Genomic DNA, 71728 nt, shown 5'->3' on the forward strand with positions numbered 1-71728 from the left:
TCAGCTTTCCTTCTGGGTTAGCCACAACCCCAGTTAAAACCTAATACTAGGCAGTTTGAGCATCACCCTGGATCCACATATGCAAAGGAAAAAAGAGGAACAGGGAGGGGAAAGAGAGCAAGGCTGCCTTCACAGTCCGTGCTCGGAGCTTTTTCTCCCCTAACTTCTGTAGTTTCAGTTCTTTGGTCCCTTCTCAGTCTCATCGAACTCCGCTGCAACCCACATTTATGGTCTTCTTTATATGCTCTTCATCTGGTTCATTTTTATAGCTAATTTATTTCCTCCAGATTACTTAAATAGACTTTTATTATGTGCTTTTGCAATACCACTTTCTAAAACAACACCATTTTCTATATGTATTACGAACTATGATACGCACCATAAAACCAGAGGACTGCGCTGTGGCAAGGCGCCATGACCCCACTTTGGGGATGTTCCAGGAGCTTTGAGAGTGTCAGTTTGTGAGGCATATATAAGGCCTGTCAGTCAAAAGAAATGCGTAGTGACTGTGGTCTTTCTGTGTCACTTGAGTTGGAGGAGTAATCTGCTTTCTCCTTTGTCTAGCCAGCTGATGTTCCCATTTAAGATTCGTATACAACATACACTGTCTTCAGCCAACTCCTGTGTTGAGTGAATCCCGGTGTGAAATCATACATGTGAGTAGCTGGATATTACCAGTTTGCTGTTTCGTTATATCAATATTTTTGGCCCAAATGTTTTCCCAGCTATGTATAGTCACTTCTTGGGATGTCACTACAATTAGGCACATGTATTTAAAGGTTTAGTGTGGCCAGCTATCAGATCTAGTAAAATACAAAGTCTCCATGACAAATGGAGTGCAGGGCATCCAACAGCACAAACTGTGGCCAACTTGACTTCTAACAGTATAAAGCAGCCCAAAATGAGTCTGGGTCCCAGCGTGGGATGTTTCACTTGAGTGGAAACAGAGAATATAGGCCGACCTACTGCATTTAATAATAGATGCTATGGGAACCCAACTTTCAGAAGCTGTGAACATTTCAAGTGAATAGGAATTTCAGAAAATCTGTGTCTACATGTGTGCATATTATGCCATAAACCATACAAGTAATAAAAGCTCACCAGAATAGTTTACATTCCTCCTGCCACTCCCCTATAAAATATTCTCTTCTCCAAATTTCCCTCTGAAGCAAAAATCTCTTATTTTACAAAACTTTATCCAACGTGCTAATTATTGGAAGGCAAAAAAGATCTTATTTCTTATCAACAAATCATGTCTTAAAACCACAAAAATGGAAAGGATTAGCCAACAAAGAAACATCACGGAAAGAGATATTCAAAATAAAACAGTTATGTCTGCACTTTAATCCTTCAGTGATAATTTTGCATAAGATATATTGGCTTTTTTGCATATTTGTCTTTTGACCTTTGCATAAAAGAGTCTACAGTTTACAATGTCAACTATCTGGTAATATTTCAGAGATGCATTCTGGAAGCAGTGAATAGTAAATGTCCCTGCAGTAGAGATGGGAGAGGATACCTCTCCTCACTGTCTGCGAGTCTCCTTTTGTATGGGAATAAATGGGCATTATAAAACAAACATGACTCAGCCACTTAAGTTTGCTTCCTACAAGCATACAGCAAAAGGAGATTCACTTGCATGTCTGTTAAAAGTTAATTGAAAGTTTGGGCTCAGTGCTCATGTTGAGGATTAGCTGTCTTGTTTCTGCTTCGATAAACTCTATGGCTCACGTGTTTCGTGCTTCTGGTGCACTCAGCTTTCAGCTGATCCGTTCTCTGCAGGACATTGCTCAACATAGCAGCAGCACCAGAAACCCTCACCAGAGACCTGGCACAGGAGGGCAAAGTGAGTCGAAGCATCCTTCATGATTAGAATGCTGATCTTGTTGACAGTACCTCTCTTAGGTGTTAGGATATTTAATCATGACTTCATTTCTACAGAGGCAGCTACTGCAGTTCTTGTTCATACAGTCTGTTTTGCTCTATGAGCAGCCTGCTGATTTTTGTGAAGCTACTCAAAGGAAAATGTACCAGATGGCATAAGTCAGGGTGGTAGAAGTCATCCAGTTATTACATGTACAGGTACTCCCTGCAGTATACAAGAGCATTATTTATATGTGTCACAGATTTTGTCATCCATGTGACAAAAAGGATTAAAATATAAAATCTGGAATTAAATATTTTGAGTTTCATAAAATATTTCTTCAGTATCTACTACAGCAATTTTTTTGGAACTCTGTTTCCTGGAGCTTCAGTGTTTGTGGGTTTGTGAGATCTCAGGGTTTAAAAAGTCACATGAAATGGAATTACGTCTGCTGCATAACTTTCTACATACATTTTCTTGAAAATGCAGCTTATTTGCTGTTACATTTTCTAATCAGTAATCCATAAGACTGAAATTTTTCGATTCTAGGTATCAGAAAATATTTCAGACATTTCCAAATGAGAATAGAAGGAAATATTGTTGTATTTTTCCCCCACAATAAACTACGTGAGACAACAGTGTCTCAAAAAGCTCTGACTTCTTGAGGCTTTGAAGCAAGACATTGGGATTTCTTGGGGAGGGGTAAGGATGCTGGTATCACACACAAATATGTGCTTCTTGGGCCAGTTCTCCAGGACAGCCTTTTTACTCTCTTGGCAGTGACATTATTTTTTCTCTTTATGTATTGCTTTATGTTATTTATCACAATGTCTTTTACCTTTCAAACCAAAGCTGTGACCAGAAACAGACACATAGCACCGGAAAAGAGACGTGGGAGGGTTTCAGTGCCCTGGCCCTTCCTACCCCACTGTCACAAACAACTTTGATCCATTTCCCCAGCACTATCCATCTGCTACAATGAACAAGACAAAATCCAATCACAAAACATCACAGGATTATTATATCATTAGTAGTATTAATATTATTAGCACTGGTTATTAGTAGTATTAGTTATTAGTAGTATTAGTTATTAGTAGTATTATTTGTATAAAATAGTGTAGTATTAGCATTATTTTACCTAAGTTATGTAAAAGTATTCTTCTGGAGTCCTTCCACCATTTTACTTATTTTCCAGGTGAGACCAAGAGTGAGCAGGAGAAATCTCAGGGCAACTAGATATATATATTTTTTTTTAATTGCCACTTGAAAACATTGATCTGGCTGCACTTTTATTCCTCATTGTTCTAAAACCTGCCTGAACAATATTCATGATCAGCTTGCTGCCTGTGTGTGACTTACTTGGTTATCTTCCAAATATAGGAAAATACCTGTATTGTACTTGAGTGAGGAATTTTAAAAACAGCTACTGATTCCATTTGCCTCAGCTGTGGGTGATGTGAGGTTTTTCTTGGGTGACTGTTCAATACACAGTGAAAATATGGTGCCCTGGTAAATGACACAAAACATAAAAAAAAAAAAAAAGCCACGCTACATAGAACCATGACACACTAGCAGAAATCTTGGCCTTGAGTTCCAAAGCTTTTCTCAAATTACTGTGTTATTCCAGCCCAGGGGAGGGAAGGTTGGAGGCATAAAATGTGGAGCATTTTTTCCAGGGTGAAATGTGTAACTTGCCGTAGACCAGCATAAGCCTATGTGTGATAAGCCTTCCATCAGACACCCTTCAGACCAGGCAACCCGAATCTCTGCTCCCAACACCCCTGCCAAGTCCAAAATGACTTCTGCCTTAGTGGGTCTCAATTAGATGTAAAAGAGATGTGCACTTTCCTGTGTAGCCAGAGAAATGCAGAGGAGAAAGTCATTCGCTGATTTGTACTGATGTTCCCTGTGCCAGTATTTCAATTTCCATTTTGAAACATGAATACACTCCAAAGGCCAAAAGGACTTTAGCTCCATCTGTCTTTCCCAGCCAGTTATTAACCTGGTGGCTGCTCCGTGGTCCCAGCCATTTAACTGGAAAAGTAAGTGGCCACACCATCGCTGTGGTGGCTGCAACCATCCCAGCTTTACCCTTCCCACAGAACTGGGTTGGTCTCCATCCACCCAGTTGGTCTCCACCCCAAAGCAGGGTTGCAATTCAGAATGAGAGACAGGAGTACTGGGCAAGGCAACTCAGGTGACGGGAGAGGAAGGAGGCAGATAAGGTGTACAAGCCCTGGACTTGCCAGGAGGGACATAAGGAGCAGGAAGGTTGGAAGAGGAGAGGTCCAACTCATGTAATAAACAAATAAGGAACTGGGAGCTACCTGGAGACGAGAGGATACAGTTTTTTAGGTCTGCCCATGCTGGACATGCTTTGGAGAGGGGAAAAGGGACAATTATGTTGTTAAAATATGTGTAACAGCCTGTAGGTATAAACGACTCAAGGTACATATTGCTATATGTGTGTGAGTATATGTTACACAAACACAAAAATCTCCAGAAAATGAATACAAAAATGTGTCCTGTGTCTCCACAAAAGTGTGTAGTCCATATTAAATCAATTTTACTGGCTCTGAGGACTCAAAAATGTATGTAAGTCAGTAAAAGCTAAAAATGTGTGGCAGTTCTAAAGACTCATAACACACATTTAAGCATACCTTGGTTTTCAGAACACACGTTTGTTTTTAAGCCGTTTTTAAGAAGTCAAATCATTCCTTCTGCTTTTTACAAAAATTGTTTAGAAATTATTGAAGTAAAGTTAAAAAAAACATGATAGAAAGGATGTGAGTATATTTTTGTTGTTGTTGTATTGTTATTCTAGGAGCTTCTGATGCTGAAATTTTGATGGGATTTTGTGTTCTCTGGTCATTCATGCTTAGAGACACGAGCAACTTCAACTTGGTTTTCTGTCATCCTTGCACCAGTAAGTGTCTTGTAGCTCATTTCTAACATCAGTCACTTGGACTATAAATCTCTGCAATGGATATGGCCATTTAAATCTCCACCTGCACAAACAATAATTAGGCCTAAAAAATAAGCAGGCTCATAAATCTCCATGCTGGTGATTAGTAATATTTTGGATCTGCAACATGAATGTTAGAAAGGAAAAAAAAAAAGCAAAGCTAATGCATTAATTAGGAGTGATATGCTGACAATCTGTTTAGTTTATACACAGAGAAAACACAAACAGGGCACAGTTAACATAACATGACATTCAAAGTTAGTGAATTCCCAAGAGCCTAGGGCTTGGAGATATGCTATGTTAATGTACTTATCCTATTGTGAGTGGGAAGGTGTTATCTTCCAGCCAAACAGTAAAAAGCTGGTTTAATGCTGAGATCTGCCCTTTTTCTTCCAGCTTACATGAGCCAAGGAACCAAGATGGATCAAGAGTCAGGAAAGATTTCTTTGCTATTTATCAAAAATAACACTCTGCCTCTTGCTGAAACTTTGATCTGCAGATAGTACATAGCGCTTGCCAGACATATTAGTTTGGCCCTCCACAATTTCTGCTTGTTTGTTTGTGTTGCTTTTGTTTAGTGTATGTAGAAAACCCAATGTGATGCTCACTTATATCAGTAAGAGACTTTCCTTTGGCTCCGGTGACCTTAGATTAACCCCAAAGCCACTGCATGCCATGGTGACATCTCAGGCTGTATATTTTTGTCCAGACCTATGTGAATACTCAGGTAAGCAGCTGCATAAATGGAGTTGCTCCTGCAATCAGATCAGACACTGTGTCCAGACAAGTCCAATGTGCAGATTGTGCCCAGTTCTTTAGCCCCCTGTGTTCAAAACCAGCGCTGCTGGGGCACCTGTGAGGTTTTGGGAAGTATGTGAGAAGGAAAAGAGGTAGGGGAACAAGCTAATGCTTTACTGGCTTCTTTGGGCTCTACATGTGGGTTTAGGAGAAGATTTTGCACAGAGAGGAAGAAGAGCTAGGCCAAAGTTTATTGCTTTTAAAAGCCTGCTCGGCAGAGACTGAATACACATGTGCAAAAAGATCATAACCGCAGCGTACATCTGCTCATCCAAACTACACAGCAACCTGTTCATTCACACTAGTGCTAAAACAATTGGGGAGGTTTGGTTGCAGAGGTTGCAGAGTACAGCCCAATGCCCTCACTTCCACTGCTCCCACAGAAGGGGCCTTATCTCTCCTTTTTATTCAGGCAAAATTCCTTGACTTTCAAGTGAGCATGAATCAGCAGACAAAGCACTCCATGGCTACAACAAAACGAAACGCTGACATCTGCTCTGCAAAAGCACGCTGAGAAAAGGGAGTTTTTCTCTGCGATCTCTACCATCCAATAACCACCCCCATTTCCTTCGTCTCAGCCCACATCCTTGCCACCCCATTCACAGCCACACTGAACCACCCCAGTGGCGTGGGGCTCGCCCTTGGCTTGGCAGAGCTCCATGGACCACCAGGGTCTCATCCACCTGGCACACCTGCGGACGGGGCAGGCTGTGGGACGCTCACAGCTGGGGGGACTCAAAGAGTGAGAGGAGACTGAGACTTGTTGGAGGTCACCCAGGAAGGCTGGAAGAAGTCAGATCATCCTGCCTCCAGCCCCTGGGCTGTGATGGCGATGTCCACTCTGCCGGCCGGGCGGTGGAGCACTCTCTTCCTGGAATACACCAGTAGCTGGACAGGATGCGTTCTCAAATATCATCATTCACAAATCTCCCCCAGATTAGGTTTCAGGACAGCATTTTGACGGGACACATTACAAAGCTCCCTGGAAGGCTTGGCCGGTGGATCTACTGCTCACTCTCCTCATGACCCATTTTGGCTTTCTTCAGGAATCATGACACCAGCTGCCTGGGTCATCTAGAAGGCAAGGAGGGGGAGAGCAACTCTGGGCTTGAAAGGGAAGTGGGGAAGGAGAAGAGGAGGAGTAGAAGGAAGGGGGAGGATAGAAAGACAGAGCAGGGGGAGAGAGAGAGTGAGTCGCTTTGCTCCAGTGGTGAAGATCTGAATCCCAGTTCGGAGCTCTCGGCAAAGGCTTGCCGGGATACCTCATTCCCTGTCCTGTGCAAAGGTCTGTGATTGGGGATGTGGTGTGCTCAGCGGGCAGGGCCCCTCCCCTGGGCTGGATCCGCCTCTCTTATCCCCCAGATAAATTACTAGTGTCCTCACTAAATTCCTCGGCTTTCTTTCTCTCTCTCCCTCTCTCACACACTCTCACTCCCTCCCTCAAACACAGGCAAAGCAGGGTAGTGAGGCGGGAGGGCGGGGATCTTCTCTGGACTGGTATCGCCTTAGTGCTGGGGGGGAGGGAAGGGGAAGAAAATACTGGCGCCCCTTCTCTCCTCCACTGCCTTGAAGTAGATTTGAGGAACTGCCCTTCTTCCTCCCCCCTCCCCCCTTCCCACTGGTCCTTTGGCATCTTCCAGACCATGTCCACTGGGTCCCTCAGTGATGTGGAAGATCTGCAGGAGGTGGAGATGCTGGAGTGCGATGGCCTGAAAATGGATACTAACAAAGAGTTTGGGGCGTCCAACGAGAGCAACGAGGAGGGATCCAATGGCGAGAATGGCTCCCCTCAGAAGGGGAGAGGGGCCTCGGGAAAGAGGAAAAAAGCTCCCCCCAAGAAGAGCCCTTTAAATGGAGTGAGCCAGGAGGGAAAGCAGGTCCAGAGAAACGCTGCCAACGCCAGGGAGAGGGCAAGGATGAGGGTCCTTAGCAAAGCCTTCTCAAGGCTTAAGACCACACTGCCCTGGGTGCCCCCAGACACCAAGCTTTCCAAACTGGACACCTTGAGGTTGGCCTCCAGCTACATCGCTCACCTGAGGCAGATCCTGGCCAATGACAAGTATGAAAACGGCTACATCCACCCAGTCAACCTGGTAAGTCGCAGCCTGCCAGGGCCAGGCAATTCATGTGCGTGTGCATGGGGAAAGGCGGGTGAGCAGCTGGGATGGGGTATGTGTGGGGAGAAACTTGTGCTGTGCTTCTCACAGAGAGTCTGATGCCAGTGGGGTGGCAAGCGGTACTGTGCGAGGGGACATGCTCCCAGCTGCCCTCCTGCCCTGTGCCCCATCCGCTGCTCCTGGCAATCCCCTCCAGGGGACAGGCAGGATCCACGCTGGCCACAGATAGGCAGGGATGGGCTTTAATGCCACACGAATGCCTGAGAAACCTCAGCAGGTTGATGGCAGCTTTCTACTTGCAAGCGGGTAGTTATAGGAATTTGAGGAGAGACAGGCATGTTTTAGGAAGAACCCAACACAAGGACCCCAGGATTTATCCTTATTCCTCCTCTCTACTAATATTTCCTGCCATCCTCAAGTCCTAGCTTTTAAAAGACACAACTCATGGGGCTCTGCGTGCAGCCTCTTGGATTTGCTGGGTCCAAGATATTTCTCCTATCCATGTAAACCAGTAAAGGAAAAATAAATATCACTGTCACTGCTCAGGGGGATTCTGCCCCAGGTACACTCCGCAAAGCCTCTCTGGGCTGCACGGCATCCCTCCTTCTGCTCCCACTACCCACAGAAAGCTTTCCCCAGCAGCCCAGGGTCTCCCCAATAATCCCAGCTGCCAGAAACATTCAGTTGCCAGCTCTAAAAATATGTGCAACTGATGCAAACCAGCGATGGGCATGATCTGCCTGGGCTTTTTAGACATACAGCCTTTATGTTGCCCACACGTGCAGACCCTGCCAGATAAAGGGATGGCAGAGGGGATGTGGGGAAGTTTCACTGGGATCCAGCTGTCTTTTGAGCTCCAGACTCGCCAGGCAAGGACATTACATGCTGTGTCAGCTGATAAGGGCCTGGGAGATTTCTTTTTGGTTTTTGTTTTTGGTTGTTTTTTTTTTTTTGTGTGTGTACAAACAAAATACTCAGCCCAACAACATGGGGGAAAACGATAAAGTAAAACAAATTCAACACTCCATCCAAATATAGCCCCCCCTCCCCTCTCACAGAGAAACACCCAAACCTGCCCTCTGAGCCGAAGGAGGCGAGGGACGGCGGCCGGGTGCTGCAGGGGCCTCCGGGAGGCTCCTGCGCCAGGACAGCGCGGCTGCGGTGGGCCCGCGGAAGGACGTGGGGCTGCTCCCGTGAGGAAGAGCCCCCAGGGTGGTCACAACCAAAGGCAGGGGGTGGCGCGGCGGCGGCGGGGTGCCCGCGCTGTTAGTGCCGGGGGAACGCGGATGCGCCGGAGATAGCGCAGATCCCTCCTCCCTCCCTGCCTCCCTCCCGGGGCGGATCAGCCGGGCTCCGGCGCCCCGGGGACGCCCGCGGGGAGCCCGCCGCGGCTGGGAGGAGAAGCGGGATCAGCCGATGGCAAAAGGCAGAAGGGTCCTCGTCGCAGCCAGCGGCGACTGCCCCGGCCCGAGCCTCGCTGAGCGCTGCCAGAAGCGGCCTCAGGCGGTAGATAGCGGGCTCGATCCCCCGGGGCGCTCCCGAACTGAACCCTGGCGGAATAAGCGTTGCAATGTGCATTTTTCCATATGTAACCCCCTTCCCACCCGTGTCTTTTCCTGGCTACAGACTTGGCCTTTTATGGTAGCCGGCAAACCCGAGAGTGACCTGAAAGAAGTGGTGAACACAAACCGTTTGTGCGGCCCGACGGCATCCTGAGCCCCGGCGGCCGGGCCAGCAGCGTCCCGGCGCGGCCGGGGAGCGGGCGGCGAAGCGGGCAGGGACACGCCGCAGCCCCGCCGCTGCCCCAGGCCCCGGGCAGAGCGACGGGCAGAGCCGCTCTCCGGGAGCAGAGGAGACCAAATGAGCCCTAGCAAAGACTCCACCCCGAGAGATTCCGACTCTATTTAACTTTATTAAATGCGTGTACAGTCGAGTGTCCTGCAACAAGAGCCTTGCTGGTTCAAGAGCTACTAGAGGAAAGACAGAGATCAAACAAAACCTACCACGTGTGTATCTTTTGTCTGAGGCCTGTGAAATATGTAGATGCCTAGAAAAACTGACTTTGACAGTCATCTCTATGAAGTAATTCACCCTAAAGATATATAGATATATTTTCTTCAAGCAGGTTTTGCTCTATTTCTGTGAATAAACCTTCCTTTCCACTGATCACAGAGCGGTGTAATGTTCGTTTCCGACTCCCGGGCTTGGCGCGGGGAAGGACCGCGCCTCCGCCCGCCTCCAGCGCTCCGCGAAGCGGCCGCGCTCGCCCAGCGCTGTGCAGGGAGCCCGCCTCTCAGCCCCGGGCCGTAGGAGAGCTGCTTCCCCGGACCTAACCATGTGGAGCAAATCCCCGGGGAAGAGAGTGGCAGGGCCCGCAACTCGTCCTCGCCGCGGGAGCTCAGCCCGGGCGCGCTGCCCGGCGCCCGGGCGCTGCGGGAGCCACCCCGGCCGCTCCGCGCCCCTCGGGGCGGACGAGAGCGGTTATCTATGGATGAAGTACAGTCGGACGGAGGATCCCCCTCTGGCCCCGGTCCTCGGTGCTGGGAATTTTTAAGTTAAACATCTCCCCTCTATCGATCAGCGAGCCGTTGGGAGATGAGGCTGAGATAAACAGGAGTGCGGGACGCTCCCCCGGCAGCGGCCGTCGGCAGCTGATGCACCAGATCCCACCGCGCTGTTTAATGTTTCAGGGTTATGACCGCACTGTTTACAAGACGTCTTCTGTTATTTATACTGTTATTATTAGCAGAGGGGCTTTAAATTTCCGCTTCACTTGCTCTTTCAATAGCGTCCCTTGGTTCCGTTTGATACCTGAATATTTTCTGGGGGAAAGCAGGAGTGGGGCAGCGCCCTGTCCGGGGGCAGCAGGGCCACTCAGGAGTCGGAGATGCATCGCGGTCACCTCTCCAGCCAAGCCCTCCGTCCCGTCCGGACGGCGGGGGGCGGCGGCGGCGACCGGGGAGCGGTGGCAGCGCAGGGGCCACAGACCCTCCCAGGAGCTGCCTCCCCGCGGCAACCCCCCGCAAGCTGGATTATGTCTCTTCTCATGCCCCTTTTTCCCCCCGAAATAACTGGGTGAGGTGGCGCGTCCTCCAGGCGACCCAAATTCACCAGGCGGGTTCATGCGTGGGCTAGGTTTAATTACAGCAGCTTGCTGTGAGGCGAGGGCTGTGCAAACATCTCAGCGCTCGTCATGGAAAGGGCCAGGGCCTGCTGTATCGTCCTAATGGTTTAAAAGGGGAGAGCTGTTTAATTTCACTTTTTCACAGCTTTATCTCCATCCTGCACAATTAAAAGCAGACCTCCTCGCCTGCCCTAGCCATACACAACTTCACTGTCATGAGCAGGACTGCGCCACTCCAGACACATAGTTGCACACCCAGGCTTGACTGATTTTACTACCAAACATATCACCTTGAACAGCCAGAGCTCTCGCTAAAGAGATGAGCTACCCTGGTAAATACAGTTGAAAGGGCTGATCTCTTCACCCCAGACACTAGGAAATTCAGGGGGAATTGTTGTTCTCTTAAACGGAGACAGAAAAAAGCCTTCCAATCTTGAACTAAGTGCAAATGACCGATACAGCAAATGTACAAATATCACTTTAACCACCCAAGTTACCCTCTGAATTCAAATGAACCATTTAATTTAACCACTCAAAGTCTCGACTTAAATACATACTAGTTAATGCCTGCTCAAGATTCATAGCAAGGTGCTGTTTTTCTTCTAGAAAGCAGAAACCGATAGGCATCTGAGATGTGCATAAAATTAAGAGTTAAATTCTGAATATATTCACACACGCTTTTTTTGCCACCTTGCTTTGCAATGCTTACTAACTGCAATCAGCATCCTTTGAACCCTTTTGAGCTAGCTATGTTCACTCTTCATTTGCCACCTGAAATGCAGCATGGAAAAAAGACAAGTGAGAAATGCGATAGTCCCCTGCAAAATGTGAGGAACACAGCCATAACCATGTGCCAAAAGCTGCGATGTAAACCGAACGGTAAGAGGAGGCTGTAGGCACTGTTAATTCTTGTGCTGCTATTCACTTTACCTATCAGTCTAGATTGCAAGCCACTTGGGGACTGAAATATTCCTCATGCATCCTCCACCTTCCTCAGTCCTTGCCTCTAAGCAACAGTTCAGCAACAAACAAAAAGGCAAAAAGCAGCAAACAATAAACAAATGCAACCGGCAATATACAGAAAGGTAAACAACTGCTTTACTCTGACTGTAAAATAATTCGTGGCTTTATCTCCATTTTAAAGATAACAAGCATATTTTCCAGAGGTATTTATGTGGCTGGGAACCCTTGGTCCACTGTCTTCTTGTATAAGGGCACAGCCCTGATAGCATTGGCAGTTGGCTTCAACAGCCCAAATTTCTTAGATGAATTAAGAGTCCTACCATGTATGTCAGGAGAACAATGAGTGAAAACATTCTTCCCTGCTGCTGCATACAATTTTACATAAAAATATTTGCAAACAGAAAATGTATGTTTAGTCTGACTGAAGCAATTGACGATTTTGAAAGGAACTTGCTAATGTGTTAAGGGAAAACAAAGAACCAGCTTAAATATTGATGTCAATGATTTTAAAGAAAATATTTTTGCTTTCTTGCTTTTCTGTACAAAATGATGCATTTTAAGATTTACCAAAATATACTTAGATCCCTTCTTCCTGTGGAAACAAAGCTGACTTGATTTATCTTTCTGTATCTACATGGATGTAGATGCAGCTGCATGAGTGTCTGTATACGTTCCCTCCTAATAATGTTTTAACTCATTGCCTGATTTCAACTGAATTTGACAGAGGTCTCGAAGATAACTGAATTGATATATTTTTTTTCTTTTGTGAAAACAGGCAGCTGACTAGAGAAAATAAAAAATCTTTAAGTCTGCAGCTAAAGGAAAAGTTTCGACATTAACTCAGTCCTTATCAGATACTAGAGCATACAGAGTAGACTGCCAGCTGTAGATGAAGGTTCAAATGCTGCTTCAATCACAGGATACAAGTTCACAGAAAACCTGCTTATGGACCTATGTGTTTTAAGATAAGAAGTCTCTAAAAATAGTTTAGTCCCATCTGATTTTAATACTATTATGCTTTTTTTTTTTTTTTTAAGGAAACACAGTTTCGCCCAACTACTTCACAACCATTTTTCAGTTCAGCTGGAGACTAGAAAAATCCTTTATTTTCAGAGTTGCACTCAGTGTTCTGGCTCCTGGACTTGGTGCTCATGTTATACTGCTTAGCAGCAGCTTTTACAGTCCATAAGGCCTTTAGGAGCAAGCATTTTTTTTCCGTACCTTACAGAAAAAACATTTTAGGCTTATCTTATCCTCTTGCTGTGATGGAAATCTGCCAACCCAAAACATCAACATAGCAAGAAATCCACTTTACAAACACCTCCACAAAGTCTTGCTGTCCTGGACACTGACTGGGGCAGCAGCCCCCAGGCTGCAAGGTGCACAAGGAGAATACATGCTGGATAGCTTGTTCTTTGAAGTGTCTGCAAGGTAGAAGGTTGAAATTCCCAGCTCACCTCAGCAACTAAAAGACACAGAAAATTCATGTGGTTTCTTCTGTAAGGAAGCTGGTTTGAATCCTGGATATAATGACAGGATTACAAGCACGGGTTTGTTCGAAGCATTTATGTCGGTAACCGCACAGCTGTGTCTGCCTAGAAACACATGCTTCCTTATAAATGAATCACATATACTATTCAAAAGGTAATCTTTCCTGAAACCCCATTGTCATTGTCATTCATTGTTTTTTGTAGTAAATATATACATATATATATATATATATATATATACACACACCAAAGACGTTAGCTAATTTGCAGGTAGTAAGCCATCTAAAAGAGAACAAAACTCACATATATCTGGTGTACAAGTGGAGAGTATAATGTGATAAAAGTGCAGGGTATTTTTAGTTTCTGTCTAGATATCTGAATCTAGATTATCACTCAGAGTCTGCCAAAAGGGACAGGTTTTCAGAAGACATTTAGATGACATTGAAATGAAATTCAGTCTCCATGAAATTGAAATTTGTGGCAGCAAACAAGCATTCTGTAATTTCCATGTATATATACACCCAGAAATACCTCCGTACAGAATTTCCCCCAAGAGCAAATAATTCAAATTGTCCCTTTTCATTGCTGGCCCATGTAGCACTGACCATTCTTGTACTAAGCCTGTGCTATCAAACACAGACCCACAGGATAAACACAACTTTGTGCTTGCTGTTCAGCCGTGGCTTGCTTCATTCTCTTCAGCCCAGAGTACTTTATGGATGGGAATCGGCACAACCACTAATAATGGCTTTTTTGTCCTTAGTGCTGCCAAGCTACTTGTGTATTAGGGCTTGGTGAATTTCTGCAACCCTGAGAAAATGTCATAGGTCTGACCTAAAACTTATGCTCTGCAAGGGATGGAAAAAAAACCCAAAACATGAGTTACCTTTGCAAGGACTGCTGCTGGCAGATGCCAAACCCAGCAAAGTTCCGCAAGTAACTGATTTTTCTTCAGCTCACTTCAGACACTGGTGTATCTGAGCTAGCTGACTAAAAACAGCTTTGAGTAGGCCTAGGCATGCAGTCATCGCATTTCCCAACTGCTGCGTGGACATACCCTAGGGTCACAACAGCCCTGAGATGACGCATTTTCTTGCCTTAGGGTTTTGCCCTTAAACTGAAACTTGTAAACAGACCAACTGTGTCTTCAAGCTGATGCGCATGCGTGCACAGAGTTACACGGTCCTTGCATGGGGAGTGGAGAGATTCAAACCTCCTTGCAAGGAAAATACAAGATCATAACAAAAGCAGAAGAATAAAAACCAATGCAAACTCCTACTTCACTTTAAATTCTACGAGGCCATTTTCCTTAAGCAAGGACGGAAAAAACAACCCTTATTTACATCCCAGTCTGCTATGTAAACTGTAAGGCCATATCCAACTGTAAATACGGATTATCTACACACTCAAGTTTTCTCTCAGTTGTTTGCACGCTGTTTAAGAACGGGGATCAGAAATGCTAGGGAAAAAAAGCTACACAGCCAGATGAGTGGAAGTGGGGAAAAAGCATAGAATAATCCCTTTTCCTCTGATTACTACTGCTCAGTCCTTGTGAAAGGATGGATGGGCTTGGGAAGGGAGGAACTATCAGCAGCTCCATCACAGCCGGGTGGAGCCGGACCACCAGGGAGATGGAAAGCGGGAGGCTGGGAGCTGCAGCTGCCTTCTCTGGGAGGAACATCTGTGAAACCCTGGGCGGCAGCAGCAGTGGAGGAGGAGCGGGCACAGGCAGCAAGGGTTCCCAGGGATGTGCTCACAGAGATAACTGTCCTGCTGGACGGCTTCCCAGGCTGCTGCAGCGGCACTTCCCTCCCCCAGCAGGGATGAGGCAAAGACCATCGTGTGCGACACGCAATCCGAGTGTCAGCGCGGCCTCTTGCTTCAGCATCCTGCTGCTTGTGGTGATTTCCGACGGCCAAGCTGACCAGAATGAGAACAGTATTTCCTCATTGATAACATACATTGTTTTGTTCTTATGTAGGGACTTCCATATGGCTAGCACCTCAGACTTAATGCAGAAATTAAACAGAAGACAGCAGATACCTTTGAGCATTTGCTGTCGCCTCATAAACAAATGTTTTTCTATAGGAGGTCACTACAGTTTACGGATAGGAAGACAAAGAGGAGCAGAGCTGACAACTGACTGGCTGAAGGTTTACACGTTGGCTTGGTACAGGCTCAAGGCACCAGCTCTTCTGGGGCACAAACTGAGCAGATGTTCTCCCAGGGATGCTGAAATCTCCAGGGATCTTTGCTCTTTGAATTCAGCATAAAAATAGGCACAGGGAAGGATCCTTTCGGGCTATATATCTATCTAAAACAGGCTATGGACCACTCTGTGGCTCTGAGAGCCAGTGCTGTAGCTGGGATCACATCCACACACATCTGTGTTTTATTCCGCTCTCACCAAAGGGTGAGAACTGTCCCTGGCACACGTTATTCCCAAACTGTGCTTGGGCACTTTGTCGGATAAAGTTAGTCAAACAAACTAAAGGATTGACAAGGACCTTGCTAACAACTCAGCACTCCAAAAAATAAGCCTTGGCCTTGTGTTATTTATCAGTTTTGCTGCAGCCTGAAAAGCTAGAGTGATAAAGGTACTTGATGCCTTTGTCTTATCCCAGCCCCATGCTTTTCTCACTTGTTTTCTAGATCAACCTGCTATCTTCTTCTATGGGCCAAAAATCCTTCATGAGGGCCCTCTTTGCTATTTGTATCTCATAACTAATACATTAAGACTAGACGTCACTAGAAGCAAGGGGCCAAGTTGAAAAACAAACTTAAGATGAGATTTAAACATTATATCCTAAATTGTAACACTGAAAACCCTTGTTCCTTTGTTGCCCAACTCTACTAAGCTCTGCATACATTTTCTACCTGAGTTGTGAGTTCTCTGATGACAAAATTTTATATATGTCCTCTGAGTAACTCTTTTTCGCCATTGCCAAGCAGCTCCATGTTAATAGTTGGGCGGGCTTTTTTTGGTTTGTTTGGTTTGATTTGGTTGGTTTTTTTTATTAATACAAATATAAAAATTAATATATATTATAAAATCAGGCAGAATAGTTTAATATTATGGAGGTGACTGAAGTACCACTGACAGCAGGGAGGCAACAGTTTAATAGTGCTGGCATGAGTTGTCATACTGTACATCATCAGAGAAGTGTGAGAAAGAACATTGGAGTTTCATCTGACAAACTTAAGCCCTGGAGCAAAGCATTCCCTCCCTGGTTGATCTCCTGCCACAGGGTTAAATTTGTTCCCTGCTGGCTGCAAGCCTGGGAGATGTCTCATACTTAACCTGCAGTACCACATGCATGAAGCTGATGAGCGCTCCACAAAATGTCATTTCTATGGAACATGGGCGATACAGGTTGCTCCTAGGTACTTCCTCTTCAAACAAAAATACTTCACTACAGTCTTCTCCACAGAGCCCAAAGTACTTAAGAGGCAGCTGCATAAAACTCTTTATCTAGCCTTCACTGTGGGCTGCCTCAAGGGGCCGTCCATCTTTCTTCTCTCCTCTCTACACTTCTCCACAGTCTAACTTCCACTGGATTTTTATCTGACTGAAAACTGATCCTGCAAAAATCCAGATAACCAAGCATTTGCTTCAGTTTGACAAGTTTGGTTTTTTTACATAAACCTGCAGTTAGATCTGTGTAACAATATCATGAAATTGCACCTTTGTTCACTCTCACTGCTGTAGTTTATGGAACCAAAATATGTGCAGTGTCCTAAAGTTTGGTTACCCTCATTTTTACTGCACTGGTACTGGTGGTCCCAAGCAGCCCATGGTTCTACTCTGCAGAATGTCCAACCACAGAAAACAGCCTCCCCGCAACTCCATCTCCTCTTTACTTCCCAAACAAGGAATTGAGAAAAAAAGGCACAGGAAAACGAAATCACGTAGTAAGAGACAGTGTCTATGCCTTCCCTGTTTGAGTCAGCACAGTGTCTGTGAAGTGAGAACACACAATGGGCTGATGAGGACACAGTTCCCACAGGGAAATCCTTCACATCTCAGACACCTCAGTGGGGGAAGCCATGGAGCCAAGTTAGAGTTGCACAGAGGGACAGAAATCAGGACGGGGAGAACATACGGACAGAATAAGCAGTTTTGTAACTATGTAGGTGTGGAATAAAATTGCAGGCACAACTAATAAACTTACATGTCAAATTAGGTAGATGCCAAATCACCTTATTTGAATTCCATGTCCACATTTTGCAAGTATATGTTTAAAGAGGCAATCTTCAGGACATGTCCCAGTCTAAATGGGAAAAGCTCAGGCTGACAGAGCAGCCAAAACTTTGACATGGTAAGAGTTCATCTCTTCATCAGTAAAAAAATATTTCTTGATGTCCAGGGATGAGTGCACATTTCTGTGGAACATCTGCTAGAAAAAGTTGTATCCTGAAAAGAAGCAGCATGTGGAGATAAACAATGAATAAATATTTGCTAGAAGATACTTTGTGTTGAATTTGTGTAGACCTTTATGAGTATGCTAAAAACAAACAAACAAACAAACCAAAACACACACAAAACAACAACAAAACAAACACGGAAGCTTGGTCAGAATTCAAGCAAAATCATGGTTTATAAAGCTTTCCTTCATAACTTGTCTATATAATCTGCTGTTCAGAAAAAAAAAAAAAGAAAAAAAAAAATCAGCATCTGTTGTGATACAGCCATATAGAACTCAAAAGAATTGTCAGGGAGAAGCCATTAGAACAAATTACCCCACATTATCCGTGTTAATTGTAATGACTCAGAGCCTTTAAGCTGAAGTCTGTGAAGAATTATAACAGTCTTAAGACTCTCCATAAAAATTCTGGAGATCCCACGCAGAGTTACTGAACTGTGTTAACAGTTGCTCTAAACTCCGACTTCTCGTTTCCAAAAGCTTTTTTCTGGCTTGAGCATCCTCACCTGGCTGCGGTGGATCCGTTTCAGTGAGAAGCCGCAGGGCGGCAGCGCTGCCGCACATGCTGTGCAGCCAGCCGCCTAATGGGGAGGGAAAACTAGGGTTAATAGCAATCCTGTCACTGATGTACCCGCAGCTGGTTTGAAGAGAAACAATTGCTCTTGACAAGTGAAATTAGCATATTCATTTCAAGAGTTAAACTAAATCTAGCAAAAGAAAACCTCCCAGCTCTGAAGAACTCAAATTCCATATTGTGCTTTCTATCCTAGTTAAAGCTATTTTGCTATCACTTCGGATGCAGGAAGTACATAATTAAAGAGCCTCAGCTTCAGGAAATTGTCCATACAGTGAATACTCTGCACTACACACATATAAATACACATACATATACTTTTAATACAAAGACTGATGTGTCTTTATAAACCTCAAGTCAATCTTAAAACTTGATTTCGTTCTTCAGTCTGGGTGCTGGGTCCTTAACTGGCTGCTCTGCCACACTCATTTGTTCCTGTGTCTCCAAGTGAAGCACAACAAACAGCTCTTCCAAGAGAAAACTTAAGTACAGCTGAAAGGCAGTAGGTGGAACAGTGCAGAATTTGGTGGACCGCCCTGGACAGAGAGAACCACTGCCATGCCAGATACCCCTGCTATGTCCTCACGTCCCCTTCCATCTCTCCTCAAAGTACGTGCCACATGCCCACTTTGCAAAGATGAAACAAGCTGCATGTTGGAAGAGCGCAAAGCTGCAGTCTTACTTTAGTCCTTTTAACATTAAAAACACACAAAAAAATGCTGAGGGCCATACAGTCTTCGGGGGATTTTGGAATATTAGAGGCTTCTCAGTCACCTGCTTGGATCTTTGTTTCACTTGGGGTCAGCAGTTTGTTCCCACACCAAGGGTTAGGACCAGAGCGTACCGCCGTGGACTATCCCTCAGTACCAAACAATGTGGATTTCAGGAAAAAATCTTTATAAAGCATTTGCGAGACAGTGGTCAGAATCCTGCTGCAGCACAACATGCATGCAAGGAATAGCAATAGTGGCAGCATTTGTTGCTGCCAGACATGATTGCTGGGTAGTGCCAAGAGCACTGCTGACAGCTTCGTTTTGGCCTGTGTTGAGTAGCCAGGCCAGCGACCCAAGTGTGTGTATCAAGTCTGAGGGCAAGTAGCCTGGCAGAAACCCCAGGTAGGTGCTGTGAGCATTCACACCATCAGACTTGCGAACTGGAGCAGGGCTCCTGCTGGTTTGCTGGCAAAGGTGCCACCCCGCACCATGTGGTCGAGCTCCAGACCCCTCCAGTCACCCAGAAGCCCGCTACCGCTGGCCTACTGCCCACAGGCGCTCGGGCTGGGACTTCCAGGGCGGCCCCCACCCGGGCCTCCTGCTGCACACACAGGAAAAATTCACCAGAAACCCCTCCGCCCGCTGCGAGGCCGCGGCCGCTCCCGGGGAGCTCGGAATGAACACGGCCGCTCGGAGCCTTTCACGACGGGCCGCCTGGGCGGGGCTGAGGTGAAGCCGCTAGCGGGCCACAGCGCCAGGAAGCCAGACCCGCCGCGGTCACTGCCCGCTGAAGCCGCTGCGGGGCAGCCCGGAGCCACCCGCCTTTCCTTCTCCGCCCCGGGCGGTGCCGCCACCTCCGGCCGCCGCGCCTCGGGGGGGCGGCAGACGAAAGCGGAAGTGCGCTGCTAGCGCGGCCCCCCTTCCTCCCCTCCCGCCGCCGTGACTTCCGTCGGCCGCTCTAGCCAGCGCCGCGTCTATGCCCGCGGCGCTGGGGGATGTTTATTGTCGCGGGGAGTGGGCCCAGGAGCCGGAACGCCGCCGGGCGCCAGCGGCGGGGCGCCTAGCAACGGCACCGCGCTCCCCCTGGCCACACCGCCGCCCGACCGATCCTCCGCCCGCACGGTAACGTCTGCCGCCCGCCGACGGGCCACGCTCCGCCTCCTCCTCCCCGCCGCTGCCTCGGGGAGCCGCGGCCCGGCGGGACCTGCAGCCCCTGCCCGCGGGGCCGCGGCCCTGCTGCCCGCTGGGCACCCCCGCCTGGCACTCCCGCGCGCTGCTTTTCCCCTGCCGCTGAGGTGGGAGAGGCGGCGCGGGGCCTCCCCTGCTCCTCGCCGCGGCCCTGCCGGCTTCCCCCCCGCCGCGGTGCCGTTCCCCCTTGGGCCGGGTGGGCTGGGGAGGGCGGCTGGTGCGTGGCTGGGGCCGCCGTTTCGGGGACGGGCGTGGGGCAGAGCAGCCTCCGGGAGAAACGGTCTGTTCCCTGGCAACCGGCGAGGCTTCCCCGGGAGACACCGGCTGCCCCCGCGTCCCCAAAACAACGTGCCCGGTGCCGGGGGCTTTGTAACCGCGGCGGCCCCGGGCTCGGTACCGAGGCGCAGGCACATCCCCGCGCTGCCGGGCGGCGGAGACCGGCGTGGCCGGGCCGCCTCCTGCCCGCGCTTTGTTTGCGCTGTGCTGGCTCGAGAAGTTTTCGGCTGGGGCTGAAACGGGGCGGGGGGAAGAAAAGAATAAAAATATGGTTTGATAACCTGAGTGTTGTAACGCGGGTACATGTAGGGCTTTAAGTGAGGTTCCCGGCGGTGTGGGTGGGAGGAGTGCAGCTGTTTCCTCAAGCGAGACACACAAACGGTAAACGTTTGACTGGGAAGAGGATGAGAGGAACACCCGTGTTAAAATATTTGGTAACAGCAAAACATTTTATTTTCCTTACGATGTTTTATCAAGTTGGAATGGCCACCTAACCCTGTTGGTTCAGATTTTTACCATACTTATGACAATTTTCCATATACCATGAAGACCTAAAGGATTGTTCTTAGTGCCTGGCGTTCAACTATTGCTGGATCTTATAACAGAAAGGTGGCACAAAATTGGATGCAAGTGATTCTCACCTTGAATGTGAATGGATCTTTTTGATGAGAAAGATTTGAGGAAAATGGGCTGTTGTTATGTATGTAAGGATATATCTCTTGGTCTTATTCTGTAAGCTGTCTAGCTTTGTTTCTCCATCTGGAATTGTGTTGAAAGACCCCAGTTCCATGGAGATGCAGTAGGCTTATCCAAGAGATTTCACAGCAGGATTGGGCATTTGTATCCTACTTGCTTATGATATAGCTGATACTAAATTCTGTTCATTGACCTAATTGGAGAAATCCCTGCTTTGACACTGTCTTTATGCATATTTGGAAATTTTCTCCTTCTCCAAAATATATTTGTTTCAGTTCTGTAGGAAATAGTCATGACTGTGCAAAGCTTGAAAGGTGAAATAATAGCTTCAGCATGGCCTTTTGCTTTAGGGACAATTCAGCTTGCCCCTGAAGACAACAGAAAATAAAAGCACACCTCTATATCTGTGACTATAACTATGAAAGTTGTTTGGGTCAGAGGGCTTTTTTATACAGACAGTAGTAGCTATGTTGCTCTCAGTTCTGGGGAGTCATCCACCTACCACTGGAACTGTGTTGTATCTAAGAATTCAAGCAGACTTCAGATGTCTGTCACCTCCAGCATTTCATATGGCGCTGTTTCCTGAGGGGCTGAACACAAATGTTAAAAAATGCATCTTCAGCGGAAGCATGCAACTGTCTCTCTATTCTCGTATGGAAACCTCATATGGATATTCCTGTTAACTTCTTCAGAAATGGTTTTCAAACAATGGTCTGATGAATGCCTACTGGTGCAGTGATGGCTGCCTATCCCTTTAGCTGGGCTGTTGTAACTCTTTGGAGTCAGTTGGTGAATTGCTTTGGAGCAAGGTTAAAAATAACCAGTAGAAGTTGCTTATACTTGCACTGCTGGTGAAAAAGGTGTTTATTAAACTGTTCTGACATTAACGTAACCATTGTTAGATATCCCCCATCTACCTTTATAGCTATGAGTTTCTCAGATCAAAGGTATCCAAAAGCTTAAAATAATACTTTGTTTATACACCCCATCCCAAGTGCTTTTCCTCTCTTTGATGATGATGGTGTGGTTGGTTTGGAACTTTTTGAAGACAAAGAGCACTGGCTTTTTTTGGATTGTAAGATTTCAGTGCAGTGTGTGTGTGTCTTCATGTATGTTTATATAGTATCTAAAATAGTATGGCTGTGGTCCTAACTGGGGATGTATGGATAATGCTTTGTTTAAGAACTTGAGTCTCATTCCTTCCTCTGAAGTATTTCTTATTCTGGGAAGTTTCTCTAGTTTCAGTGTAGAATACATTACTTTACAGTGTCAAATATCCTTGAGTTAACCTTTGGTTTTGTTCTTATTTTTACATTCATTATCATGTTTTACCTATCTTTACCTTTTTAAATCTTTTTTCTTTTTTTGTCCCTTCTTAGGTTAATATTCCAGAGGTATCCCTGAAATCTTCGTTAAAAAAAAAATAAAGAACTAGCTCTTATTAAGGAAATTTTGATACAGAAATGTATTTAAGCTTCTCTTCTTCTATCAGGATAGATTGTGTCATGCTGGTAGAAGATAACTTGAAATCAAAGTTGGCTAGTTTCTTGTGCCAGAGAAAGCTGAATGAAGTATACAATTTGAAAGAAGTTTTGCACATATAGAAAATAAATGATTTTATTCTCAATTTTACCCTACTGTTAAATTAACTAGCAAAATGTAATTTTACAACTGAGATTTGAACTGCCAAAATTCTAAGGTTCAGGTGAGAGAAACTTTGGGCAAAATTTGTCAGTAAAACCTAAGCTGACTCGATAAAATTGACTTAGGTATTTGGAAATCCAAAACTATAAAGAACCAGATGTTTGGTTTCTACTAAGTCCCTCTGTTCTGCGAGTGTAACTGGCAGAACAGAATAGTAACAGGCGTATACACAAGGTTGTTGCTTGATCTAAAATGTCTTTTGTAAAAGCATGGGAGTATTATTTTCCCCATTTTGCAGATAGGAGACAAAAATGCAGAAATTCAGGTTTTGGGAAACAACATAAGGGGTCAGGGCTATACAGCAGGGATACAGCAGGGTGTATCAGTAGGACAGAAGACAAGAGAAAGCTGGGAAAGAGGAGTATCAGGATGTTGTTTAGGACTCCTGTGTTCTAGCTAGTCCTGCTACTGGAGATATGTATAAATAACAACCTTCCCTCCCCACCTTCTTTATAAACATGTTCTTCAGATTTTTTTTTTTTAATATATACTGCAAGTATTTATTTTTTTTTTTATTAATAAAACATTTAGCTTTCTTCTGTTCTCATGGTTCCTATGAATTCTGATTTGAGACTTCCCAAAGAAAGGTAGCAGGACTTCCTTTCTCTACATTTTCTTCTTTGTTGTCAGTATAGTGTAAGACATTAAAATGAATACTTACTTAAGGGAGAGGTCATAATAGTTATGCTCACTCACTGCTTGGACTGAGGTGTCCAAGCCTAGTATTTCTAAGCCATGCCTTGGAAGGGGTTAACATTGTATTTGTAAACTAAATGGTAGTGGGTGTATTCAAAATTGTTGACATGTAGATTCGGGTTCTCAAAGAACACAGGTAGTATTTAGCAGCCAATAAAGAGTTTTATCAGTACAAATGAGAGAAACTTAGTAATTAATATTTGAAATGTTCAATATTTGAGTGAAAAGTTTAACAATGAAGTAGTGCTTCTGTTAGATCAAGTAACGTTAAAGTAGAACAAAGGCAGTTTTCAGTATTTTTACGCTGTATTCAGACCCTGCTTCTATAACAAATTGTTTCTTTTTAACTCAGTGTCCCAAAACATAGTCTAGAATGTTATAGAATGTTAGCTGCAGCCGAAATGAAAAAGCTTGTCCCTAAATATCTGTTGTCTTGAACTTGCAGAACATGGCTAAGGAAAATGGGGGCACATTACTGTAATGTTGTGTAATTTTTCTGCCATTAAAATCTATGCAAGTAGATTGTACTCCTAACCACGGTACATCACAATTGCTCAAAATATCCTTACTGACAGCTCCACAGCATATTAATGTTATTTTTTTCCTGTAGATCCTCTTTTAATAATAGAGCTTTTCCTTTAAAATTGTAATTTTCCTCTCTTTCAAACACTTTCTCCTTTGTCCTGAATAAGCACGTGTCTTTTCTCCCTGGATCTGTTTAAGACAAGCCATCAGAGTTTTATGGAGACATTATTGTTCAGTGTTGTGGTCTATTTGGAGGTTAGCAACCTTTCAAGGGTGTTATGCATGGTGGTGTTATTCTTTCAGAATGTAGGGATTGAGGATGCCAGTAGAAACTTGCTGATAATTGGGAGACGCTGCTGATTGGGCATATCTTGTTTTCTTATATGTCGGGCATTATTGGGTTCCAGCAAGTGAACTTGGAGAGAGCCAGGAGTTGGAGCCAGGGTGGAAAACAGATACCTCTCTGAAGATGCCACGGGTTCCAGCTCCTTGCTCTGCTGGCCCTGCCTGTGTGCTATTCAAAATTTGCACATGTGCTATCTTTGGGTCTGGTGCCATAAATTGCTAACCCAATCTGTAGTAGCCCATCAAAACCAGATGGGATAAGTCATTTCTGACTTTGAGATTTCATATAATTTTTAGTTCAGGGGAAAAAGAAATAGAAAAAGGATCTGGGAATACTATTTAGTTAGTTTGTTCTGTTCTTTGCTTACTTCCCCCTCCTGCCCCCATACATAGCCTTTGTTTTTTCTGGTTTTCTCTTGCTGTTTCTCCCATCTCTCTTTCTGTGTTATCGCCCATCTTGCATTTCCCTATATTGGAAAAGCCAACAATTGCAGAATAATTATTTGAACTGGGAACAAGCTCCACAGTAAAAGCAGCAACTATCACAGCATTTGAGTACATTATGCACATTTACCTTGTAGTTTATTACTTCTGTATTGTCAGTGAGTTTTAGGCAAAGATACACCTTGAGTAAGTTCCCAGTTAGAGACTATGACATGATGTTTAGGAAGGTGTAATCAGATGAAAATACTGATAATAACATTAATTTTGTATCTTGAAGATTTCTGATATGGAACATAACACCAAAACATATAAAGTTATATAAATGCATTACAGTGTGTTACGTATGTTGTTGTTCTTGATGCATAGTCTCCTGCTTCTTCCATGGCACTGACGATGTACAGCATTTAATATATCTGACTATTTTTCTTCAGTTTTGCAATTTGCCTTCTGTTTTGTTCATTTTGGATGAAATACTACTAAAATTTTAGATTAATGTATCAAGACAATATTGTCTCTATGTCTTAGGTTATACTCTACTTAAGCTACTTCTCTTGGAGTAAAACTAAGGTTTTTATGTTGTTCTACAAAGAAAAGTGCCTTACTGAACTAGTGTTTTGATATAAGTCCTTTTCACTGTATACCGATGTTCTTGCTCTTTTCTCCTCTCTGTTCCCCAAATACTTCATCTGAGATTTATCAGAGATGTCTGCTGTCTTGGCTTTGGTGTGCTTAGAGATGTCGGGCAGTCTGTGGCTGGGCACCCAACTCCCTGTCTGGCGATCCTCCTCCCCGGTTGAGGAGTGTGTTGGGAGCGTCACCTTCAGCGAGCATGGGCCGCCTGAGCGATTCCTGGCTGTGCTAGGTTTGCTGTGCCTGCACTGGGCGGGTGTCCTGTGCCTTCACAGTTACTCATGTGTTTCCTCAGAAACACTCGATTTTGGTCTGCATGTACAATATGTTCATTCTGTGCAGTTCCTGTGGGGTGAGAGGCCACTGTGGCTCAGCCCAGGCTGTTGGTGCCACCAGGACGTTTTGTGTAGTTCACATTATGCTATTATATTGGGAGGGATAGGCCAAGAGTGCTGGATGAAGACAGGAGAGCTGTGGTAGGAGGCTGTCTACAAGCTGCAGTTTGTGTAACCCTTGTTAGTTCGGAGTTATTCAGCAGGCTCATTATTCCAACACAGACATCAAGCTGTTCAGAATTACACATTTCAGCAGTCAGAGAAGTGCATTTTCCTGAGGTGTCTAATGACATCCTCAAATGAACTGAGGCAAGATTATCCACTGGAGCTATGGAAAAAGTTTTAGTAATCTATACTGTGTCTGAATATAGTTGGTAAGAGTTGTAACATATTTAACTGGCAAGTTTAAATGTTATATATGTATATACATGTTATTTCTGTTAAGTCTGGCAACATGGCTTCAAACAAGTAACCTGTTTTTCTAGCATACTGGATGCAGACACCCCCCTCTCCACACAGATTTAACTGAGTCAGAGTGTAGTCACTTCTTGTCTCATTTAAAGGACGGATGTATGCAATGGCATTAATAGGTAATTTTCAACTGGTGTGTTTAATTTTATCATTTTCCTTTCTCAGGATGTGATCTTCATGGTGAGCTGGTGGGAGAACTGAGTTGTAAATCACCCCAATGGATGCGGACAGTGATGTTGCATTGGACATTTTAATCACAAATGTAGTGTGTGTTTTTAGAACAAGATGTCATTTAAACTTGAGGAAGATTGCATTAGAGGGAGCAAACGTGATATACAAGCGTGATGTTGGGGTAAGAGATTCAACATACCTCAGTTATCTGTTTTAACTAGTATTCCTTAAGCTAAACATTCTTCTGTCTGATATCTGTGTGTGGTGGATAGAGGGAAAAAAAAAGTTGTATTTCTGTCTTGATAGGCATTTAGTCTGTCATACACTAAATGTACAGTAAGGGGTGGGGGTAAATATTGGCTTAGAAGACTGCAGCTAGAGGGGTGAATGTTGAGTACAAGGTATGTGATGAGGCCTCTTACACCTCATGGTAATAACAGTGATGGTTTGATCAAGAAAGTATCTACTGATAGTCAGCAATGTGGAAGTCACTGTAATAAGAAAAAAATATCACAGTTCTCACAGCTTTCAGCTTTTTATTCAGAGGAAAATACCTGCATTTAATTTGTTTTGTGAGCACTACATCACTGGCTAAGATATTCCACATTTATTTTACTCTTCTCAGGAGCTGAATTTTCTTAACTACTTAAAGAAATGAAGGAACAGTTCAAGGCTATCAAAACTAAAGGAATTGTTAGCGTAACAGTTGATTTGTCTAACAATTTTTTTTTTTTCAGTATGAAATTAAGCTACAACTAATTTCCAGTTCTTGCACTTTTATTTTTCTTTTTAGAAAGTATTAATGAAGCTTAGGAAACCTAGGATTACGGCCACAATTTGGTCCTCAGGAAAAGTTATTTGCACGGGAGCCACAAGGTGAGTTCATGAAGATTCCTTCTCTAGCTGTGAACACTTGTATATTTTAAAATATAAATGAAGAAGATGGGAAGAGGCAATACTTGCCACTGTTAAGGTTCACCCACACTGGATCACACGCAGATCCTTGCCAAGCTGTGTATTTGGGAGGAAGTTTTCTATGTGAAGAGTCTGCGTCAGACTGAGCTGAAATCTCAAGCAACATCAGTTCAGCCTTCTGGGAGAACAGCAGGGAAAACTACTCTATGAAGAAAATCCTAGATATTTCATTTGAGAACTCTTTAAGAATTCTCGTTTTAGCCAGAACTTGAAGCTTGGATAGGGATGACCTTTTTTGAGGGATATCTCTTACTGTTTCCCCCACCTGAATGTAATCAAGCTATACAGTGTTGAGGGATGGGAAAGAAGCAAAAGCAAACTCTGTTCAGATACATCTGAAACTCACTAAACTCTTAACAGCTGAATTCCTTTAAGATAAATCTGCATTGTGAAGTAAGGATAAAGTACAGTAGTAAATTTGCATATTTTCTGTATATGATCTCTGTCTGAAAATGGAAGATGTTAACTCCAGACTACCCGTGATTGTAAGAGTATTTAGCATCATGTATGATCAACATAAGTCTCCAACTTCAGCTGGAGCCTAGTGCTAAGATATTCTTCAAACAGCACATAAAGAACTTCATTTGAATATCTAGATAGTTAAAATGTAACATGTACAGTAGGATAAAATGAAGGTTGTCCATGTGATCGTGGTTCATGTTACATGATTTAACAGTTCATTTTGTAGTCTGAGTAGCTATTGTGGTATGTGTGCACGCAAATATATACTCTTATTTCTGTTAATGCTAGATTCTTTTCTTTCTTCTTTATAGTGAAGAAGAAGCTAAATTTGGTGCCAGACGATTAGCTCGTAGTCTACAGAAACTAGGTTTTCAGGTAATTCTAATGAAAAAGGACTTGTATGGCTCAGGAAATGCTGGTAGTCCATTTGTTACAAAGAAACAAAATGAGGGAGCATAACAATTTAGCAGTAAGCATGTTTTCACTCATATGCCCCTTTTGTGTCAGCATACATTTTCCAGATGCTGGTTAAAGAGAAGCTGGTTTATTTTGTGGATTTGAGTTTCATTTGGCAGCTTAGAGTAGTACTTCTTCACTGGCTAATGAACAACAAAATTTGTTTAATAAATGAACCATCCACAGATGTTTCTTGGATAGAATTTACAATATCTTGAAAGATTTATTTGGAAGAACTGCTGAAGAATATAAACCTAAAGTCATTTGAACATAATTTTCCATCATTTCTCATGGAATAGCATCTTGTTAAGGGCAAATTTGATCCTCTTTAAGTGAGGGGAAGAAAGTGCCTCTGCGCTGTCAGGTTGTAACACCAGGCCAATTAAAATACTTAGGACATGGAACCCCTCTTTTTTTTCTGGGTCTGGTTGAATATTACCAGTCAAAAGCACCACTTGCATCTCATAGTAAAGGTCAAAAAATGGCAACTTGAATGACTTAAAGTGACATGTTTTAGCATTCTAAAACTTCCTGGTAGTCAGTTGTGTTGTTTACCCACAGTTTCAGTTTATAGACAGGCAGTTAAATAGACACAGTGACTGTCCGTCCTCTGGCAAGGGGAGGGTCCCTTTGATTGTAATACATGAAGGCAGCAGTGACAGCCCGTCCTAGTAATGCTGCATCAGACCATTCCTGACACTCTTATACTGTCAGGAATGAATGCATTAGACCCAGCCTCCTAAAGCTAGAGTGAAACATTAAATCAGTGAGGTAAACACTGCACAAGGTTTTATAATTAAGTGAGCAGTTTAAGCTGAGTGTATTGAAGATTAAATTGATAGTTGACCTTTTGTAAGTTTCTAAGTTGCTTCACCTGGTAGTATACATCTAAAAAGTTTTGACTGAGGAATGGTCACTGTCTGTTGGATATTTTATTGTCATCTAAAATGGCAGTGGTGAAGAATAACTGCAAGCCTGTAGTTTGAGCTGGGTTTCAGAAAGTAACAGTAGAAAAACAGCCTGCCTTACTGGCCACTGGAGATCTGAAACAAAACAATTTGCACCTTTTTTCTTATTCTTAGCTTTAATAAAAATGGTTTATAGTAACAAGGCATTAAAGACATTTTTTAATTGCGTAAGATTCTCAAAACAATGAAATTTAAGCTTTTTCTCTGCTTATTTTGATGTTCAATCAGCTATTTAACTTAGTTTATTTTCAATATAGAGGTGTTTAGTACAGCAATATGAGTTGTTTCTTTGTCTCAAACTGTACTGAAACCACAAAATAGAACTGTGAAGTATGTAGTTCAACAGTTCCTGTGCCACAGAAGGATGAAGTAACTGATTTGAGTCCATTTAAGTACTGTTTAGTTTCCTGTTAGAAATGCATCAATCACCAGGTTTTACTTTTTCTAATTGTTTTGCAACCTTGCTGTACACTGAATTTCTAATGTCTTTTTTTCCTCTCTTTTGAAAAGGTAATTTTCACAGATTTTAAAGTTGTGAATGTTTTAGCAGTGTGCAACATGCCCTTTGAGATCAGATTGCCAGAATTTACGAAGAATAACAGACCTCATGCGAGGTATGATAGGATTTTAAAGAATTACAGTCTTGGTATGTTTCTTAAGCTTTTATTTTTCAGTTCTAGGTCTGTATTTTTTTACCTTTTATTTTGTTTTCTAGTTATGAACCAGAACTTCATCCTGCCGTGTGTTACAGAATAAAAACTCTCAGAGCTACCTTACAGATTTTTTCCACCGGCAGTATCACAGTTACAGGTATTTTGATGTCAAAAATAAATATTTAACTTGTTGGGAATATTTAACTTTAGGACCAGTAGGTTTAGGAAAGGAGAATGTTGAAAACAGTCAAAAGTTGGAGAGATTTAGTTTTCCAGTGCTAACACCTAGTTTGTTTTTGAGTGAAAGTGCCAGAAGAGTTGTAGAGAAAGTGTTATTATTGGTTTGCTCAAAAATTACTTTGATTGAATGTAGATAGTCTGTTTTTTAGAAAAACAAAGGTGAGATAGGACTTGAGAATGCATGTATTTATTAGTTATTTAAAGATTTAAACTTCCTTCCTTTTCCTTTTTTTTTCTTCATCTTCTTAGTGCTGTCAATTACACTGCATGTAGCATTGACATCGCTTTCATAAGTACATGTTTCCAAACTGGAGAATTGTGGTAACATATAAGATAGCATAGCATTTTGTAATAACTGAAGGTGACCAATATTTGCAGTTCTTCAGACTTGTCCTGTCTTCTGTTAAAGCTCAACTGAAGGGAAAACCACCCCCTGAATCACAGGTAGCAGTGATCCCCATGTGATCAGAGACATGGTTGTCCTGGGTCTTTCCTAATTTTCATTTTCTATTTGTTGTTATGTTTGCTTGTGAGGTGTCCACCACAGGTTTCCAGATAAAGGAAGTCAGTTTTTTTTACAGAATACCTGTTAAAACGGCATAGAAGCAAAAAACATCCCTTTATATCACTTTAGTGGGAATTCTGTCTTGCAGTTGTTAGAGCTCAGCTGCTGGTATCAGAAGATGGGTAGGGATTTTTATTTTCACATCTTCACAGTATCACAGTATGTTTGGGATTGGAAGGGACCTCAAAAGATCATCTAGTCCAATCCCCCTGCTGGAGCAGTAATGCCTAGGTGAGGTCACACAGGAACATGTCCAGGTGGGTTTTGAATGTCTCCAGAGGAGACTCCACAACCCCCCTAGGCAGCCTGTTCCAGTGCTCTGTCACCCTCACTGAGAAGAAATTTTTTCTCAAATTTAAGTGGAACCTCTTGTGTTCCAGCTTGATCCCATTACCCCTTGTCCTATCATTGTTTGCCACTGAGAAGAGCCTGGCTCCATCCTCATGGCACTCACCCTTTATATATTTATAAACATTAATAAGGTCACCCCTCAGTCTCCTGTTCTCCAAACTAAAGGGACCCAGCTCCCTCAGCCTTTCTTCATAAGGGAGGTGCTCCACTCCCTTAATCATCTTCGTTGAATCATCTTAATTCCTTAACAAATACCTAGGCTTTATGCGGTACGTTTCTCAAAAGATATCAGAAGTGCTTTTTAAAGAAGATGAACTCCATCAAATTTGGTAATGTGAAAATATAGGGCTAAAAAGTATTTCAAGATTGCAGTATATGTTCTAAACAGAGCAACTGGTCTAGCCAAAACTAGAAACTAAGCTTAAAATAAATAAGAAGCTTGAGTATCACTGCAGTAATAAAAGGTTCTCAGCGTATCTTCTCAGCCTCCTAATGTGATTTAGCCTTTCTGTAAGGTTCTTATTACTCCATAGATGGGACAAAATCACTTTCATATTTTCAGAATAGTCCTTTCAAATGTGAAGGGAAATATGGTAAACATCAATGTTTTACTTCCTTCTGGTTTACTTGTTACACTGAGTTTGAAATATGTCAGACCTCTGGTTTTGAAGGCTTCTGTTTTGCCTAGGCCTTTCTTCTAGGAGAAAAAAAAAAAAGGTCCCACAGTCTTATACTTCTTGTTCTAAAAATGTTTTCAATTACTTTTCATCGTTACTCTACTCCCTCTCAAGTGCATTCAAATGAGGTTCCTTTAGACCATTCATGTTTCTGTAGTACTAGTACTTGTCATGCCACTAATTTGGATAATTTTATTTGAGATACGGAATTAGAAATGTTAGGGAAAAAAAAAGGTGGTGTTTTTTTAATTTTTTTTTTTAATGGGATAAGTATAAAAAGATTTAGAGTTACCCTGAGAAAATAAAAAGAACTGATAATGTAATAGGAAGGAGCATTGATTTTTTTTCTTCCTCCAAAATGAGTGATGAGGGGATTGTTTTGGGGGTGTGTTTTGTTTCCTTCTCTTATACTCCCTGCAGTGATGATCCAGTCTTTCCATCTCTTGAACCATACAGGGAGTAGCGTTTTTTTCTACAATAATTATTTGCCCACTCATACTCTTGCTTTCTGAAGACCTTCTCTAGAACTTGCATTTCTACAGTAGCAGACAAATTTAAGGAAGGTGCAGTATCTACCCAAAAGGCAGGTGTGTTTCACCAGACTTGTTTTGGGTGAGTGCTTTACTCAACAAGTTTGAAAATACAGGAAGAATCAGATTCCATTCTGGTTTTTTTCCAACTGAGCGTGTAAATTAAAACAATACTTCCTGAACTACTTAAGGAATTTATACCTTAAGTTAGTAAAGATTTTTGGGAAGCATTTTGAACAGTTCTCTGTGCTTGGAAGAAACTTTAGAAGTCTGAAGTGAGCTAAAGAAAAAAAATAAGAGTTCATTGGCATTAAAGCTTGTGAGAAATTGCTGTTTTTATTTATCTGCATCACCAAACTTCTATCCAAGATTAATTTCTTCTGGCATGTTATTGCTCACTTATTTTCAATTTTAACTATTCATTGCTTAAAATGGTCTAGTACCCATTAAAAAGCATCACTAGTGCATTCTTCCTTTTCTTTCCCCAAATGCTCATAGATCAGGTTAGATAACCTGCAGGTGTTTCATCCTGAGACAATAACCCTTCCCTAGTTTGCAGGTTTTGTCTTGAGGTCAACGGTGGAGCTATATGCAAAATCCAGATTAGAAAGTCTGTACTTTTTAAATATAAAATAATCTTGCTTGAAACATACTTGTGTTAAATTTAGCAGTAGTTTGTGTTGGTAGGTTTTTAAAAGAAAGGATAAAAGTGGCTGGGCTTTGAGTAACACAGATTCCTAGAAGATTAGCATAAGTAAAAATATTTCTTTTCCCTCTGCTGCCTCTTCTGGGCTGACTATTTAAGCCAGTAAGTGGGAAAGCGCACAAGTTGTTATGAAATTAAATGGCAGTATTATTTATTTGTAGTCTAGCCATTGACCAGTGTTAGAACGTCTAACAGATGTCATGCTGGAGTCTTTTCTTATAGGTAAAAGTGATCAGAGGAACAGTTGGGAGAAATGGGGGAGGAATTATTTTTTGCCTACAGTATAAAGTTGTGGTAGCTAAAAATAATAAGGTTATTTTGAATACACTATTGTTTTAATTTCTGATTCTGTGGTTTTCCTTTTCCTACGGTTTTGTTTTGTTTTTTTATTATGTCTCAGGGCCAAACGTAAAGGCTGTTGCCAGTGCCGTGGAACAGATTTACCCATTCGTGTTTGAAAGCAGGAAATAAGTTTTATAACTCACCACTTCATGGTTAGGTTCCCTAACCAAGCACCTTTAAAGACTGCTGCACATTGGACTAAAAGCAAAAAGAAAAACTGGACCAACCATAGCAGAGGAATACAGACTCTTTTACTTGCTCATGGCCACAGTATAAACTCCAGTTCTTTTGGATTTTACTCTTAACAGTGCTGTATTGTAAAAACGGAAGTTTACAAGATATGAAATTGCTGCTTTTAAAAAGACATTCTATTTATTTTTGCAGTAATTTCTGTGTATTCATAAGCAAAGCTGTCACGATGTGCACTACCTTTAGAACATTTTTTTTTTAGTTTGAGCTTGTGTTTTATTTGTGAATAGTCTTTTACATTTTTGTATGCTGAATATTGGGCACCAAAGAAGATGTAAAAGTTATCTTTTTCACCTGATGAATGTGCACAAATAAAAATTTGGAAAATATTTCTCTTCATACCTGTTCTGTTATATTCCTTTCCCTTTTTCTAATACAGTTAAAATTGTATAGTTGCAAATTAATTTGAAACAATGTAAGAATAGTCTTTTGCTGATACCTTCTGTTTCTATTTGTAGTATGTGTAAAACTTTGTGTGGGGGTTAGATTGAAATCTATAGTAGTTACGTATGTTTATCTGAGGATGAAATTTGGTTTGTTCCAAGTTCTCTTAACTACATGCCAGATTTCAAGTATTTTCTTGCTGTTACATGAAGAGAAGACATTTCTAAATGTAAAGGTCTACAGCAAGTGTTTTCCTATAGATGATGAGGAAATCTTATCAACTAAAGAAGCTGCTATAGAAAAACCAACTGCCTTGCCCACCTACTGGATGCAAAAGGAAGAAAGTTACTATATGAGCTTCGTTTTTGAGAAAAGTGATGTGATGATGTGATGACCTTCAACTTGAGAAGATGGTGTGGTCACGCTAATCCAGCCCTAGCATATTGATGAATGATTAACACAGACCTTTTCTACCCTCTTCTCACTGTATAATATTTTCATGACAGGAGCTGCCAACAAGCAAAGAAGCTTGATTCTGGCATGTATTATTAGTGGTATTAATCTTGGACTTGGAAGCCAGTAGATGTTTCTCTCAGTAAGTGCACATTTGAAGCAGAAGAGAGGTGAATGCTTAAAAGTAACTGCAAATGCTACTTTTAAAAAGATACAATAAATATGTATAAATATATGTACGTCTTTTTTTCCCTATCTCACTGAAGAGAAATGTAACACTGCTATTGTGTACTGCAGGTAATATACAGTCTCGGTGGGTGCTAAAACGAGTAAACCATGAGCTGTGATTGTACCAAAGTCACAGCTGCGGAAGAACGGTGGAAGAACACCCTGAAAAAGCAAATGCCTAGCATTATCTATTTTAATCTGTCTCATGGGATGGTGTACAAGTTGGGGCTGTCTGTAGTGAATTCATGCAGAAATTATGGAAAGGAAGGAACAGTATGTGAAACACTCATCCAGATCCTTCTGAACAAAAAGAAAGAAGCAACCATTTGCCACAGGCCTCAAGCTACATATTCGTAAAGGCCCTTTAAGTGTAGGTAGGAGAGGACTTGTAACCATTAAATTACTAAGTTGAGTTCAACTGCTGCAGAACCCATGATGAAGAGCAGGGCCGGGCTGCTTGCTGTATGCAAGCTTTCCAGTTTGCATAGAAGATAACGTGGATCTTAGCACTCCTGACACTAATGAGGATTTTGTTAAAGATCTTGGAGAGCAATGGTCAAATCACCATTAGAGAGCACTAGTGTGTTATCATTACAATTTAAAAAAACAAAAAGCAGAAGATATTAAAACAGTAAACAAAATTGTAATGGGTTTTCCAGGAATGAAGTGTGGTCCTAAACTGATGAATGAGGATTTGGCCAGTGTAACTACAGGAGCTGTCTTAGATCAGGCTTGCCTTTTCTTCTCTTGGATCTAATTATAGCACTTGAGTGCTACCAGTGAAATTCCGAGCCTTTTATCAAGTATCTGTGTCTCCTAATTTTATCTATGAAATCTGCTTGTTAGATTAAAAATGAAAGGTAATAATAAGCTGTAATGTATTAAAATGGGAACTGCTTCTTTTGAAGTGCTGCATAGATCCATGTTGGAGGTTTGAGGCTGTCATAACAATCCATAAGGGAACCCAAAAGCACACTATTAAACTTGCAGAGGAGTATTGAGAAAGAGAATAATAGCAAATAAAAGATTCCTTGAAATATGTGCCCACCTGTCCCTCTAGCTGCAAGGGAGCCTCAAACTTTGTGACAAATAGTCTTTAAAACCTCTGATGATGGAGGGCAGTTGGCAGCGTGTGCTTAAACTCAGGGCTATGTCTTTATTTCCTGTCACTGCCGTAAATCAGTAGGTGCCCACCTCAGTGTGGAGTAAGCCTTGCTGCTGATGATGTCTGCTTCTGTGCATACCCTTCCTCATGCTCACAAGTTAAGTCTTTGCTTCCTTGGCCATGATGTGCTGCATCCACCCAGGCTCTTGCTATCCAGTCCTGCAGTCACCATGTGGACCCCAAGCCAGACAGCGTGCCCAGCATGCTGGCTTTTGCCTCCAGTATGAAGAGTGGTGCTTTAAATTAAGCTTACCTGTCAATCAATCAGCTTTTCCTCAATGGCCATGTTTTCTAGAGCACTGTTCACCTGTCACTGGATTTTCCAGGTGGATCCCATGCAAAACTGCACAGCGCTCTGCTGCGGCACTCGCAGCACCATGAAAAGTTTATTTCGTATTCCTTAGAGAGAAGGGTTGGTTCTATTTATAGACCTTACTAAAGGCTGCTTTTTTTTCAGTAGAATGGTAACTGACTCATTGCTAGCTTCTGAGTTGTCATAGCCACTAGATCTTTTCCTGCAGTTTCTAGCTCCATTTTATCATTCTCTGACTTGTAATTGGTGCTATCAGAGAAAATTGCACTTACGCTTTCAGAATTGTATCCTGCTTTTTTCAGTCCCTTCTCATGGATTTTTGAAGCTCTGAATTCCAACCCAGACTCTCCCAGTTTAGTATTGCCTGCAAATTTAAGAAACATATGCTGTTCTATAATCCAGTCAATTAATGAAGATACTGAATAATTTTAGATCTGGGACAGACTATTTGTGGACTGCTGCAGAAATCCAAGGATGTGATTTGTAAGATGTGTCCCTTCGTTCTCTTGAATTTTCATAGTCAATGACATGGTGACTACCACTTCTGTCTCATCAGATGCGCAGGCTTTGTCACAAAAGACCAGTCCAATTAGGGCTACATTTATAGGGCTATACAGTGCTAAGTCTGTAGGACTACAATTAAGACCATAGCTGGATTTGTTTTAAAAGCCCTTGACTACAGCATCATCACGTTTTGGAGGTATCTGAAGCTATTAGGGTCTCTGCAATTAACTCAGTGTTCGAACTCTGCCTTTTTCAGAAAAATGGTATTTTTACTTATTTTTTTCTGCACTAAATAGGTGCGCATGGGAAAAGTTTAGAAGAAGTCACTAGGAACCCAAAATCCATAAGGTGGAGAGATGATTTCTGTGTTTTTTTCTGATTTTTGTGAGAACGCTCATGCAATTTATTACAGCAGAGGTTCACTAAGCTGCAACACTGAGGAAGATTTTGCAGATGCCCCTTTCACTAAATGTGATGTAATAGAAATTTTAAGTATAGCCTTGGATTGCATGTGCAAAGATCTGCTATAGCGAGAAGACTGTCAGAGAACTACCAACCAGAGCAAATGGGGATGCTATTGGAAGTGCAGGCAAGCCACTACCTGGTAAAGTCACAGATCAGGAAGTGGATTAATTTCCTGCAATATAATCTTACTAAAAACGCATTATATTACTTGATTTAATCTGAGGCACTTGTTAGTATGAGAATGATGTGGAGAAATTAACAGCGTATTTGGAAGACAACTTGAGTCACCCTAATATTTCTTTTTCTGAAGTTGATTTAGTAGAATGCATAACTGTCCTCCAGCCTCAACATGAAGCAGGTGGAGGGGTTTCAGTAGCCATCAATGCTAAAAAACTGAGGAAGGTGCTCATGTGCAGAAACCCAGAAAATGGTGGGTTCAGGCCCTGTTTTTTGACAATATCATTTTACAAGTGCTCAGAACTGACAGTGAAATGCGTAGGTTTTATAAAAAGAAAATGTCACTTTTGAAAAAGCTTTTTTTTTTTTTCCAAAAAACCACACTTTATAGTAGGTCCAGCCTGCAGCCCTTTGCTGGCAGTTGAGAAGTTCTAGATCTTTTGCTTTTCTTCAACAAATGCTTGCTAGGCTTCCAGGCTTGACACATGCTCATTAGGCAACACATGGTACTGACCATGTATCCCATATTTTATTGTTCTTTCCATTTCAGTGATAGAATGTGTTGCTTTCTGTAGCAAAAAAAGCAAAGGTATTTTTCAAAGCTATTCTTTGCTTGAGCCTATTATGGTAAAAAACAAAACAAAACAGAACAAACAAAAAAAGCAACTAAATTCATGCTGTGTATCGCAATGTGAACTAATCCTGAAAGTGCAAAAATCAGATCCTGAACTGAAAAAAAAAAAATCCACCAAGGTTTTGGCCATATTCTGCTTCTTGAATTCCTCACACATCCAAGCGTGAAAATTCAAGGTAAAATATTCAACTTTCTATGCATGAAACATCTACTCTTAAAAACTTCAGCCGCCCCCTTTCCCTGCTGACAGAGTCAATCTCTGACTTCATCCCTCCTTGCATTTGGGTGCTCTCCTCGTCCATGGTTTCTCTCCCACTTATCCAGCCATGCTCTCCAGCTTTCCCTCTTTCACTTTGCTACGAAACTTCCACGTGGCTGAGCTCTAATGCATTTTGCATCCTTTTTCTGCTTATTTGTAGAAGTTACAGGAATACTCTTACCTTTGCCGATTCCTGCTGCTGCAGCACACAGTAAACTTACTGCTGAGGTCAGGGAAGCGCAAGGAGACTCGGTGCTATGAGTTCTCTCATGCAGGGGGAAAGGGATCTCTTCTCCTAGCCTCTCGAGGTTGATACTGGAACTGTAGATCTCAAACTAAATTCTAAGCAGGTTTCAGTTTTTATTGGAAAATTCGGAGTCATAGAAATTAAAGTTTTCCATGTCTGTGAAAAAGGTGGGAGCACCTGAGATCCAGTGTGGAATTTTAACTTGGGATGGGAACCTGCTGATTCCCTGTAGGGAGTAAGAGCAAAAGGCTTTAGAGCTTACTGGTTCTGATGGGGCCTTTGGTCTGAGTCACCTGCATCTCAGGTGCACAGCACCACTGTCTGTACATGTGCTCTGGGCGTGCTCGGTCTCTTGTTGCTTATAGACTATGTCAAAAGGGCTCACGTGGACCCTTATGAGAAGATTTTGCTTAATCTTTGGTACATTGTCTATGATAAAAACTGCATCTTGCAGAGCCTTACGCCTACTGTCATAAGGATCCCTGAAAACAGCCTCCTCTTGTGGTACCCATGAGGTTATTGTAAGGATTTCTGGCTGTGGGATCAGGACAGGAAAAATAAGGCAGCCATAAAATGACCAGCTAGCCAGTGGCCCAGTGATTCAGAGTTTCACTTGTTTTAGATGACATGGGATCTGCATAGTTAAGATTCCTGCACTGTGATAACTGCTTACCTGACCTTTGTACCAAAAGTCCAACAGGGTTTTGACACTGGTTGCCTTAAAGCTTACAATGCAGGAAAGTTGTGGTACAGACTTGGTCAGTAGGTTCACATTCTGAGGTAGCTAAATTTCCAGCAAATCCTGTCCTTAGCCTGTATTGTTTCTCTTCACGTTTTGAACACGTGGTGACTGTCTGAATAGACATGTTCCTATAAATTTGTAATGTCATTATCTAGAGGAGTGACCCTGTGAGAATCTGATCAGAACTGATCCATTCTGTTCAGAAGTAAAACTTTACCTAGATCAGTAAGTTACTCTTCCTTCAGTGCAGGACACAGTCAGGTGGTTTTAGTGCTATGAGACAGCAAATGAAGTGGTATCATGTGCTTAGTTCAAAGTAGTATCTCTGTGCCAGCTGACGGTGTCAGTCTTGCTTCCTCAATTAAATGCTGGAAGAGATGCCGATGTGTGGCTGCTGAGACAACCAACATGCTCTTAAAGCATGCGTTTTTCTTTAAGCAAAGAACCATTTATTTACTTGCTAATACGTATGTACCTACTGACCATTCTAACAAAATCTGTTAACCTTCTAAGAAAAAATGACCTTTGTTCTTTTATGGGAGTTATATAGACAGCCCTTTGTAGAGGCTTGTTGAGTACTTCAGGATACACTTGCTAAGCAACAACCAAGAATTTGACATAACTTATAATTCGCAGTGATTACAGTTTCTGAACTCCCTTTGCGCTGCCCTGTACCACACAATTCTTGCTTTCTGAACCCAAAAGTCAAAGTCTAGTGTGCCCTGAGTTGCAAAATAAAATTATTTTGGCATCAACTCTGGTACCTCCAGCTTCCAAATTTCCTGGAACTGGGAATCCAAAGAAATCCTATCTCCTCTTCTGTAAGGCCATCCTTAGTCTACAGTAATTGGTTATGCAAATGTCCCCCTGTTTAACAATTTTATTGTGTTTTCTGAGTAGCAGGTCACTTGGCTCTGCTAGGAAATTGTGTGTAAACTTCCTCTTATAAGCTGAGCATGCTCTGTGATGTAAATAGTGAGGTTCTGATGAACAAGATCCTCTTTCAAGTCTTCTTAAGCTGAAGCCTAAAGTAATTTGTAAACAGTTCATACCGAGTTGTTCTGCACTAACATCATCCTTTTCACTCCAGTTGTCCATTTTTGCTCCATAGTGTTGTCTTCCCTAACATACTGACAGTGAGTTGTTAACACTTTCCAGCCCCTTTTTTGCTAGGCTAAACAGACCTGTCTTGGGTGGGTTCCTCCTGTGAGACTCCTCCTTGGAACCCAGGTGTTCTTTGCACTTCTTCCAGACTGAACTTGTTGAATATGGCTAACTAGAATTGTGCACAATATTGCAATTTCCATTCACCTACTGTATGTAAGAGGTGAGCAACCTCAGGGGAGGTGAGGAATGGTGATTTGAAACACATGGAGCCAAGGTTTCCAGTAAGTTACAAACTACAACAATCTTTAATGTTGACTGCAAACTGCCACTGAAAGAAGCTCTACAAAGAAATGAAAGAGAGAATATCTTGTGTAGAATAAAGATACCATGTGTTGCATCAGAGTGTGAGCATCGCTGAAGGTTTTTTTTTGTTTGTTTATTTGTTTAAAAAAATCAGTGTTTTGGTGAAAGCTGCTTTGATTGCACCAGGTCTAGTAGAGCTGCTCTTTCTCTCTCTTGGCAAGTTCCACTGGCACCAGTTTCTCTCTGTGCTGGCTCATCCAGCACAAGGGGCTCTTCACGTATTTCCTGGAGAAGAAAAACAAAACCAAAAAACCCACGAAGGTTTGCCACTGAATGCCGCTGGCAGAATGCTCCCCCTGCGCCATAGGCTGCCGCTGAGGGCACGGCTGTGCAGCCCCCGCCCCCCGGCAGCCGAACCCCGAACCCCCGGGGATGCTCCGGCGGCCCCGGCGCTTCCCCGCCTGCCCGCGCGGGGGCGGCCCCGCCGCACGATCGTCCCCCCACAGGCTCCAGGTGCCGGGGGTTTATGTGGTTCATTCAAGAGGAGGGAGGAGGGGGCGCCCGGGGGCGCTGCGCAGGCTGCACCGGAGCCGCCAGTTTCTCAGTGACCGCGACGAGAGGGAGCCCGCCGGCTCCGGCAGCGCCATCAGCTCCGGGCTTTCTGTACTGCCATAATTGCTCTTAATTAGGCCATAAACAACCTCCTTCAAGCCTGGCTGAGTCGCGGCGTTACCCATTAGAAAGAAAAAGTATTCTCTGGTAACCTAAAAAACCCAACCGCAGGGTGACACATCGCACTAGGCTGTTCACGCCTTGGTCACTTCCAATGTGAAAAAAGTATGGGTCTTATTTTCAGTTTGAATAATTCTACCTGTGCCCTCAAGCCTTTTTCTCTGGGTATCATTTGTCCTGCTGGCAGGCTGGCAGCTGGGAGAGGGCGAAGGAGTCTGCATCGTCCTGGCAAGCCTGGGCATGCAGATTAACTGGGGGATGCTACCTCACTTGTAGCAACATGCCACCAGCTGTGGTGATGCCTGACTCTCGCCCGAAGCCATCAGCCCTGCAAAAAAACAATGTCCACTATACTGTTTTCACTATAGTTTCTTTATCCTTTTATTGATTATGCTGGTAACTTCTAAGTCTGAAAAAATCAAGTCATTTTTTGAATCTTTGAACAGATAAGGAGAGTGTTGGATTTTAAAAAACAGGGATGTTTAGGTTTTTTACCTCTTCTATGGCCAAAAACTCCTGAAAAGAATGGGGACAGTAGCAAACTGATAGTATTATAAAAATTGCCAGTTAATCTATGGTCAATGACACTTGCATTTGGAGATTGTGAGTACACAGCATGTGTATCAGCAGACTGTTTAATTCTGTTCTCCAAACTGATGTGCTACTTTTGTTGAACTTATGTCATTCCAAGGGCCACTCTGCTTCTGAGGGGTGAGAAAAGATTGTCAAAAGACACAAAAACAGCTGGAATGGTTCATATTAAAGGAGAAGACACATGGCATTCATGTCACCAACACTCATTGCTCTTCTACCCTTTTTATGTGGTGAGATGGGAACACAAAACTCACGCTGGAAAAACCTTTTTTGAGTATGAGCTCATGGAGTCTACAGAGCCACAAGGCTCAGTAAATGCACAAAAAATGCCCATCTAGAAGAGCTATCAGAACTCACATGGAGACTTGAGGTATTTGAGATAGGGTCTCACTCCTTTCCTTTTTCTGCATGCAGACCAAGACAAACAGCCCTAAATGTGAGAACACAGCCCACCTCCTCTCCAGGAATGCCAGTCAGCAAACGTGCTGTGGAGCCAGGCCTGGCTGCAGGCATTCATAGAATCATAGAATTGTTTTGATTGGAAAAGACCTTTATGATCATCAAGTCCAACCATTAACCTAGTACTGTCAAGTCCACCTCTAAACCATGTACCCAAGAACCTCATCTACATGCCTTTTAAACCCCTCCAGAGATGGTGACTCCACCACTTCCCTGGGCAGCCTGTTTCAATGCCTGACAACCCTTTCCATGAATTATTTTTTTCCTAATATCCAATCTAAACCTCCCCTGGCACAATTTGAGGATGTTTCTTCTCGTCCTCTCCTGTTCCTCACAGAGATGCTGGAAACACCACCACTTTTGGGCCAGTCCTTCCGCACCAACAAAATGTGTACTTGGCCACTGAGATCAACACATGCAAGCTCAAGCGTTGAGAGAATCTGATTTTTCCAGAAAAAAAAGAAAAAAGAAAAGAGAAAAAAAAGAAAAAAAAGAAGTTTCCTTTTTTCCTTTTTTGTTTTAGAATACAGCATTGAAAGGCTTTGTCGCTCTGGCACGCGGGGGATGCAGTCACAGGCTCAGTACTTACTGTTTAGCTAGTTCCATGGATATTTGCTCCAAAGAGCATCCTTTTGTCTCTGGTATAAACACAATAACAAAAGCCAGGGATGCTAGGCTCATTATTGTGTAAATGAAACACACCCAGGCCAAGCCAATGAGCTCTACAAAAGAAGAACACATTTTTAAATTTCAAATGTCACAAAAATTTTTCCATTGCCATATTTTTACAGGATACAGCCCCAAATGCACAGGAGAAGTTAGAAAGAAGTTAGGCTGTTATTCTTGGCTCACTTATTTGTGCCTGGATAGAATATGCAAAAAGAAGAGTGGTTTTGCTTCTTCTAGTAGTCCTTATGAAAGAAAGTGGAAGAACCCATATTGACCTGCTTAGCATAAACCTATTGATTTATTTTGTTTGCGGTCACTTTGGATGGTAACAGTGAGCAGACATTATTCCTGATTTGTGCGAAGGCACTAGGCTTACAAGTGCCTTGAATCTCCACCGTGTCTGGCTTTATTGCAAATTCTTTCATGGAGCAAAACCAAGCATATTTCACACTGTTGCTATTGTTTCCAGCTAATCCCCGCCGTCTCTCAGTTCCCAGCATTTCCACTGCAAGTCCTGAGTCCCGGGCCAGAAAGGGATCAAAGAGTGAACTCCTGATGGGGCCAGCCAGGAACTGGTGGCTTTCTTAGCCTGCTGTCCAGGGACAGGTAGGTCCTCAGGCTGAGGAAGGCATTCTGCAGCCATTGGAGGGTAAAGCACATACAAACCCAAGAGGGTGCTGCAGCCCTCTCTGCCTTTTTCACTGCTAAAACTAAGTCAGACAGGTGAAACATTTGTCAGTTGTGTTATGAGCTAAAAATTGTAGCTGAAGCTGTTAATTCACTTGGTGCCTTCTGTACCAGATACCCAAGTGCAAGTGCTCCTGGCCACCATGACCTCCACATGTATTAACTTGAAGACAGAATTTCCAATTCTTCATTTTTGCCGTAGACTAGAAATGCTGGTAGTTACACTAAGTCCAGATTAGACCCAGCTAAGCCAATAGAGTTACTGTGGCTCATTGAAACCGAGACCAGAATAGCAGCTAGATGTGTGTTAACAAGCAAAGCTGCACAATAGGAGGGGGGCTTCAGGTGAAACAGCTGATGCTAAGGACCCGAGGTCTCGTTTTGGGAACATTTCCTTAGGAATAGCTCTCATTTGCTCCAAGGACTGAGCAGGTATTGGCAGCTGGAGTGTATTCACTGTTCATTTTCTGGTTTAGTTTGTTTGGGTTTTTTTGTTGTTTGGTTGGTTTTGTATTTGTTTTTTGTTTGCTTTGTTTTCTTTTTCTTTGTTTTGTTTAATTTTTCCAAAAGCTTGTGCAGTTCAGGACGGCCCTGTGATGCAAACCAAAGGTCAGGGAGTGGGGGAAACCAGGTGATTTGCTTCTGAAGAGGACCCTTGATCTAGTGCTAATGTGGACACAATGAGTTTGGACTGGCATATTTTTCCTAATTTTAATCAAGATAGTAATCAGAGGGGTTTCTCTCTCTCTTTTGAAGCCCATTTTAGTCATAGAACACACTCATTTTCAAATATCTCTCAAAAAGCATGTAGCAGGATGAAAACCACCTCCACTTTTTGTGGGTTGATTGCCTGCCTCTAGTGGAGAGTGATGTAAAGTTAAAGGAAACCTGGAATTTCTGTTCCCTTATATATTTTGTTTTTCTACACATATTTTCCTCAGAATGAGACTGAAAACTAAAATTTGCAAGACTACTTATGAGATAAAATAGAAAAAATATTTGCCAATCAATTAATTTTAACATCATCATTTAACCTTCTCCCTTGCTTATCATCACATTCCAAGTTACTATACAGACCTTTCTGTAAGGAAAATTTCTCAAAGCCAGGACATTCCTGTGAAAAGGAATTATTTCAATAGGATTGTCTTTAAAAATATTTGATCAGTAAAGCTGCAGTCTAATCGAGAGCAGAACTTCCATTTACTTCAGAAAATGCAGGACTAAATCCTAGATATTATGTATTTTCAATCTACTAAGGAAATGGTGTTTTAAGAATTGGGGTTCACAGCCTATACAGTCATTGTGCAAGGTGCTCTGATAAGGAGCATCATGAGGCTATTATTACTAGCACAAACTTAGAAAGATGTAGTGGAAACTATGAAGTTACACTAACAAATGGCATCAAAAAAAAAGATCTGAAATTGGCTCCTGGGACACCATGGCTGCAATTTATAAATGTTATTTGAATAGGAAAGATTTGTTTTGCCCACTAGGAAAATATCAGCTTGCAAAGACACAGAGAAATCTTACCAGTTACAGTCAAAAATGTCAAGGAGATGAGAAGATTTATACCCCAGTTCATGCTAGATGTCAAAGCCATGGCCCGTCCTCTGATCCCACCAGGGAAAATTTCACTCAGGACCAGCCAGGACACTGAAATAGAAGAAGGGGGAAAAAAAAAAAAAAGAGGTGTTGTCTTTGAAAGGCTGACTTTCCTTGCTGTAAATTGAGGTAGTCCATGAGTTCAGGTGAGGCTGCCTGAAAGAATAAGGTGGTTTTCAGGGTCAGGGTGAGCCCAAGCCCTTGAGGACCACCCATGCTCTCCAAGCAGCGCACTGCAGTCAGCATTGCCCCGGGGCATCATCCCTGCCTGGCGCCCTGCGACCAGGCCACAGGTGGCACCAGCACTGCTGGGCAGTGCCAGCACACACGGAACCAGGGAAACCCAGAAAACATTGGAGACCTGAGCTCTGACTGCACATCTGTGTAGGAAAGGGAGCCCCGACTAAATAACTCTCCAGTGACATAATGCTAATGGAAGTGGGGCAGCAAACCAAAATAATCTCCAGCCTCGGAGTGGCACTGTGTGTTTATGCCACCTTATAAATCAGCCTGCCACACTGAAGCAACTTTGCTATTCCAGCTGTGTGCTCCGTATAAATGAGATTGCTGAGGTATAAATGAAGAGAGAGGGCCTGATTTTTGGCTCCTTCATATCACACTACGACACAGGTGATCTAAATGCTGGTGTTGCTGGCCCACAAAAACAAATCCAGTCATGAAGAGCTGGCTGTGCAACCACCTTGATAGCAAGGGAAGAAAAGGAAAAGACACTACATTTCTGCACCACTCCTGGTTATTAAAAAAAAAAACCAACAACAAAAAAAAAACAGCACCCCCCTTTTGCTCATAAGTGAGACGCGTTAGCAAGAGGTTACTGCGTGGAGAGGTTGTGGGTTAGCAGACGACCACAACACAAGAGCAGAGAGATGTATGTGGATGAACTGTATCTTCAGACCCTAAGACATGGCCATTATAAATTGCTCCTGTGCAACGTTGTTTCTGCATAATGACAGATGGGAGGTTCCTCAGGACACTGACACTGGACAATCTTCAAGTTGGTTTTTAAAAATAGACTCCTGTACATCTGGATGTGCATCTCGCTGGAATATCTCTTTGGATGCTTATAGGATTCCTGCATGACAGTACTGGTAAAGGTAGAAAAGAAAAAAAGACATGAAGGAGACTATGAAGGACCAACTGAAAGGGGAAAAATAATCTCTGACCTTTGAGTCAACAGGGCAGATTAAAGCAAACTCCGTATTTCTTTGTACCACAGATTTGAATCCAATAATGTTTTCTGGAGCTTGCCAAGATTTCATTTATTTATTAATTTATTTATTAAGGAAAAATATAAAAAGCTTCACTCCCACAGTGGGAGTGACCTGTCAAAGTGCTGGTTTTATTCTGGAGAGTCGAGACCACACTGCACAATGGCCTCACACTGTTACACACGGCCAAGCGGCGCACAGCTGTAACACAGCCGCCATGTCTGACAGCAGCCCTAGAAAGGCTTTTCTTTCTTTTTCTGACTTGGATCACAGTAACGTTTAATACACTTGATGCTGATGAGGCAAACATTGCTTTAAAGAAATGCCCTCAGCATTTTCTGGGAGGTCTCTACACATGGCAGGTGGCAGAGGGGCAAAGAATAAGAGAACTGGCTTCTCAAGCAGGTGTTTTTCCCTGCCAGGTCAGCTAGCCCTGCACCACAGCAAAAACAGGCCCTGGCAATGCATGGGGATCTCCTTATTGTAATTTGTCTGCCTTCACCACCAGGACTGCCAAAATGCAAAGCAGCAAGTCCATATGAGCTTCAGCAGTGTGACGGGCACCAGGGGACGGTTTGTGCCACACCTGAAGTGTGTGGCAGTGCGGCTGCTCTGATACCGTGCATTTTTCCAAGGACAGACTGGCCCTGTCAGGCTAACTACGAGTTGTCTGGGGATTTGAAATGTATTATTTGCCTGCTAAGAAACCAAAAGATTTGAGCATCTGCATCAGCTGCAGTAGTGCCTAGCTACTCTTATTTCAATTAGTCATTTAGTTCAGACATATCCCACCGACACACCAGATCTGTTCTTCATGTCTGCTAATGGTAGCTACTTCCTCTGGCATGGCTCTGACCTCTGCTTGGCTGGTGAGGAGTGGAGAGGCTTATTCCCCATGGAGAACAAGCAGTTGTAGAAATCTGAGACTTATTACATTTTATTTATTCCTTTCGCCAAGCTGAGGCAGTGATAACGATCGATTCTTTGCTTTTAGCACCTCTCTGGGATTGCTTTTACTATTTGTACCTTTGCCAAAAAGCAGCAGCTGCTGTAGGTATGGCAGGGATATGGCTTTCTCTTGGGGAGCCAGTAACTAGGTTCAGGCTCCCATTCATAATGACTGCCGCTACCTTATGTGCTGTGTGCATGCAGCTCTGCAGAAATTTAACCTGCATGCTGCCAAAGTCACTGCGAAGTCAACTATGTGCTCTGCCTAAGCAACAACATTTTACAGGGAAAATCAGCCCATCCTTGTAAAGAGGATCCAGATAACCCCAGCATGCCTCCATCCACTACACAATCTAACATTATTTCAAAAAGATGCTGTGTCAGTAACCACATTGCACACACTCAATAGGTTTCAGCATCTGCTCCAGCCACCCTTGGCTGATATTTGTGGAACAGATGGGAAAAGAGCTGGTGCTTTCCAGGTCAGATGGGGGTAAGAGATGAGGCTATGGGCTCAGCATGAGTCTCTGTCCTAGATTCACCAACTAGGGGATGTGTTCATGCAGTGGCTGCAGTTAATAACTCACCTTTGCTGACCTGCAGTGAATTTTATGTTGACAGCAGTTAAGAAAAATTGTACACTTCAATGGTCTTTTATTATCGTATAATCTAGAGAAAAGAACATCCACTGCAAATGCACAAGAAAATATTGCACTGGATCAGGAAGTTTAACCATTTCATTAAATATTCTCAGAATCTCGATGCCCTGACATTCCTTGCCTAAAGAGGAAGAGCAGAGGATTCAGGTACACAAACAACCCCTTGACCAGGATGGTGACATTGACCTCTAAACAAAGCCACTGGCACTATAAAGGCAGAAAGCAAAATAATAATGCAAGATTACAGCTGCTCCATTAAGGCTGAATAAGTTGCATAATGGTGCACAGTGCTGGGACTACATTTTAGATACCATAGAAGGTGGTTTCTTTTAGCACTTTAACTGATACTTAATGAGTGAAAAAAAGCAAATCTTGCTTAAGTGCTGAGCAGGAGTAGTTCAAGATGTAATTCACAAAGATGCTCTGTTATATTGGTTATAACATTTCAAATTCAATGTTTTTGTAGAAATGGAAGATCCAGTACCCTACCACATTTTGTTTCAAAAGGAGAAAAATTTTAGAATAACCCTGCTTTCTATAAAGAAATTAAAATGATCAGGGTAAATGCTTTAATAGTGTTATGGAAAATGTTTAAATGACCTGATTAGAGCCTTGAAACACAACGAAATAAGATAAAAAGAAATAGATCAACATAGTTAAACAACTGAATGAAAAAAGCTTTTAGAAATAGAAATATGCCTTCCGTAAAGGTGTATGCTGTGTCCAACTATGGAACTCGCTTCCATAGGATGCTTTGGGTGTGAAAAACATTAGTGGGTTAAAATGTGGGTTGTTGAAACATTATTTCTCTGTATGTGTGGAAAAATCCCTCAAGGACTATTATTCACAATAGTGAAAACAAATCCCCAACAATTTTCTTGGAGTCCCTAAATTACTGATAGCCAGAAGGACACACTGTGCATGCTGCATGTGCCTTTTCTTCTCTATTTTCCCTTGGCATCTGCTACTGGCTACTGTTGGAGGCAGGGTAACAGATTGATTGAGTGGCCCTTTTGTTTGAGCTAACATAGCCAACTTAATGAGCTTTACATTTGGGCGCTAAGCAAAGAGATGTCTCAAACCCTCACATTATTTCTTCCATACTTCCTAACTTTACAGCTATGCAGTAAATAAAAAAATATTTTTGAAAAATTAACAGACATCAGAGGAGCAGAAACATCTGAGAGATACTGTGAGATTGAGGGTACTCAACATTCAAGTGAGGTGCATGAATGAAAAATGTCCTTGTTTTGACCTTATTCCTGCCAGGAGGCAGAAGCAAATTGGAAGCTGCTCAGCAGCTCTCATTAATGAAATATTGGATTCCCTTGGTATTCATTTGTTGCTTAGCACTTTTTCCTTTCCTATACATGTATTGTGTGAGATCAAGTTCTTTATGGTATGATTTAGAAAGCAGCCATCGCAATACTTGAAAGAATTCAAGTTTCTGAGGTATAAACTATGGAAAGAGATTAAGTAGACTTTACAGCTTAGGAGGGAAGTAGGCAGAAGTATGTAAGACTTTGAAAGGGAGGACTGGCTTGTTAGCAGCAAGAGGTCCGAGAGAAGATAAGGAAGGGATTATCCCACCGGCAATGCAGGCAGACCATCTAAGAACATGTAACAAATGATCAGTACTAGGGAAGGACGCAAGCAAGCCACTGCAAAGCTGCCATGAGAGGAAGGAAGTCAAAGGACATAGTTAATGACTGGCTTTGCCAAGACCAGATTTTTTTCCAGGCTTATGAAATCTCACAGGTTTTTCATTTACCTGGTTTCTGACTCTGCTGGGTATTAACATAAATAGCTAGATGGCTAACTACTTCTCACAAAAGGCCAGCTTCAACGCTAGTTTGCCTTGATTTCAAATGGCATGTTGCAGGCGATGGCACAAACTTTTGCAGTGTGCATGGTGATGAAGTGTGTATCTATGAGGGCAGATGGCACTGAGGCAGAGCTGGGATTTGAGGCAGGGGGGACTTGCTGCTGAAAGGTACCAGCACTGTCCTGGCACCCACACACCCACAAAAATATGGCCCCTGCAAAGGCTTTTGTAGTATCTCTGGTGAAGGAGGTTTAGAGGCGCTGTCAAAAGTGAGGGATGCTTAGATTGGAAAGAAGAAAGGGTGAGTTTGTCCTTTTCCAAAGCAGACAAAAGAGGTAGGATACAAGAAAAGTGGACTGAAACTCTGCCCATGGTTTTGTGCAAAAGGCCAAAGCAGAAAACCACGACTGGCATTAAAAATCAATGAATCTGCTTAATGAAAGCCATTTGTCTCTGGCTCTGGCCCATAATATGAGACTGAAGTGGCTGCTCAAAATGAATAACAGGCAAATATGGAGCAAACAAGTGGCTATATTGCTTTGGAGAATGTGTAAACTGCCAACAGAGTGCCAACCAGTCAAGTCAAACCCTGTGTGTGCCCATTAAAAGGAGGGGAATTCCTCTATTGCTGAGCAATAGGCGAGTCAGGAGAAGCCTCAGCTAATCGCATCTCTCTGGCTGCATCCTGATCTTTGCAGAAGAAGGCAATATATACTTTTCTATGACTTCCAAGGCACTTCTCTATGAGAAGCTTTATGACTACTGGTTTAAAGTTACCTGGTACCATTGGTGATCGAAAAAAAGCTGATGTGTTGTGGCAAATCTTAAATTATTTTTCTTTTCTTGTGGCACACTGTGTTTATTTTTAATGGTTAATTCTTTAGGTTGACTCCTTGAAAAAACATATGTTAAGACAAGTGGGATTTAATTATTATATCTCTGAGGCTGTATCTCTGAGGCCGTACATAAAAATTGTTGTCCAGTGTTTGTACTATTTGCCTCACTATGTAATAGGCTCAACACTCACATGTGCTTTTTTAAGGAACTTTCCAGTGTACCATGGAAATCACCCTTCACTGGCACCTCCTCCAGTTTATGTTAGAACAACAGGAGCATTCTGGGGGAAGAGACTTTGAGACCAACACTTTAGCTCCTTCCCCTGTTTTCTGGGCCACTTGAGAAGTAAGGCACTGTGACGTACTTGACCTCTGATTTTCCCCAGCTATCCTTCCTCCCCTAAACTTCTCACCACTGTGAGCCTGCATTTTACACACTTTTTTTTTTTTTACTGTTATAATTTTTATTTCCATGAACTTGAAAAAAAAAATGTAATGCCTGATATACATTTTCATGTTTCATGCAAGCTGTTAAATGTATTCTTAAACCTGTTTTCAGTGATCTTCAATTACCATCCATTTTCTGCTTCAAAGAGTAGTCACAAACCAGAAGATCTTTCTTATAGGCAGTAACTTCAATATGAAAGATTACTGGGCAAGAAATGATAGATGTATAAAGTTCTGGGAGTGGTAGAATTTTCTTAGTTAATGTGATTTGTGGCCCATCTTGTGCAACAACAGTACTCAGCTGCAAATACATCAGTTGGATGCATCATAGATTTACTGTAGGCAGGTATGTAATAGTCTGTACATATTTTCAGGTCCCCTAATAGAAGCTGATTTGAACTGATGTATGAGATGACAATTCTATTTGCAACTGGATTTCACAGCCACTGTCTCTTTCTCTCATCCTTTGCTATATACTGTCCCATAAAGGCAGAACAACTTGGAGGGCAAACAGAAAGAAAAAAAGAGAGAGAGAAAAAAAAACAAAAAAACAAGAAAAGAAAACAAGCTTTCAAGGGAGAATGTGCTTGTTATAATAAGCTTATTATAATGATACTGTCATCAAAAAAAAAGGCCTTTTAATTAAAACCTGAAATGTATATTCCTGTCTGTAGTTGTTTATTTGTTCAGAATATTGAATCCAGGATAATCCTCTAAGGCATTTTCAGAGGAATGACTGCAGAAGCCAGAGGGTCTAATTCATGAAGAAGTTGTGCATGAATTAGTTCAGATTATCACATATTTCACTTTTTAAAACCCAGCTGGGTGGGGTAAACAAGCCTGTTTTTCCAGTATCTAAAGGCCAATGTTGGTCCTTAAAGAGGTGCACAACAGAAAATTGCTGCTGGGACACTGCAGTTTGGGGCAACTTAAGCCTTTGCTCTTGCAAAATAGAGGTTTGTGCATATGCTTCAGAAAATGCCCAGTGGAAAGGATACGCAACCTGTTACAACAGTGATGTGTTTGGTGAGAGGCCTGCAATGATCATGCCCCTCACTGGCCGCTGCTGCCCATGCTTTACTTCAGTTGCTGCTGAAGGGCGGCAGCAAGGAGGAAGGCGTGAAGGCTCTGGGCCACCCAGCACGTGTCTTTTAGTTCTACTTTGTTCATAACAGTTTTCTGACTGAGAGTGGATTTTCAAAGGCATCAGCAGCTGGAGGTCCTCCTGTGTCCCCTTTCCCTGGCTTTCCTCCCAGAGCTCAATATGACATTGAAACTCAAGATGCTGTGGGGAGGAACAGTCTTCTGACTCCATGCACAGACTTACCATCAGGCCATCCCCTCTGCACTTGGGCTGCCAGTCTCCACCTTCCTCAGCAGTGACTGGACATTTTTACCTTTCTATCATTATTATTTTCTCACATGTTTTAGTTTGGTGATCTTTACAAGTGAAATAAAATACAATGTTTGCACTTGAAGTCCTACTGACAGTTCTAGTTTTTGCACAAAGCTGGCCCAAGATCAGATTCCCTCTAAAAAATTCCTCCCAACTCTCTCTCCCAAGGGAAACTGGATTTTATGAAGCCTGACATATGCCCCATCAACTTTTTTACACATTTCAGTGTCACAATGATCTCTCCAGAACATGGTCAAGGAAAACGAATGTAAAATCTTTCCTTGTCTTTGATATGATTATCAAAGGCCACTTCTACTGAACGATTAAATGCAACACTTGGCCTACAAAGTAAGAAGGGCAAATTAGGCTGATGATACGCAGCCTTGATTATCATACGAAAGCTTGTAGGAGATGGTATGCTAGACTCACTTGACAGTGCACCACTTTACAGAACATAATGTCCCTGTAGAATGAAAGAGGATTGTTATGCCCAATTTCTAGTTAGAATTGCAGCAAGATTCATTCTCTATAACTTCTTATAATGTGGGTCTGGAGGTAAAATGCTTTATTTTGGCCAGCCGCTACTAACTAATCTGAGTCAAACTTTAAAACTATGCCTAATTTTAGGCATAGGAGCCATTCCTCTTAAGCAGCACCTTTGCATCATTATGTTTATTAACATATAACTATTACTAGAGAGATATTTATATAATCCAGAGCACCAAGATCAGAATATTGGCTCCAGTCACTGTTTAAGTGGACTGTAGTATGCCAAAACACAAGTAGTCCCCTGCCTTTTCTAGGTAGTTCTCAGAGGGCCAAATTTTGTGTTCAGTAGCAGCAGATCGAACCACTGTCATTGCAGAGAGACGGGAGCATTGGCTGGGGTATGCTGCTGTGGCTCCCTGTTTCCACAGTACCAAGGTCTCTGTCTTTCAGGAGGCAAAGCCCATGGCCTGATCTGCCAAGACTTTCCCTCATTCATATACTTGAAAGTAAAATTATGAAGAGAGCACAGAAGTCAGTGGAAATGATGTCCTACATTTCAGTTATGGACATCAGCACGCAGTTTAAGTTCAGTCTTGACATTGAAAAAGACTACTTTGCTTCTTGCAAAATGGAGTCCTAAAATATTTAAGAAGAAACTCCCAGTGACATTGCCATGTCTTATTACTGTTAAAGCAATTTTTTTCCTTATTGTGACCATTTTCACACCTAAAAAAGCCTTCCAAACTTGTAGGTTCTCTCAAGTTAGATAACATTAACCTATGTGGATGGTATTTTTGAGAACACATCGTGCAATTTGAAATTCTGCAAATCAGCATCCAGCTATCCAAAAAGATTCTAAATTGGTTTGTACTTCACTACTACCAAACATTCTGTGAAAAGGCAAACCAGTTCCTGGGGTAGTCGACATGTTAAAAAGGGGTTTTAGATAAACCTTGTCTGGGGCAAGGCAATAGGAAAAGCAAGAAATTCACAATCCTTGTTTTATTTTTCATTTTGGTATGTCTTGTCTTTCTACTGCAGCTTGGTAGTATACAGCTGATACAGTGTAAAATAAAGGCCTCATGAGGCACCATTTGAACAGAACAGGAATAATGAACTAGATAAGTACTAGGAGTGTCATTTTCAGATCACATGGATGCATGCATTAAAAGATGATTCAGTACAAATGAACAGTGCTAGAAATCTTGTCATAAAATAAAGAATTCAAGATCACTTTTAAATTAAGAAAAATAGGACTTTTGTGTACTGATCCTCAGTGAAACATGCACATTCCAAGGTTTATTATCCTGGTTCAGATTCAACAAAATATTTAAGCACTCGCTTATGTTTGAGCACTTGATTTAATCCCTACCACTATCTCTTTTTCCAGAGTAAACCACAATACAATATAAATTTGATGCTGTTCATTTCTGTGAAATTTAAGGTCAGGCCACAGCAGCGCTGCAAAATGTAGAAGCTCAAAAAAACACATTGCAAACAAATGTCATGCAAGGCAATGCTGAGCATGAATGCCTGTTAACAACAAATTTATGTGCATTATAAATTAATATAATAACCACATGTTTTGTAAAAGTCTGAAATATTGCTCTAACATCAAAGATATTGATGTGAATTCTAGACACTCATACCTTTTACCCGTGTTTTCCAAGCTAGTGCAAAGGCATACAGCTTACAATATTTCAAAATGCAGGGACAAAAACCAGAAAAGGTCCTGCATATAACTGTGCTAATGAATCATGCTTTAACTCAGGTAGTTAGTTAACCAAAGAATCACAGTAGCAGAGTCAAGGGGACTAAATTTTTCTCCAGGGTAATTCACTGGGCTTTAGGGCAATGTTCCAGGTCTGGGTTTTGGCTTGCTTAATTGAATAAAATACATAAAGAAAGACCACAACAGACCACATAAGATTGCGTAAGGAGAGTGATGGACTGAAAGAGGGATTTACTTTCTTCCTCATGCCCATGGATTTCACTTTCCTTGTGAGCCCTTGAGCTTTCTTCCATCCTCCTTGATCCTTCTTGCCTGATCTTTCTCCCATCTTCCCCACTGTCCCTGACATGGGTTTAAAACTGCATTTAAATGACCTCAACAGCTCACAATAAAAGGTAGACAAAACAAATCGGTTTTTTCCATGGGAACAGAATAATAGAGTAGTGGACTTGGAAAGGACCTACAATAATCATCTAGTCCAACTGCATGACCACTTCAGGGCTGACTGGAAGTTAAAGCATGTTACGTGTGAAATGCTATCACATAGTCTAATTCAGCTTCATGATCACCCTAAACTCCCTCAATAGGTAGTGAGGAAAGGAAAGGTGTGCCAAAGGAGATGTCAGAGTCCAGGGGTCTGAAAGTCCATGTTAAGTGGGGAGAATGTTTCCCTTTGTTGATCATCTGAGGAATCTGGCTCCCACATCAGTTAAATTTCCAAACACGTTGAAACATCTGTTCCATTTTAGGTATAAATTAGCTCAGTTTTAAAGCATCCATTGAGGCTGATATAAATTTAACCCTGATATATTCAATATGGCAAATCTGCCCATGCTTAAACTAGAATCTCTAGTTTAAACTAGCATTTCTCATCCCAAACTAGTCCTTCATCAGTAAAAAAATATTCCCAAGGTTTTCCCCCACTAGGGGCTTGCCTTCACTGACTTTCCTGCAGAGGTTTTGTTCCTCACAGGGCTGTCGACCCACACAGAGAGCTCCCACAGCAGTGAGATGATGCATCACAGCAGGGCTTGCTGGAGAGCATGGTCATGGTCCCTTCTCAGGGAGACCCAGGCTGGGGAACACAAAGCCACAATCCCAGGTCCCTCATGTGGGAGGAATTTAATCAGTGCGAAACTAGCCACTTTGTGGTTTGGGTTGGATAGCCTGCCACCCTTCCCTGCCCTAGGATCTTATGGATGCTCGGACCTGAGGCCCAATCATCCAGAAAAGTGGAGACCTTGTGAGAAGAAAAAAATTCTTTAGCATCAGGTAACTGAGAAGAGAAACCATTTCCCTTCTGAGTCTCATCTTAGACACCAGGTTTCCCAATAAAGGTGACTGTGGTGACCACAAGTTGCTGGTCTGTTAACCCATGTGGATACAGACAGGGATTTGTCTGTCCATCTCTTGTGCCTGCCCCAACAGCTTGAAATCTGCCTGCCAGCTTCAACCAGAGATGCCTCTGCACCTGCACACAGAAAGCAGAGAGATGTCAGGACTCCCCAAATGCAGCAGGAGCTTCAGCTCGAGGTGGCTGTGAGTCAGCAGCTGAGAGTCCACCAGGGAAACACCCTGAGGGGAACCGCTGACCCCCAAACTGCCCCTCATTTCATGGGCCCTGTGCCCTGCTGGCTCTGGCACTAATGTGGCGGTCCTACATAGCCTGCAAGGATTGCTCACCCTCTACTCATACCCGACCTTCACACATGCCTGCATTCACCTCAGGTCTGGATCTCACAGATCACAACTCCTCCGTGTGTGCCCCAGGCACTGGCGAGGTGCTCTCACATCTGGTTGGTCCCCCATTTGGTGGGTAATGCTCCCACTTCAGAAGTTAAAAGGCAACATTGGTGTGAATGCAATGATGAACATGCAATTTTTTTCCCAGTTTTCCAATCAGAAATATTCACTTGATGGCTGAGGCTAGCAGACGGCAACACGCAGCATACTTTCCCAGCCTGAGAAGGCTTCCCATGGGTATTTAATTCCACTGTTTAACAGGTTTTAGTCAATACCACAGTATTTCCAGTCCTATGAGGACCTACTCATGGGAGCTGTGCTTTGATGAGACTATAACAGCTATGTGGAAAAGCAGTGTTTGCAGTAAGTTCTAAATTCCTCCTCCATGAACCTGATATACATTTATTGGTCAACCACAAAAGTGTGAAAACCATAATTTAGATTTTGTATCTATCTGGATGGGTATATGTGGCATTCTTGTGTCAAGGCGTGAGATGCAGAAGACATCTCTCCAAACACTGATCTGCCACAGGTGCATCGTGGCCACAGCTGTGTGTGTGCCGAGTGAGCTCCAAGCACTCGGGGCCAGGGCATCCCTGCAGCTCTGAGAAATCCCCTGGAAGAGGAGCTTGTGATGACCTCCAAGAGATGAGCTGTGGTAATTTGGCCCTTGGCTCTGGAGAGCCACAGAAGCTGGTGACTGCTCTGGGATAGACAGTAATAGAATAGTAATAGATTAGAATATGCAGTCATGGGTTGGCAGAGAAATAAATACGTTTGGACTTTATGTATCTAATTGGTTTTGAGGATGACTCACAACATGAAACTGCCCTCAGCCCCACTTGTAGGTGCTTTTGTTAATTTTGATCCATACCCCTTCAGCATGAACTGCCATGATGTCAGTGGAGCTCATGTGCTTTGCACCGGCAAATTATCCTAAAGTTCATTGGCCAACTGCCTAAACACCTTTGCAGTTGATCAGAAAGCTGTTTTAAGGACCAAGAGGACAAAGACCTCTTTTGTGCACAGCACCAATACCATACATGCAGTCCAAATGCATGCACTCAACATCCCCCAATCAATAAAGGTGGTCCCTGCTCCACAACAAAAAATCCCTGTGATGGGCACTGATCTCCTTAAACTGCGCTATGTGTAAAGAGGTACTGTCCACTTGCTTTTTATTTGCCAGAACAAATTCATACTGGGAAAACAGATGCCCTGTTGGGTCCAGATTGAGTCTACACTACTTGCTTCTCAGCCTAGGACATGTTGGAGCCCCTCTGATTTTTGTTGAATAAAGAGAATTGCCTCCAGACCACACTGCATCCCTGTGGTGCATATGTGTGATGCTACTGTCTCTCATTTACTTATCAGTGAGATCACCCAGTGAAACCTCCTCACTCAGGGGATATACAGGAAAATACGGAGGAAACTTTCAGTTTCAGAAAGGTTAGACCTGCCCTACAGTTGTTAAGCAAAAGAACTCTCTTGCACTTGCTCCATCCAACCCCAAGAGTCCCACATTTGCAGCCTTATTGTGTCTGATACTCCAGGAGCTTGGCTTTTCTGGTTCATGCATTGCAACATATTGTACCACACAACAGTGATGAGTGAAGGAGGTGGCAACTCTTTGTAAGAAAGGACAACACTTTTTTTGCACCTCAAGTGGTTTGAACAATGCATCTGGCAAATGAGATGCTCTGCAACTATTTTAGTTAACTCTGTGTCATTTAGTAAATGGTCATGCTTGGTCGTGGCCCTGACTAGAATTTCTCAGTGTGTCTTTTGTGTTAAACTACTTTCCAGGGTCACATGGAACTACTAGCTTTGGCAATGAATTGGTTATCTACCTCCACACTGTATTCATCTCATTAGCTGGCACTCACTGTTCCCTGGGCAAGGCATAGCAACATTTCCATGAGGCTCAGATTTCTTGTGTCCCCCGCTTCATAGCCAGAGTGACGTTTCTCATGGGCTCTGCAGGCATCTTTCCCTGGTGAGAACAGTTCATACCCATTTGACCTTTCTGATATACAGACAAGGGTAACTCAAGACAAAGATGAGTGTCAAGTAAGTCCCCTTAGCTAATAACTGCCTTGAAACGCCTCTGCAAACACCCTTAGAGAGATGACATGCTGTTCTGTGATGTGATGCAACACTGATTTGTTGCACCTACAAAATGTCCTCATAGTTGTGTGAAATTGAGTGTGAACAAGCAGTTGAATAGCAGTTCATCAAACATAATCAATCTAAAACCAAGCATCAGAAATAATTCTTTTATCTGGCCTAAGTGTTGACGATATAAATACAGAGCACACTAGAATAAAAAAGTGACTAAACAGATTCTTGCTAGTCTGTGAATTCTTTTATAATGCAAAAATGGCTTTTATCTCTCACTGTCTATTTCTGAGCATTCATCACTGTGCTGCCTGGATGCTTTGAAAAATGGCAATAAATATATTTAGCATATATTTAGTTCATTAAAGAATCCATCTACTTCATGTAATTTGGAGACAAAAGAGAATCATGGACAAACACAATATTAATAGATGTCTGATGTGCAAATGTGGACTGTAACTAATCTTTTGACCAGAATCCCAAAAAAGGATGGGAAGAAAAAGGGCAAATTAATTAAAAAAAAAAAAAAAAAAAAAAGAGAATAGAGCTCATGTTGCATGATTTGCCCTATAAAGAGCACGCCATTTCCCAGTGATGCTACATAGGCTCTCCTTTATCCCCACAGAACATAATGCAGCATGGACTCATAATAAAGTGAGTGAATTTGTTCCAGAAATGGCCTAATGATGTGGTGGGAAAAGAGCAAGATCTTTTCTGCTCTTCGTCCAAAAGAGGCTGATTTGATTTGTTACAAACAGACACATCACCGGCACAGCTTTCACCTTAACCAGCAGGATAGGCAGACATTGCATGGAGTATGAGAATTTGCATTGAAAATATTGTGGTGCCGGGGCTACAGTGCTCTGTTCCAGGCTCCCGGGCACTGCCTGGCCACAGTAGCCACAAATCACAACTTTGCATCCTAACACAAGACTTTTTAACCACAATAGATCTTCTGCAGATTCCAACAATCTCTTGATTCTCTGACCCTTACATTTTCTATAAATTTTCAATTTTAACTGAACATTGTGTTTTTAAAGGCACGGAAATGTCTTGAAAGCACTTATCTGCATTTTGAAATACCTGTAACTCTCCTGGACCTGGCCTTCACTTGCTACACAAATGCATCTGTCAGTGTAAATTGCCTCAACATAGCTTTATCATACATGATTTTAACATGCTGGAGCTGAGACTGTGTCCTTTCCCAGTTGGCTCTTAGCCAAAAAAGGGGTCAGAAAACAAACACGAGCCTCAAAGACTTCTCAGATTAGCCTGGCAAACACACCTCAGTTTCTGTAGCCCTCAATGAAGTAGATGTCGTTATCATTAACGTCACATCAGGCCAACTCAAACGATCAGGAACCCACTTACTGCCACGCCAACAGGAAAGCAGCTTTCAACAGGAGGCCAACCCTGAACATGTGCCCCTGCCTTGAAGGTTGTTGAATGTGTGTTTGAAACACCCAAGTAAGAGCTCAAGTAACATTTTCTTTTCAAGGCTGCACTTCTGGTTATGAACCTATGTCACCGAAAGCAGAATCCAACCTCCTTCTGCAAGGAAGGGAATAATGCTTCAACAACACGGTCAAGCTCGCTGCGCTGGCAAGGAATGCTTATCTCACGCTGCTCTCCCAGTGAGTAATGTTTAAAATAAACAAATACTGCAGGGGAGTTTCTCTTAGTGCAATTGTTGGGTTGTACTCTCATGGCAAGTTTTTTATCATAATAGTGCAGCAGGAGTACAGGGTGTTTGCAGGCAAGTTTGAGCCAAGGCACAAAAGCACATGAAGTCTGTTAATAAATAACAGATTCTATGCATGTGGTTTTGCAGTGTGGCTTAAGAATCAACACCTTCAAAGAACAATAATAAGCAAGTGCTATTGAAACAAAACAAAAACCAATGAAGAGATTTAATTGCTAGTTCCTGGGAATGGCAGACATGTTCTCTGGAGAGACTGAGAACCCTAAAGGTGTGACAGCAGCTGCAGCAGCACATCAGTTGTACAGAGACGCAGCTTTGTGTTCTTCCCCTTGTGCTGTTCAGCACAGGTAGTGGTGATGATACTATGGTTTGGTAATGAACCACAATGCCTTGAATTTCTTTTGTATATTGAATTACTTTCCTGTATCTGAAGATTGTTATATAGCCAAGGGGCCAGATTCTCAGCTGGTCTCAGGCATGTTGGCTTTTCATGGATTTGATTGAGCCATCCCATACAGAGGTCTAGATCTCATCATTATCTTGGGTTTATGAGTTAGCAGCAGCAAACACCTCATCTTAACATTCCAAATGTAAGGACACAATAGACTAGGAACAGGAAAGATAGCCAGGGGGCACATATTTTTGCTGTACAAAGCTCACATCAGTTCTTAACTTCACTGAAGAGGAACACATGATTTCACTGAAGTGAAGCAAGATTAGGCCACTGACTTCAAAGGGAAGGACCTATTGCTAAGAAGTACACCCCAGGCCTACCAGGACAGTCTGTGACAATACCAGCACATATCATCAGAAAACACTGCTTTGCCCAGCTTGGGAACTGCCTGATGCCAAGCTGGGCATGTCATCCCGGTACTTAATCCACCCATAAGTAAATAATTGCAAAGAGTTAGAAAAATTAAATACTTACTTGGCCCAAGGCCTATGGAAAATGCAGCAACATAAACAAGCAGACTGGCCAGCGAGAGCCATTTCAGGACAATGGGAACCTCCCCACTTTCCATGTGAGACCCTGTTGTGCTTTTGCCTCCTGCCAAGGCAGTCCTGTTCAGTTCTCCTGTCCTGGCAACATCTGGGCTTCTCTGCATGTCAAAGGACAGTCTTTCAAAGAGGTCCTTGAGACTCCCATTGGTCACACCAGTGAGGTTTCCTGGTCTTTGGAGAATTAAATCCTCTGGCGATTGGCTTCTACAGACATTGGTGAAATTCACATGTATGTTATGGTTCACTAAGCCCATAGTGACCAACGATACTGCCATAACAGAAGAGCCAATACACAGAAAAGTTTTGCTTCCAACCTGATCCACAAAAACCGTGGCTGGGACTGTGCTGACCACTTTAACCACTCCAACTCCAGTAGAAGCCAAGCTGGCAGCTTCGTTGCTCTGGAACCCAACTGACTTCAAAACAGTTGATGCGTAAAATAAAATGTTGGGTTGCCCAGTTGTTTGCACAAAAAAGACTAGAGTGAGTCCTACCAACATGCGGGCCCTCATGTTGTTTTTTGAACTAAACAGGTCCAAGATACTACACTGATGTTCATCTTTCAGGGAAGACTTGATCACAGTAAGTTCTCTCGTAGCATCTGATGTTTCCCGTAGCCTCTCCAGTACTTTCCTTGCAGCTTCATCATTATTTTTCATGACAAGAAACCGAGGACTTGGTGGAAGGAAATACATGGCAATAGCTTGCAAGGCACCCAATGGAATCACAAGGCCAAACATGTACTTCCAGCCATGAGATACGCTGGCAAATGCATAATTTGAAATATAGGCAAAGAGAATGCCTATCACAATCATGAGTTCATTTAATGATACGAGGAAGCCTCTTCTGTGCTGTGGGGCAATCTCAGCAATATATACACATGTTGCAATTGATGATAACGATATGGAAATACCTATGGCAATCCGTCCCACAATAAGTACCCCATATGATTCACAGGGCAGTAAAATCAGGCTCCCCAACACAAGTAAAGAAGATGCAATAATAATAGCAAGTCTCCTTCCAAATCGGTCTATCAGGAATCCACCAGTAAGAGATGCAAATAAGGCCCCAAAGAGCAGGGAACTTACAATGATTTCCTGCTCTTTGCAAGAGAGTGCTAATATGCTGCTCATCTGAAGAAGAGCTCCAGAGATAAGGCCCAACTCGTAACCCATCAGAAGTCCACTTACAGCAGCAACAGCAGAAGACAGAAAAGCAAATGTTCCACAGCCTGAAATAATAGAAAAAAAAAACACAAAAAACTTGAAAGTGTGACTTCTGCAACATTCTGAATACTAATAATAACTTTATTTGGTATACCAGCCCCCCAAATCTTTTTGTAAAAGGGGAAAGCAGTTAGGTGCATACAAACCCAGCAGCAGTAGTGACATAAAAAGTAGTTTTTTAAAAGAAAAAAAAATAATATAAAGCCTCTTTAATTCTAATGCTTTTTGTTTCCTTATCTTCCCAATCAGAATTTAATAAAGTTTTGATCAGGCTCTAAAGAATTAAACTTTCCGTTTCAGAATATCATTGTAAAAGGCAACACTGACAATACAATCTTCTAGTAAGAAAGCAATTTTTGCCTTGAGAGGTTCTCAGTGTTTTTCCTGTACATAACTGAGGAATTCTTGTCCATCCAACATGGACAAGAAAAGCAGTAATTTCCCAGTCAAATTGCTTCTACCTTGACTTGAATAAGTAACAAGTTAAGTTTTCCCTGGCCACTTACTGATTCCTTTGCTTCATCTGAGGATGCCATGAAGGCTGCTGGTACCAGTGTTTTTATTTTGCTAAATGGAAACTTATCCACTGAGCACCGTGCTGACCCAGATAGCTGGGATACTCAAAGAAACCAATCTTTGAGGTACAAATTCATGAACTTTCTGAGCTTTGCTCATCACTAATCTCAGATCCTTCAGAATATCAGGATCAAATATTTTGCATAGTTTATGACAGCCAGAATGTCAGGAATAAAAACCAGATGGTGAAAACATAAACTAAACGGAGATTATAGGCCTTTGAACATCCACTTTAAAACAAACTCATTTTATACAACTGCGACTCATTGTTTATTGTTACAAGATAGATTTAACTGATCGTATTTTACTAACTGTGAAGCCTTTTGCACCCTAAACCTTAAGGAATATATCAGTTTGTTATTGTTGGTCTTGTTCTTTCTCCCAGCATGATTTTCCTCTCATCATGATGTTGGCTGCCACACAACTAGGAAAAGAGTAAATTGACTTCTGATTTTCCAGTTAGTTGGAGAGATAGGACGTGTCTGAGGAGAACTAGCTTTTGCAGCATAACAGAGTCCATATTTCAGTTAATTCTCCTGCAACAAGCACTTTCCAGCTTGGCTGGGAAGTGGTATATGGTCTAATTGAAAATAATACATAGACTTTGTTTATTTTCAGTTTATTTTTCTATGGTGTTAAGGCTCTTTGATCATGCTGACTGCCTGAAGTTCCTTGCCAATAATTTTTGAGCACATTGGTGAGGACCAGTCCCATTTGACAGAGAGTATTACATTTCTAGAGCAAATGGTGAAAAGAGAGGAAGAGTGCCACCTTAGCAGTATGTCTGCACTACTAAAATAAACAGTGCCAGAGCCCAGGCCTGGACCTTGGCGTGAGGCCACGTATCCTGCAAAATGGCTGGCATGTCCCTGGCACGGTTGTGTCCCACACCACCTCATGCTGTCCTAACAGTTCCTGGAGGCAGCTTGGCTCACAGTGCAAGCCCAACATCACAGCCTGCAGGCACTACGCAGGACGGGTTATTTTAGAGGGTAGCAAGCGTAGTATAGCTGTGTGAATATATGCTGTGCCTCCAGGGTCAGGGGAGATGTGTAAGTCCATTAAGTCTCTTAAGATAAGTATCTTCTGTCAGCTCCCATACTTGGCTCTGCGTTTGCTCCCTATGAGCCAAGCAGAAGGCAAGTGGCAGCAGCCTCAAGCATCTGAGTGCACCACATGTGCCTCAGCCCCCTCTGCCCCTGGGCTCAGGGGGCTGGCAAACCAGAGACAGGCAAAAAACACATGGTTTGGTTATGATGATAAGGGCATGGGGGAAATGGGAGTATAGTGAGAAGTCTTTCAAAAGGTAGGGGTGGATGGTAGATTTATTGCAATGGAGGTGGGACAGCTTGAAGAAAATGTCAGAAAAAAATTGCAAAATGCTCCGATGACGGAACATTTATATATATATATATGTATATATATATATATAGTTATTGTCCATGTCTGTATTGCACCTAAAGCTTTTTCTTCCTTTATGGCTTCAGTATCCAAGATCATTGCACTTATTTTAGACAGAGCAGGGGTTAGGACAAGGTCCCACTGTACTTTCTTCCCACACTGAACAGCACTTTGTTGGAGGTACTACTCCCTCCAGTGAAGCTACTTTGTGCTATGTGCTCCATCCTCCAATGCATGCATGCAACTTAAGTTTATCATCGCAAAACTTAATTTCTCCCTCTCCCTTATACTTTCAACTTGCCTGCTTCCTCATTATTACTAGATCTGGAAAATATACCCTGCCAATGAAACCTGGCTGGAAATCAGGGCTGATAACAACAGTGTTGTGCTGAATGAATGGGCTTGAGTATTAGAAGCTACACTGCTAATTTGATCACAGTGCTCTTTCCAAACTACTGCTCAGTGCTGATATTCACGCTTTCTTGGATATCTCAGTATTTTATGTTATTGGGCTATTTAGATTTAGCCTAATATTTTTCTTTAATTTATATATTATGAAGCCAAAAGACACCATTGTGGTCATCCAGTCTGACTGTCATGAACAGCACAACATAACCCTTCAGACATGTTTAAATGACATTTTACTTTAACTAGGCCATTTAAAATATTCAGCTTTGATTTTAAAATTGCTAGTGGTTGAAAGCAAATTGCTTTAATCATAAATTGTCCCGATGGTTAATTGCTTTTACTGCAAATTATTTGTAAATTATTTCTAGACTTATTTTCTGCAGATTTGGCTTCCAGCTGCCAGATCACATTCTCCGTTTGCCTGCGCTCAGCTGTGTTCACTAACTACAAAATTATAACCTGTCATCGAGTCATCCCACAGACCTCTCCTTGATAAACTACATAGCCTGTGAGGCTTTACAAGTTTACCAGTCCTTTAAGTATTCAAAGCCCCATTCTCTGAACTCTTTCCAGATTATCAATTTCTTCAATAAATTGTGAGCTAGACCCAGCACTCCTGCACTGGTTGCACAAAGCTGATAAGAACTTGACATAATTGTCCTGCTTCTGGTGAACATTTGCCTCTCTACTCATCGAGGAATTGTCACTGCAGTGTAGAAGAGTTCATCTGCTACTGTTTTTTCTCCAGGACAACCAACTTCTTTTCTGACTGGATTTTTTCCAAGGCACTGCCTTTCCTTTAAATATGCCTGCCTTCTTGCATCCTAGCTAGGAATGCAAATCAGTTTGTGCTGGGATTTATTAAAACACATAGGATGGGATCAACTTACCTAACTGAGAGATCTACAGCATCTCCAAATTTCTTCTGTAACCACTTGCAAAAAATAGGCACTTCTAGATGTCTGAAGTAGGTCAGATGCCTATTTCTCTCCATTGCCTATAAAAGGAATCTGTGTGGCTTGCTCAGATGCAGATGTCTAAAGTTAGCTGAGGGGAACCTCAGACAGCACATTCACTCGCAGTCAGCAGGCCAAGCCATCTGAATTGCATTCAGCCAGCGACATATCCCATTTATTAATCACCTGTCACCTTTATCACCTGCAAATAAGCCATTATTATCTTCTTCCAAGCAATTGAGAAAAAATATTAAGTAACAGAGGAACAAAACCTTGAGCTTAAGACTCTCCAGCAGAAACACAGTGGTGTAGGCAGTATCTCCAATTGATAATTTAAGATCTGTGTCCTACACAGCTTTTAGTTCTCTAAATGTGTGACTGTCAGTTTTGTCCTGGTTTCTGATTTAAAATGACAGTGCCAAGTCAAATACCTTTTATCAGCCTGTCATCAGCACTGTTCTTGCTCTCCTCAGCCTGTGGTCCTCAGATCAGAGCAATGGGGGTGATTATTTATTTTTAAACCAAGAGGCTGTACAAGCTGGGTGTGGAGCTTGAACACCTGCAAAATTGCTAAGGAAGCACTCAAGACCATATATTTCTTGCACCTCCAAGTACAGTGGCTTGACTGATGTCTCAGTGTTTCTTTGGTTTGTTTTTACTGGGTCAACTGATATCCTTGTTCATGTGTTAAGTGACAGATGCCCGCAGTCTTACAGAAATAGTGGTGGACTGTAACTAAAGCAGATCCCTGAACAAAAAGCAGATTCTGATGAGGCAGAGTGAGATACATCATCTTTTTGCATTATCAACAGCAAACTCAGCAGTTAACTTGGTGTCTCTTGTCCCTAACAGGTAATATTCTTCTAAGCAACATCTCTATATCACACAGTATCACAGTATCACAGTATCACAGTATGTTTGGGATTGGAGGTTTTGTTGTAACTGAGATACCTAAGACTTGCCTGCTTAGAAATGCCTGCCGAGTTAAACCCTGAAATCTCTGCTTCGTTTTCCTTCATGGTCTTTCTCCAGATAAAATTCCTTCTGACTTAAGCATATGTTTTGCTTTAACATTTCCAGATAGAGCATGTTGCAGTAGTTCTGCTCACAAACCTTTTAAGTGTCACTTTTAATGATTTTGCTGGCAGTTCTTAGGCATTCCTGACTTTTTTTTTCCTAATTTTTTTTTAATTTATTTATTTATTTACAAAAAAGGCTTCTTAGAGTGTATATTCCTCTGATTTTTATGACATGCCTGCAAAATACATGGCAGTGTCCAGCCTAGGGCAATAAAATAACTTAATTATGACTTCCAGAGAAATTTATCCTTCTGCCTTCAACAAACACCATGGTTAACGAGTGTGTGGCTGGTATGCAGCAAGTGATTGGAAACTCTATTCTCTAGTTTTCCAATGTAAACAAAATGTTTTCTCACAACTGTTAGTCAAGTCAAAAGCAGCACTACTTGGCAAACAAACTTATCTTTAAGAACATTTGCTGGAAATGTTCATGCTTTGTTCCTGAAAAAGAGACCAAGTGCAGTTGCTGTATAGCACAGTGTCCTGCTGATGAGACTAGATGGGGCCAAGTTAGTAAGGGTGTGCCTCTTCACTTATTTCAAGTACATATTTGAGAAAATACAGTCCTTCCAAAGGACTGTACATGTATTTTATTGGCATTACAGACAAATAGTCTGTGTCAGGGAAGATCTGCAAGCAGTCAGAGCTGGGAAACACTACTCTTCTCTCACTTAATGTGCAAGAGAGCTGTGAGAAAGGTGCCCAGGATCCCTTTCCAGCTCACCTTGGCAGGACCATGCTCCACATTAGTCCAGACACTGAGATTTCTGTGACGTAGTTCTTCTTTCCTTTCTCTTAAGAGAACATGCGGTATGCATACAGAAAACTAGTGGGATGGAATGGGGAGGGAGATTACTCCTTTATGTGAACATCTATTTTAATAGGAGGGGATACAATAGTCTCTTCCACCATGGTGCTTTCTTCCACTGACTTTGATTTAATTTGAGGTGAGAAATGTCTCAGTTAGGAAGGGAATGAAAGGATTTACATGGGAAGTCGAATATATATTATTTAAATCCTTGGGGATTCTTTGATCTATTTAGACATTTGGAAGGTGAAATCGGGCCTTGTCAACCCTTGGTTAATAAGGGCAGGTTAGAAAATCACAATGAGTTGAGTGAATTGCATAGATATGAATCTGCAATGTGGAATCTCCCTTTTTCAATAAAACTCGGTCTCTACTTTTATCCATGGTAAATCTTAAAACTACAGCATCTGTATCTGAAAATTTTAAGCTATCTTTAACAAAATATTTCTTCTCCGAGTGCTCCTGACATACAAGAAGTTTGCCTTTACAGGGAAATAGCATTTAAAATTCCTGAAATTGTCTTTAGAGGAGCATTTTGCTGAAGTGTATAGTGTGTGGATCACATAGTTTTGTAGGAAAAATATTTAATTGCACTTGTTGAAAATTGCTGCGTAATTGAATCATGAGTTTGCTTCTCGCAAAAGGCAATTGTCCTCTTTTCATTCCATCATGATCTTTAGATCCAGTAGCTGCTCAATAGGTGCATTTCTCCTATAAGCTAAGACACATCTACCCATCTGTCCATTTACAAGTCTGACATGGGATCTAAAGCAGTTACCCAACAAGACCTTGAGGGATGAAACACATGGTGGCTGTGGGACAAAGCTGTGTTGCAAGCCGAGCTGGAAAATCTTATAAAATGTTGAATTCACCCAAAAATAGTGCCAGGACCGTGTGGGATCATGATTATTTGACAAGTGTGACTCCTCCCACTCAAATGTGAAAGACAAAACCAAAATAAATATTTTTTTAAATTGAACTAAAAAGCAAGGCAGAAGGAATTTAATGTATCACACATTTTCACACACCTAAATTCCTGCGATGATGGGAAGCATTGCATGCTTCATACAGCTTAATCCTGATGAATGTATGGTGTGAGTAATATTCAGATTTTATGAACAAAATCCCTCTGACACTGACTGAGAGACAGTGAATGCAGATCCTGGACAGACCCACCCTGGCTATCTCTCCATCTCTTAGTGTCCTGCCATGTATTTTCATTATGTTAACAGGCAGCCTGGTCCTTCATTACTTTAAATAGGATTTTGGGTTTGTTTTGTTACTTTTCAGTAAGAATCAACAAGTTATTTTAATTCCTAGCTAGGCAATTATAAATTCCTCAGGTTACTGCTTTAATTTCTGAGGGTAAGGCCAAGTATATAATTTGCATGTACTCTTCTAACCATAGCCCTTGTGCTGCACTAACTTTGCTGTTTGTTATAACTGCTGTGCTTCCCTTTAAAAATGCTACCCTATAACCATCTGCATTGCTTCTCCCATACACTAAGGTAATGTTAAATATGTCTGCACACTGACTGGCTTTCTGTTCTTGATTAACCTCTGTTTCCTCTGCTTCCAGGTATCAGTAGATGTTGCTGGACTGATCGCTATTATGCTCCAACAAAGCATGTGTGCCTGTGGTATCTGAACATACATGGGTTAGTTAGTTCATTCATTTATAAGGGCACAAAACCTGCTCAGGACATATAGTCATTTCAGGCTTCCAATCATGCTTTCCTGTTTTGGTAAAGCTGTCTTGTGAGTGAGAAATGTCACAGTCATGGGTCATTTTCCCCTCGATCTGGTCATCAGTGGAAGAGACTCAAGATGCAAAACTATTCCGTAACTTAGAAAAACTGGGCAGGACAGCAAAGGTGATGAGCTATAAAATTCAGCTTCAGCATTCAAGTATCTTTGCATAAGAAATTAAACAGTTGATTTTTCACGGTGCCAGCACAGGAAACCTGTTTCTTCCTGGAGTGACAGGGAAGAAAAGACAGAAGGGAGTCCCTGTGTCCCCCCGTACTTTCCCCCTGCATGAGTGGGTGCAACGCTTGCCTGGCCTCCTCCCACCTCAGTGAAAAGGGCTGAACTGCTCCTGAACACGCATGGACCAGAGCACTGTTGTCTTACACAGCAGCGGGTTCTCTGATTTTTCAGGTGACTGATCTTCAAAAAGGAAAGGGATTTACACAGCAGACAAGGTATGCACAGACAGTAGGACCAAGGCCTTTTGGGAAAAGTATTGCATAAACCTTCATTCAAAATCGAAGCCAGCATTCCCCTTCCCTACTCACATTTTCCCCTCTCGTACTTTTTGAAATCGAGACAGCACACTGCCAGAGTCCCTGTGTTTTGCGAGACTGTTCTCCCCCAGCCCCAAGCATGAGCTGCGGGGACACGCTGCTGCTCCCCAACAGCAGCATTCAGCTCCTGCCGCTTTACCTGCTGCAGCCGGGAGCTGGTGGAGGTGGCGGCGGCTGCTGCGGCGGCTGCCCCGGCTGCTCTCCTCATCCTCCCCTGCTCTCATCGTCCGGCTCTGCTGGCCGAGATCCTCCGTGCTCTGCCCAGGTGCCATTGCCACCCTCTTTGCACCTTGGGGCAGGAGCACTTCACTGGGCAGCGGTCCTTCTCTGGCTAGCGAGGAAAGAGCAGGTTATTTTTCTCATTGCAACAAGTCCCTGAAGCTGGCTGAAACCAAATGCAAACCACAAAGTGGTTTGTGAAGAACTTTGTTGCTATTTCAGAAGGCTTTGCCCTTTGCGGTGACACAGGCTGTTGCTATTCTTGTGAGCCTATTGCAGGCGAGGGGAGGGCCGTCTGTCGGAAGTATTGCTTTTGCCTTTTAACAAATAGTTGCAGACATCAGACGTCCACGCACAGCTCGATGCACATTCCTTACTCAATAGCTTAAAGGGTTTCTCTCTCGCCGGCATTCTCTCTTTTCTCTGGTGTTCATATGCACAGGGTTTTTTTTTTTGACAGAGAGGGCATTCAGAAGAGGAGAATTTGAAGCGTTTTTTCTGCCAGCTAAAGTTAGGATACTGATTACACACACATGGCATCACTTTGTTTTTGTAAATTATTAAAAAGTTGTGAGAAAGAGCAGAGAGGAGAAAAGCTATGCCCCCTTTGCAGTCTGTGACACTAGGAGTCGGGATTTTTCACAGCATAGATGCATTTACTATTTTACAAGCAAATGAAAGGGAAGCCACCACCTCTCCTGTGGGAATTATTTGTGGGAAAACTGAGACTGTGTCAGTTATATGCAGTCAAAGGCTTGATTTTGAGAGCTAGGAGTCAACCCATCCCTACTAGCTTTGGTGGAACTGGGGCTGGACTGCAGCAGCAGGGAAGGCTACAGCAGGTGCAGGTGAGTTGCCTACAGGGGCTGCCTGCCCCATCCTGATCCTGGTCCTGGTGTGGGAGCCTCCGGGTTCTCCCAGCGTACCCACTGGCCTCAGTGAGGCAAGTGGTCCAAACTATCCCCAGTGGGAATTGCTGTTGTATAATTTGGCAGCGCTGCAGGCTTCTTGTTTGTGCTCTTTGTTTCATTGCTTGCTGTTTTCTCTTGGTTGTTTCTGTTTTAATGCACTAATGCCTGCAGATAGCATGGGACGGAAGACAGAGGTGGGAAGTTGGTAGCTTTTGCAGTATTTCCAGAAAGGAGAATTCCTAAACATTTTTTCCTTAAGTCAAGTAGGCACGATACACCCTTTTTTTGCCTTTTCTTAACA

The 71728-nt window shown here is 42.5% G+C and overlaps 3 protein-coding genes across 4 annotated transcripts; 2 read left to right on the top strand and 1 right to left on the bottom strand.

The window, feature by feature from the left end:
* Nucleotides 1-7270: 7270 nt before the first annotated feature.
* Nucleotides 7271-9460, top strand: TCF21 (transcription factor 21; the record flags this gene model as incomplete). Its single annotated transcript, XM_080342478.1, has 2 exons — nt 7271-7720; nt 9371-9460. 2 exons carry the CDS (start codon nt 7271-7273, stop codon nt 9458-9460), a joined length of 540 nt encoding a protein of 179 aa, XP_080198604.1.
* Nucleotides 9461-19872: 10412 nt separating this feature from the next.
* Nucleotides 19873-34016, top strand: TBPL1 (TATA-box binding protein like 1). Of its 2 annotated transcripts, none has more exons than XM_080341839.1 (7): nt 19873-20154; nt 26508-26694; nt 27307-27389; nt 28262-28325; nt 29885-29988; nt 30090-30184; nt 33497-34016. In XM_080341839.1, exons 2-7 carry the CDS (start codon nt 26560-26562, stop codon nt 33565-33567), a joined length of 552 nt encoding a protein of 183 aa, XP_080197965.1. In that variant the 5' UTR covers nt 19873-20154; nt 26508-26559; the 3' UTR covers nt 33568-34016. The 2 variants fall into 2 exon arrangements, with proteins under 2 accessions (XP_080197965.1, XP_080197966.1); XM_080341840.1 differs by lacking the exon at nt 19873-20154 and adding an exon at nt 20173-20327.
* Nucleotides 34017-40761: 6745 nt separating this feature from the next.
* Nucleotides 40762-70569, bottom strand: SLC2A12 (solute carrier family 2 member 12; the record flags this gene model as incomplete). Its single annotated transcript, XM_080342222.1, has 5 exons — nt 40762-40953; nt 43043-43175; nt 45340-45462; nt 61464-62768; nt 70437-70569. The coding sequence occupies 5 exons, from the start codon at nt 70567-70569 to the stop codon at nt 40857-40859; spliced, it is 1791 nt and encodes a 596-aa protein (XP_080198348.1). The 3' UTR covers nt 40762-40856.
* Nucleotides 70570-71728: the final 1159 nt, after the last annotated feature.

The sequence above is a fragment of the Nesoenas mayeri genome (assembly GCF_963082525.1).
Source record: "Nesoenas mayeri genome assembly, chromosome: 3".
In the NCBI taxonomy this organism is placed as follows: domain Eukaryota; kingdom Metazoa; phylum Chordata; class Aves; order Columbiformes; family Columbidae; genus Nesoenas; species Nesoenas mayeri.

What these genes read in the sequence shown, in the direction of transcription:
- TBPL1 (XM_080341839.1), top strand. Translation starts at nt 26,560, where the DNA reads ATGGATGCGGACAGTGATGTTGCATTGGACATTTTAATCACAAATGTA. An exon ending in TACAGAAACTAGGTTTTCAG is followed by an intron (nt 28,326 to 29,884) that starts GTAATTCTAATG and finishes TCTTTTGAAAAG; the next exon opens with GTAATTTTCACAGATTTTAA. An exon ending in CGGCAGTATCACAGTTACAG is followed by an intron (nt 30,185 to 33,496) that starts GTATTTTGATGT and finishes ATTATGTCTCAG; the next exon opens with GGCCAAACGTAAAGGCTGTT.